Genomic DNA, 72,089 nt, shown 5'->3' on the forward strand with positions numbered 1-72,089 from the left:
TCACCACTGGCACATGGAATGTGTGTACACTTATAGACAACACAAAATGCAATAGACCTGAAAGACAGAAGCTTGCATTGTAAGAGAACTCTGCAGGTATCATTCAAACTCTGCTTCAGAGAGCACAACTCCAGTAGGCTGGCCACATTGTTTGAATGCAAAACCTACGCTTGCAAAAAAGACTATTTTATGGAGTGCTCACACAGGGCAAGCACTCACATGGTGGTAAGAAGATGCAAAACAAAGGCACTCTCAAGGTCTCTCTTAAGAACTTTGAAATTTACCAAAAAATTATTTTACAGAGCTGGATAAAATAATAATAAAATTCATCTGGAAGAACAAGAGGTCTAGAATATCTAGGGAATTAATGAAAAGAAATGCTAGAAAAGGTGGCCTAGCCATACCAGATATTAAACTGCATTGTAAAGCAGCAGTCATCAAAACTACCTGGTACTGGCTAAGAAACAAGAGTTGTGGATCAGTGGAATAGGATAGGTACACAAGATGGAGAAGTCAATGACCACAACAATCTGTTCTTTGATAAACCCAAAGAATCCAGCTTCTGGGCTAAGAATTCACTATTTCACAAAAACTTCTGGGAAAATTGGAAAATGGTAGGGCAGAAACTGGGCATAGACCAATATCTTACACCATATACCTAAATAAAGTCAAAATGCGTTCATGATTTAGGAATAAAGGCTGATACTATATGCAATTTGGGAGAGCAAGGAATAGTTTACCTATCAGATTTATGGAAAAGCAGAGAATTCATGACCCAACAAGAGATAGACAACATTACAAAATTCAAAATGGATAATTTTGATTATGTTAAATTGAAATGTTTTTGTGTAAAAAAAGCCAATGCAACAAAGATTAGGAGGGAAGCAGAAACTTGGGAGAAAATCTTTACAACCAGTATCTCTGATAAAGGCCTCATCTCTAAAATACACAGGGAACTGAGCCAAATTTATAGGAATATAAGTCATTCCCCAATTGAGAAATGGTCAAAGGATACGAACAGGCAGTTTTCAGAGGAAGAAATTAAAGATATCTATAGGCATATGAAAAAATGCTCGAAATCACTACTGATTAGAGAAATGCAAATCAAAACAACTCTCAGGTACCACATCTCTCCTGTCAGATTGGCTTAAATGACTAAAAAGGATAATGATAAGTGCTGGAAAGGAAAATTGGAACACTGTTACATTGCTGGTGGAGTTGTGAACTTATCCAGCCATTCTGGACAGCAATTTGGAACTTGGCCCAAAGGGCTATAAAAATGTTCATACCCTTTGACCCAGCAATACCACTTCTAGGGTTGTATCCCAAAAAGAAAACACAAGTGGGAAAAGGACCCATATGTACAAAAATATTTATAGCAGCTCTCTTTGTGGTAGCTAAGAATTGGAAATCAAAGGGATGCCCATCAATTGGGGAATGACTGAACAAGCTGTGGTATATGAAGGTAATGGAATACTGTTGTGCTATAAGAAATGGGGATGATACGGACTTCATAACAACCTGGAAAAACCTACACAATATAATGCTGAGTGAGAGGAGCAGAACCAGGAGAACATCATACACAACCACAGATGTATGGATTCTGTGATGACTAACCCTGATAGACTTTGCTCTTCTCAGCAACACAAGGTGCAAAGACAACTCCAAAGGACTCATGATGGAGAGAGCTATCTACATCCTGAGAAAGAACTACAGAGTCTAAATGCAGATTGAGGCACACTGTATGCTCGCCTTTTTTTTTCCCTTATTTTTCTCTTTTGTTTTTGTTTTGAGTTTTTTTGGGGGGGCTCTGTTCCTTCTTTCTCATGATTCATTCCATTGGTCATAATTCTTCTTCACAACTTGACTAGTGTGATATATCAGATTCCATGCCATCTTGGGGAGGGAGGAGGGAAGGGGGGGAAGAAAGCCTGGAACTCAAAATTATGTAGAACCGAATGTTGTAAACTAAAAATAAAAACTCTCAAAAAAAAAAGACCTTTGAAATTGATGTGTGACATGGGAGACGTTGGCACAGGACCACTCAGCATGGCGTTCACACATCAGAGAAGGTGCTGTGCTCTATAAGCAAAGCAGAATTGAAACAGCTCAAAAGAAATGTGAGATGTGCAAATTTAGAGAATCCATCCAAACGTTCACATGGACTATTTGTGCCCAAGCTGTGGTAGAGCATTCAGACACACTGAAATTTGATTCTAGCATAGTGATGCCATTTTGGTCCTCTTCAAGAATAAAGGAAAACAACCAACCAGACATACCTCACACTGTAACAAAATGATATACCTATACCTAGAGTACTTCTGTCACAGGACTGTGTTGAGGATCAATAGAAATAATTGATGGAAAGCACTTCCCAACCTTTAAAAGTAATATCTTATTATTCAAAGCTCAGAAAATGCTGATTGGTTGAACAGTATCATTCCTTATATAGCAGTGTCTGAATGTGAGGGAGAGGTATAGGAAACCAGGACATAAAAAGTCTGGCCCACAGAGGATGGGGGAGCATGGAGGAACGGGTAGCCACTACATTATGAACTCTGTGACTGGCAACTAAGCCTGGAGATGGTGGTTGCCTCAGGAAAGAAGTAGCCTTATCCTCTCCAGAAGCCATTCTGTCCTTTGTTCTTTATAGCTTGGTTTAAATCTGTTACCACAGCTTCCTAACTGTTCTCTCGGTTTCTAATCTCTCTCTCTTCTGTGTACAATGGCTGAACTGCCATTCCTACATCCCGGGGTGACTCTTGTCACTTGCCTACTCAAGAAGCTCCAGGAGCTACTTCCAGTACAAAGCCTCAGGTTGGCATTTGAAGCTCTTCACAAGCTGGTTCCAGCCGACATTGCTGGGTTTACCCATTCCATTATACTCCAGGACACCCATATCTCCAAAGCAGTGGACACTGCCCTCCCATCACAACTATCTGAACTCATTTTTCAGATTATTTTACTCCCAATCCTTATTGTCTCCTTATTGAAAAGATTTTCAACCCAAGACTGCCCCGACTGACCACTCCCTTAATGCCATCCCCTCTTCCACTGTGCTTTCTTGAATGCCTGCTCCACAGGAACAAACAAGCTTCCATTGTAGACCTTTTCCCTTTCTGCTCCTTCTATCTTCTTGCACTAAATGAGACCTTGACCACCATTTCCAGCCCTGATGCACTTTTACTCATATATCCACTCACCCTGCTCTGCTCTCCCACTGGAGGATGAGGGGTGAAAACGCTTCTTACCACTTTCAGATTCTACCTCTATTGCCACCACTCACAAATTTCTCCTCTGAAGTTCACCAAATCTCCATCACCCACTCAAGACTGGGACAGCTGTTGTCTACTGACCTCCGGCACTCTCCTTCTTCCTCAACAAGTTCAGTGCCTGGCTCAGACTTTGTCTTCTCCCAAACTCTTGTCCTCATGCTAGAGAACTCCAACTTCATACTGATACTCCTTCAAACACCCTAACTTCCAAATTCCTCAATTTACTTATTTCTCATAAATTACTCTTTTATGTCAACTTAGTCCCACACAGAGATGGTCATACCCTTAACCTTGGCATCACCCAGCAGCGTTCTGCTTCTATGTTGATAAACTCTGAGACTCCCATATTTTTGCTATTCTCACTCTCCCTCTACCTTGCAAACCCAAATCCCATTCCTCATCCTAACCATGACCTCCAATTCCTCCCCCCTCATTTCTGTTAGGCCATTACCCCTGCACTAGCTGCACTCACCTCCCTTCCCTACCTTGACCAGTTCCCTACCTTGATGAACCAGTTCAACTCTATACTGTCCTCTTCTTGAGACACTAGTCACCCTTAACTAGTCCCTTAACCTACTGAAGATCTTGATCTGTCAAGCCTCAACCTCAAATTACTCCCAGCATCTGCTGCCTTCACTCCTATATCATGAGTGCTGAATGAAGCTAAAGAAAATCACAAAACTGTGCTGACTGGGTCCATTACAAATTTGTCGCCTCACTAAGACAAGCCAATCCTTTCATACCTCCTTAATTGACTCACTATCCCACTCACCACAGTAGCTCTTCCAAACCTTTTCATCCCTCCTTAAACCTCCCATGGCTCCTCAATCCCTACACTCTCAGCTGAGATATTTCACTGGAAAAATTGAGGCCATTCTGCTGAGAGCTCCTACTTGTCCCCTCCTGTTACCTAAATGCCTTCTTCTTCATCATCACGTTCTTCACTCATCTCCTGTTTGCCAAGCAAACCTCTCTACATACACAAGGGATCCCATTTCCATCTTATCTTGTCCAGAAGGATTACATTTCTATCATCCCTGCTCTCTAACTTCTCCCTGTCTACCAGCTGCTTCCTTAGTGACTACAAACATCAAAAACATGAACAACAAAAAGTGTGTCCCCTACTCAAAAAACCTTAACTAGATCCATCCCATATTTCTCTAAACTCCTTGAGAAGGCTGTCTAGACTTGATGTTTCTCACTCTCTTCTCAACTCTCAGCAGCTGAAAATGAAGTTGGCTTCCAACTTCATTATTCAACTGAAACTGCTCTCTCCAAAGTTACCAATGATTTCTTAACTGACTAATCTGATGGATTCTTTCAAAATCCTCATTTTTCTTAATCTCTCTGCAGCCTCTGACCCTGTCCATCCCTTTCTTTTTCTTGATTATTTTCTTCTCTCTAGTTTTCCTGATGATGCTATCTCCTGGTTCTCCTACCTGGGACTACTTCTATTTTCTTCAGTTAAATTATTGACTGTTTTGATTTGTTCTTCGACTCCTTTATTCTTTAAGATTAAGTTACATAGTTTCCAATTAATTTTTAATCTTTGCTTCAGAGACCCTTTATTGAATGTAATTTTATGGCATCATGGTCACTAAAAGATGTATTTAATACTTCTGTTTTTCTACATTTGTGAGGTTTTAATGCCCTATTACATGGTAAATTTTTGTGCATACCATATACAGCTAAGAATAGCTTATTCTTATCTATTCTCATTTAATAGTGTCTAAAGGTCTATCATATCTAACTTTTCTAAAATTCTATTCATCTCCTTAACTTTTTTCTTTAATTTTCTGGTTATATTTATCTTGATCTGAGAGGGTAAAGTGAAGTCCCCTACTATTTAGTTTTATGGTCTATTTCTTCTTGTAACTCATTTAATTTTTTCTTTAAGAACTTAGATGCTATGCTATTTGGTGCATGTATGTTTAGTACTAATATTAAATTTATTGTCTATGGTCCCTCTTAGCAAAATGTAGCTTTTTTCCTGTTTATCTCTTTTAATTTCTCTGTTTATCTCTTTTAATTAGATCTATTTTTATTTTTTCTTTTGTCTGAGATTGTGATTGCTACTCCTGCCTTTTTTATTTCAGCTGAAGCATAGCAGATTCTGCTCTAACCCCTTATTTTAACTCTGTGTTGTTATTCTATTTCAAATGTGTTTCATATAAACAACATGTTGCTGGAGTCTAATTTTTAATAAATTCTGCTATCCTCTTCTATTTTATGTGTGAGTTCATCCCACTCACTTTCACAGTGATGACTGCTATCTATTGCCCTCCATCCTATTCTCTTATACTTTTCTTCTCTTTTTTTCCTTGACCCCTCTTTAAGAGTCTGTAATACTTCTGACTACTGCCTCCCTTAATCTATTCTCCCCCTTATTCCCTCCCCACACCTTTCCCTCCTATTTCCCAGTTAGGTGAGATACATTTCTATGTATGCATGTATATGTGTTCCTTTTTTAGCCAGTTCAGATAAGAGTAAGGTTCAAGCGACACCTACTCTTCCCCATACTGTCTTCTCCACCATTTGAACTCTTCCTTGTGTACCCCATTTATGTGCTTTCCCAATTGGAATTTAGATTGGTGAATTTTCTATGTCGTTGTGGAGAAGGAACAGTGGCAAGGTAAACTCAATTGCTTCTTCTCACTCTACCATCTTAATTTAGCCTCCCCCTTCTCAGTTTTCTCTGCTGAATCTTTATCCAGGTCATACCCACAAATGGTCTGTGTCCTCTGAGGCTTTGTTCTGGGACCTCTTCTCTATTCAGCTATTTTGCTTGCTAATCACATCAACTCCTATAGATTTTACAATAATCTCTAAAAAGATGATTCTCAGATCTATTTATTCAGTCCTAACCTCTCTTCCTGATCTCTGGTCTTATATTTCCAGCTGCCTACTGAACATCTCAAACTGGATGTCCTGTAGATATCTTAAGCCCAATATATGTAAAACTGAATTCATTGGGTACCACTATCTTATCTTCCCTGCCATCTTTGACTCCTCGAACTCTCTCAGCTACCACATCTACTATGTCAAGTTCTATTGATTCTACCTTTATAACATCTCTCCTATATGCCTTTTTCTCTCCTCTCACAATGACACTACTTTGGCACAGGCCCTCATCTCCTTATACCTGGACTATTTCAACAGAGTGCTGGTTGATCTCCCTGCCTCTAGTCTCTCCCCACCTCCAGCCCATCCTCCCCTCAGCTGTCAAACTGATCTTCGGAAAGTGCAGATCTAATCAAGTCACCTTCCTGCCTCCCAATTCAATAAATACTTTAGTGGCTCCCTATCTCCTGCAGGATCAAATATAAAATCCTCTACTTCGTAGTCAAAGCCCTTCCTAACCAGGCTTTCTGGCCTCTCCATTCTTCTAACACCTTACCTCCTCTTTCCCCACATGCCCCTGCTTCCTTGCAGTTCCCCACACCCTACACACCATCTCCTGACTCCAGGTACTTTTACTGACTGTCCTCCATGCCTTGATATCACTCCTCCTTGTTTAGGCCTCCCTGCCTCTCCGGCTTTCTTCAAGTACCAATTAAAATGTCATCTTCTATGAGAAGCCTTTCCTATTCCTCCTTAACCTTAGTGCCTTCCCAATTTATCCTTGCTGAAAGTGGATGTGGGAAAGAATATAACTGACTCCATTTTGTATGATATTTGCTAGTATTATATAAACGTACTGAATGTTTCCTTCAGTACCTACCTTTCCCCAATGATTTTACTGTTACAAAAAGAGACTGAATAGTTCCCAAGAACTCACCCACTTCTCTTTATCTCAGCTAATAAGGCCTTATTAGGAGCTTGACAAATGCTTGGACTGATAAAGAAGATAGTTTTCTTCAATCTGGTATAAATGGCTACCCTTGAAGACTGAGACTTTTGTTTTTTATGTTGTTGTATCCCTAGGTATAGCTAACAGTTGTCATCCAACTGTTATCAAATTCAATAAATGCTGATTGAATGAATGAGATTCAATAAAACAAATCCTTAGAACATTTCTTCAATTTGGATTAATATGTGGTTTGAAATATTCACAGTTAGTTAACCATTTCTTTTTGTGTAGGCTACGCCTATCAAGAAACATTAACTTGGACAGTAAATCTCAGCTTTTAATGAATTTGCTTCAAAAACATATGATTGTCTTATAGCAAAACATTAAATTTTAAGTGAAAAGCTATTACAAATTTCTAGCTTTTAATTTCTATCATTCATTTGTACTACTTTACCTTTTGAAATAAACTTCAAAAATATAAGCTGTAAGTCAAATGTCCACGCACATATACAAAATATAATCAAGTGAAAGGAAATACTTACCTTAACTTTCTGACCATAAGCAGCTGGGATATCTACTCAAGATGTATCAGTTCACAGCATACATTTCACTAAAAATGAAAAGATATATTTCTTTTAATGAAAGTATTTCTTTTAAGGTTAAACAGTTTGGGGTTTTTTGATTTTAATTTAGTTTTCAACATTCACTTCCACAAGATTTTGAGTTCCAAATTTTCTCCCCATCTCTCCCCACCCCCAACCCAAGATGTTGTGCATTCTGATTACCCCTTTCCCCAATCTGTCCTTCCTTCTATCACCTCCCCTTCCTTCTCTTGTCCCCTTCCCTTCTACTGCCTGTATATTTTAATGAAAGTATTTCTTTAACAAATGAAGGTAACTCAACCAATATATAATTGCACTTATAAAAAAGGAAGTTGTTAATAACAGTAGTACATTCCTTTCCAGATTTCCCCAACTTTTAGTGCCTGTCCTTTCTCTTCAACCACTTTCCATTTAACTACCTTCTATTTATCATCCTTACATTTATTCTGTATATATTTCCATAGGTACTTGTTTCCCTTAGAATGTAACACTCCTGAGGGTACGGATTGCTTAGAAGGCAGGACTTGCTTAACAAATGTTTGTTGATTTTGAGATCACGGTCCAACCTGGATCAATTAGGCAAAACACTATTTAGCAACATTTGAGAATACTGTGAAAATAAGAGTTTTTCATACGTATTCTGCTGAGTAACTTAAATATCTTAGAATTTATAGTAATTCCTAAGCCACCTAAGTTTATGCCATTAAAAATTGTTATAATATATAAGTTGATAATTTAATATTTGTTAGATTAACAATGACATGAATCATTGTACTTTTAAGTGCCTAATTTACAACAAAGGAAGAATTTACTATCTAGTTCTATATAAAAACCTTCCTCGTATGGAACATTTTATACCATTTTATATCATTTTTGTAGTTTCAATAAGACCCAGAGCCTGAATTAATGACCCACTTGAAGAACCAGGACCTGCGCTTCTTTGCTCTCTAAAGTTTGCTCAGAGAATATCTTTTCTCTGTCAACAAGGCCAGATTCGGCTGACCTAACAACATTTTTTCCCGTTAACCATTAAGGGATGAGATCCTAATCCTGAGAGACTACCTTGCTCAATATTCTATGGGTATATACTTCAACTGACTCTTGTCAACACTCTTATTTCATTGTATTTACAAAACTATTCCATTGAGGAAAATCTTCTTGTATCATGGCTAAACATACATGGGGATCATAAAAGTGAGGTAACACAGGCTTGTTGAGTCCGCTAAAAATAATGTATATAAGTTTCTCATTCCTTTGTTCAGCAGCCAGAGCTTATGCTCTGACTCCTTGTATGTAAGTTAGCTAGCTTAGCTATGCTTTAAGGGAAAATAATAAACAACATGGATTTTTCTATCACCTAGCTTGTTTGCCTCCTTCAACCAAACTTTCAGGTTTAACACTCGTGAGAAGCAAAAATATAAAGTTAATGCTATGTTGAGGTATCATTCAAGTTGCATAATACTTGTAAATATGGGAAGAGAGCAAATAAATCTGCGGGGAAAGCCTTTCAAGAGTCACTTGATTTTTTTAGTCAAATATGTTGCTAATCATACAGATGAAACTTTACAAACTATCATTTAACCAATACAATATTCCTTAATTAAGAATTTAATGGAATTGTATTTAGCTTTATTAAATGATAGCTGGAAAGGACCTCAGAGGTCATCTAGTATAAACCCTTACTTTTGTAGATGAAGAAACTTAAGTGTTGAAAAGTTAGAAGAGTTCGGCCAAGGTCACAAAGTAATTTCCTATTTTTAAAATGCATAGTATAGAAAGGAAAGTTGCAAATTAATTATGTTAACTTCGAATTTCCTGTAGTTAATTCATTGACATTAATGAAAAACTTGAGTGGAAAAACAAAAGTCTACTAAAACATCTTCCTATTTTAAGGCTCCTCCCCTGTTTTATCATGTTAAACATCAGATTAATCTCGAAGAAGTATGTTATCTACCTCACAAAAAAATCCCAATGGCTCCTCAGTTTTCAGGAGGTATCAAATTCCTCACCCTGGTAATCAATTGCATCTGAAATTTGCCTACAGTCAAATTTCTCCAACACTAACATTTAATTGCAGAAAATTTATCTCCTTGCTGTTTGCATTATGACTGACTTATCATTCCACCCTTTCTGAAGCCTAATCATATGGTAAATCAAGGGTACTGTGCTTTGATTATAAACTTATCCAACATTCCCTAACTAGACTGTAAGGTCAAAGAAGAAACTTAGATTCCTGTGTCTGAACTGAATCTCTCATCAACTACCTTGCCGACAATAGCCTGGAGTGCTCCCCTCCAACTCGGGTTCTAAATCTTTGCCTGCTAACTCCTATGAATTTCCCAGGATCATAACGTCATTAAAGGCCCAGAAATGACCATTACTTTATTAGTCCAGGTCTTGAATGCACTCAGGTCTTCCTGAATCCATATGTGGCATTCCATCCACTGACCCAACTAGCAGCCTGCCACCTGACTGATACTTTGGGGCTTACCCCTTAGTTTCTAGACTCAGCCTTCCTATATTACTGTGGATATTGGACAGTTTGTGAATGGCCCTCAACTTGAGGCCACCAGGTAGCCCACCTTAGAGTACCCAAGCTTAATATCTGTAACTATGGGAAGAGAACAAACAATTCTGCAGGGAAAGCCTTTCAAGAGTCATTTAAATTTATCTTTTTTCGGACAAGGGGTCAGGAACAAGAGATTCTGATTGTAGAATCCTCACTGGAGGTTAGCTGATTGCAGATGTGGTTGAGGGCCACCACCACCTCGATTACCATCTCCCTTCAGACACCAATGGATATAGCCCAGGTCCCTGTAACCAAGTCTTGTGCTCTCAGTCATCATCCTGGGAAGCAGCCTCTGTGGAGGTGCAGCCCGGCCACTGCTCCTATAGGAGCTACAGCTCCTTTAGACCCAGAAAAGAAAGTGCTTGTCCCTAAAGTCCTTGGCCCTGTTCAACGTCAGGAATCTTATCATTGTATCGGTGGAGATGACACTAAAGAAGAGGCATTAACATTTGCTTTGAAAACAACATCAAAGCATTTTGCCCAGGTTTACCTCAATAAAACTGATTACTTAAATGAAAAATTAAAAAGAATTGCTTTGCAAAAACCACCTGCACCCTAAAGACTCCGGAGCCTCTCCGTGTGACTTGTCACTGAACCTCCTCGGTGTGTCTTTCCCTCATTAACATAGCTGTCAGAAGAAAGTCTGTCTCATTTCTGTTTACATCCCTAGCACTTGGTCTGCGCTTCGCAGATGAAATGATGGGCAAAAAGCTTTTCTTTCGTTCGTCTCTTTCAGGTTCCAACCTACAAGGGGCAAAACGCCGTCAGAAGGGTCTGACCCACGGGATCACGGATTTGGGGCAGGAAGGCCCCTGGGAAGGTCATTATCAAGCTCCTTATTTCACAAACATGGAACCAGAGGCCCAGAGAGGTTAACTGCCTACTGTGTCCCAGGCCCTAGGGATGGAAAAAGGGGCAAAGGGTGGTCTCGGCTGTCTAGGGCCGCCCGGTCAGGTGGGTTAGGTGACTCGCTCAGGGTCACACAATGCGGCTGCTTTTGAAACCCGGTCTTCCGGTGTCCGAGGTCAAAGCCCCCGCAGCACGTGGCCTCTTCATAGGCCGCGGCCCTTCCTTCGGGGGTGGGGGGCGGGGTCTGCACTCTAGGCCTCCGGTTCCAGCCTCCCGCCTCAGGACTCCCCCAGCCCCGGGGCTCGTCCTTGCCTGGGCCTCTCAGGCCGCCCGGGGCCGGCTCACTGACCTCAGGAACCCCGGCGCTGCGGGGACCAGGAAGGTCCGGAGGGCGCCGTCCAGAAGAGAGGAGGGGAGAGGCGGAAGGAGGAGGCGGAGCCCGACCCAGACCCGGCGGCGCTGGGGGGGAGGGGCACGCTCCGGGCCTGGAGCACGTCCCCTGGGCGCGGCCTTGAAGACACGCCCCCACTTCCCCGCCTCCCTCGCGCGCGGGCACGAGCGGGGGCGCGGTCAGGAGGGCAGGAGGCCTGGAGCGCGAGCCGCGGGCCCGCGCGTTGGTCGTCACAGAGGCGGCGGCGGCGGCGGCCGCGGTGGCGTTGGGGGCCGGGGTTCCCCCCCAGAACCCCGCTCCCGCCCAGCAGCGGCGCTGGGCGCGCACGCGCCCCCGCCCTTCCTCCTCTTCCCCGCCCCCGCGCCCCCTGCGCTCCTGCCATTAAAAGGCGTAGGTCTGGCCGCTGTCCCGGAAAGCCTTCCTTCGCTCCCCGTTAGGCTGTGAGCGCCGAGAAGAGAGCCAGAAAGGCAGCCTCGGCTCGAGCGGACGCTCCCTCCCACCGGCCCCGCCACCCCCGTCTCCGAGCCGCCTCCCTCTCCCTCCGCCGCCGCCGTCATGTTCCGGTACCTCGGGGAAGCGCTGCAGCTGTCCCGGGCCGGGGCCTCGGCCGCCGCCACAGACCCCGCCGCCTCCGCCCTGCTCCTGCGGGCCCGGGGTCAGCCCGTCGCCACACCGCCAGCCCCTCGACGCCACTACAGCGAGGCGGCCGGGGCCGGGGACGACGATCCCAACTTCTTCAAGATGGTGGAGGGCTTTTTCGACCGCGGCGCCAGCATCGTGGAGGACAAGCTGGTGGAGGACCTGAAGACGCGGGAGACCGAGGAGCAGAAGCGCAACCGGGTGCGCGGCATCCTGCGCATCATCAAGCCCTGCAACCATGTGCTGAGCGTCACCTTCCCCATCAAGAGGGACAACGGCTCCTGGGAGGTGATCGAGGGCTACCGGGCGCAGCACAGCCAGCACCGCACCCCCTGCAAGGGAGGTGAGTGACCGGGGGCGGGCGCGCCTGACATCCCACCCCCCCGGCCGATGCCCGATGGGGCGGGGGGCGCCTACCCTGCGCCTTCTAACCTCAGCCTGTGTCCTGAGATGGCGTAGTGGGCGGACCGAGGCTCCCCTAGAAAGTTCTCTCTCTAGGATGCACCAATTGCTAGTGTTTCCAATTCCAAAAGAAAGTGTAGATTGGGATGTGTGCGCGGGGGAGCCGGAAGGCGCGCCCTCCTGTTCCTGACACGTCTACGACTCCTGCTCCTTCTTGCCCCGTCCATGGAGAGGGTATCTGGTGGTACCTTAAACCAGTTACTCCGACCCTTTTACTAAGGGAGAGGTAGCCAGTAAGTTTCATTGCAGACACACTTAAAGGTTTCCAGGGTCTCTCTCCAATCCCCTCTGAGGGCAGGTGCCCAGGACGTATTGAGTCGTTTGTTTTTTACCGGGTGCCCCGCCCCCCCTCCCCCAAAATCCGTGCCTCCCGATTCCGTGCCCGGGGGTCCTGGGGCGAGAGCGGACCATCGGGTGTGCCCGTCTCCGTTCACTGAGGGGCCCTTCCTGCCGGTTTGTGCGGTTGGCTTTAATTTGGGGAGCCCCGGGCACCCACAAATGTTTGACTGGTCTTCCAATAAACAAGCGCTTGGCCGGCCAGCCTAGAGGCGCCTTGTGGCCAGCCTGTCAGCCAGTAGAATGAAAGAGCTCTGGGGGTGTGGCAAGGGCGTGGCCAACTGCTGATTTGGGGCTCGGGAGGAGGGAGTCGAAACAATTTTTTTTTTTTTGCTCAATGAAACCATTTTCTCCGGTCCTGATGGGCATTTGTGTGCCTTTGAGTACTTCTTCGGTGTCCCACCTCGCTTGAATCCTTTCCTTTGCGTTTGGTTTCATTCCTTTGTGCAAAGGATCCTGAGCAAAGCCAGAGACTGATCCTAGTAAATATGAATTTCACAGACATACAGCAGAACCTCTTTGGCGTTGAAAAGATCGCTACTTCTGTGAGTTTTGTTATCAGGGAAATAAATATAGATGTGGAAGAGACTTTAAGAAAGAGCCGCTACCTGCTCCCTCTAAGTCCTAAAGAGAAGTTTCTGTGCCAGCAAGCGGGGAGGAGCGTCCGGACTCCGGTGTTATTTGTGCCACATTGGCCTCATTTATAGGCCACTCATTTCAGTCAGCCACATTTAAAATGTGGTTCCCAAACAGAGACTTTAGAAAAGGATCTTTCTCCTCCAAAGAAAACTCGGGCGATTTCCGGTGGTCCCAGCTCAGGAATAGCAGTTGCTTGGAACTGCATTTTAAACGAACAATCATTAGCTTAATGATTTACAGAATTTTACTTTATAAATCAAATCTGTATTGACACTACCCACAGATGTGACCTTGGTAAGTAACTGCCGCCTTGGGTCATAGTTTCGTGATTTTGTGAAGTGGCGGTGGCCATTTGGCTCAGACAGCTGGAATTGAAACTCCGTTTCTAATCCATTTCTCATCCAGCCCCCTCATTTTACAGATGTGAAAACTGAAGGCCAGGGAGGTTGTGATTTTTCCAAGGTCACACACAGTTGAAGACTCCTGTGCAAGCATGGGTCCTTAGGCCTCAGCTTTTTTTTTTTAATCAGCGACTTAAACAAAGAGATAGGTGGCATGCTTAAGACATCTATAAGTGATGAGCTAGAAGACTAGGCATCCCGGATCTTTAACATGATAGTGGTCTGTTTACTCCATTGCCAATTTTAATTTTAAAAGCTATGAGGTCTAATTTCTTTTTGGCTATCTTTTTAAACAAGGGGGAACCATGTACAATATGAAACAATTGGAGCTTAATGCAAAGTCATCATATCTTTTTGTTGCTGCAGCAAAATCCTTTAACTCCAGAGTATTGAATTTGGCAGAAAAAAATGGTTTACTTTTTATAGTACAAACACTTGTTAAGGAATCCAGAGTAGCTGAAATCACTGAACACTTAAAAGCTTAAAACAGTTCTGAGAGAAATCAGTCTCCAAACTCTAAATTAAATATTTTACGTTCAAACCATTAAGATTTGAGGAATGACCTCTTCTGTGTAGTATGTGAATCCCTACCACTTCCCCCAAAGAAATTAGATCTTTTTTATTTTTTGGAGGGGGAAGGCAGGGCAATTGGGGTTAAGTGACTTGCCCAAGGTCACACAGCATAAGTGTGTCAAGTGTCTGAGGTTGGATTTGAATTGAGGTCCTCCTGACTCCAGGGCCAGTGCTCTACTCACCTAGCTGCTCCAGAAATTAGACCTTTCAAATGAGTCTTAATTTTGTGAGTGGTTCATCATGGGAGACTACATATGTATATATATTCCAGTGATGCTGTCATTTAAAAAAAAAAACAACCAATTTTTAGACTTTTAGAATTCTTTCAAAACCAATTGAGATACTCCATCATGCAAATCATATAGTGTTAGAATATAAAACTTTACTTGCTTTTTAGAATATGCTTTGCTCCAAATAACTTGACTGTTTACACAAATCAAGTTCACACTGAAAGGATGAAAGCAGTAACTCACGTTCATGTGTCAAGTTGAAGGTTTGCAAAGTTCTTTTCTCACAAAGAGGTCAAATGATTTGCCAGAGGTCACACAACTAGCAAGTGTTAGGTCCAGAATTTAAACCCAAGTCTCTCCTGACTCCAAGTTCCATGCTCTGTCCACAACATCACACTTTCTATTGCAAGTATCTAGAACAGGCTTTCAGAACTTGTGGTTCCCCAAGGGATTTTGGGCACCCTCTACATTTTTTGCAGGCTGCCCGAAATCTTTTGGCGGCCCTATGGGCCGCAGGTTGTTCAGGCCTGATTTAGAAGATGTACTGTAGAGTAATACTTTGGTAAGATTTTGAGCCTCCAACATTTCTTCCCAAGGTAACTATTTTGACAGGGATAGAACTCCTTTGTACGTATCAGCTTTGAAATAATTGCTTAGAATTAAAGTATAACTTTTTGCTTTCTTATGTTATAGTATATATTTTTAAGTTGACAAAAATTTTGCCCACAGAACAAATTTCCCATCCATGTTTTGTTTGTTAAGCTTATTTTAAAAGACAGCTCAGTGTTATAAGATTTCTTGTCTTATCTTGATTCTTAGAATTTGGGCTGGGGGATGTTATGGGTAATGTGTTAAGTTTTCTTAAACACTTAAATGTATAATAACTATCTAAATGTTGAATCTTTAGGGTTTGGGGTTTTAGTATACAAGCTACAGTTATTTAAATATTGATACACTAATTACTTTCATGGAAAAAAATCCAGCCTTTTTAATAGAAAACTAATTTATGTACCAGGACATAATCAAAGACATTAGATATTTGCTAAGATGTCTAATTTAGGTATTTTCAGAAAACAATACAGATTGTTTATAATACCTGTAATAGGTACTTTGTAGACACACATTATTTTGATTCTTTTGTTATTGATAATTTTCTTGAGTTTTTCTAACTAATCATTAGGATCCTAGATTTAGAGCCAAAAAAGACCACCAAGGTCATCTAATTTAGTAGCGTCAAATGGATAGAAACAATGGCCACTTGAGTGTTACAGCTAAGTCAAAGGACACTTCTGAAAACAAATGGGATTGTTTTATTGCACCTAAAAAGCAGTTAAGAAGAATCCTGCTTAAGCCTTCCTAGCTGCCATGTCTTTTGTTAAAGCAGTTATCAAGAAAACAAAGAAGTAATTGTATTCATGCCACAAATTTTCTAATAAGAAAAAAGTATATTATGCCATTTGCCTCTTTGGCAATCTGGTGAAACCCATTGGCTTCTTGTAATAATGTTTTTAAAGCCAAAAAAACCCTCATAGAATTACAAAGGAAGACAATTGTGTTGAAATATAGTTATCAAAATATTTTAAAAATTAAGTTCACAGGCCTTGGATTCAGAATACCTGCTCCATCCCAATGAAAGCCCAGGTTCAGACCCCTCCTCCCCCCCTCGAAAATTACTGTAACAATATACAGTACATTTTTGGAGACGCATGAAAAGAGCTAAAACAAGTTTTTAATTAAAGAGTAAAACTCTAATTATCTAAGACATAATTTATTTCAGTAAACATTAAATACCTGCTAGGCTCAAGGCAATATTTTAGGCAGTGTTACCCAGCTAAGAGTTTTTTCAAAGGAGTAATTTTGAAGTAGCTTCCTTTCTCCCTGTCTACCCTTACCCACCTTAAAAAGCAAAAGAATGTGTTTTAGTTAGCTGTGAACTTGTTGTTCTTTCCCTGAGAATCACACTATTCTTTATGGAAGTCTTTAAGAGTTTCCAATTTTTCAGAATTACTTCCTTTGCTAGAAGTTGAGTAGATGTGACCCAAATGAAGATTTAGTAATAATGCCTGTCCAAGTTCATTAGGACCACAGCTTTTTTTTTTTTGTTTCATCATGAGCACAAGAAAGGAGAGAGGGAATACAGCTTGAAATGTGTTTTTGAGTCCTGGCCAAGTTTTAATGAAGGGGCCGAATCAAGTGAATAGTTGTGTATGACTTTGTAATAAATATTTTGCTTACAAATAATTATTAATAAATTAATAATTTGCTTTACTAAGTAAAACTGTAGAGTCTGTGTAAGTATTCATGCCAGGTGAAGGCATTTCCTATAGTTCTGATTTCTACATTCATATAGGTAGTAAAGGAACATTCTTTAATATTGTATAAATTAATAATTATTACTTTAACATACTCCAAGAATCTATAACTTAATTGATTGTAAGTGATCACACAGCTGAGGCCTGGAGAACTCTAGTCGTGGAAAAACATAGCGCCTTCCTGGGTAGTCCTTTTGGATAGTCTCTCATTGTGAGGAAGTTTTTTTCTTTCTTTCTTTTTTTTTTTTTTTTTGAGGGGGAAGGCAGAGCAATCGGGGTCCAAGGTCACATAGCTGGTAAGTGTGTCAAGTGTCTGAGTTTGGATTTGAACTCAGGTCTTCCTTACTCCAGGGCCTGTGCTCTATTTACTGCACCACCTAGCTGCCCCTGAAGTTTTTCTCTATGAAAATCTGCTTTTCTGTAGCTTCCACTTACTGTTCCTGGTTCTGGGGCCTGGATTTTCAAAGTACTGTTTTTAGGAGGATTCATCTAAGAGTACCTGGTTCTCTAAGATTGTGGAGGCAGGGAAACCAGCTCGTGACCTAGAGCTTGTTTCACTTCAGTGTAACATAGCACAATGTCTCCCTCTTGTAGGGCTGAACCCCAGAGTCCTGGATGAGGGTGAGAACGTCCGGGAAGATTACTAAAAGTCCCAAGTGTAGAAGTTGATAGTTTGAGATGCTAGAAGACTGGTGCTATCTAGAGACAGAAAGGATCCTGGGAAGAAGAGCTCATTTGGAGGAAATGGATGAGCTTTGAGCATGCAGTGTTGGGGGCCATCATAGAGCATGGAAATAGCATTGGAAATAGGGGCTTTGTATGTAGGTTGAGCATCCTTGGCTAGAGAGAGAGTAGATTTGGGAATCATCTGTATACAGTTAGTTCTTGAAACCGTAAGAACAGGATTAGCTCACCAGAACTCATGTAAGGACTGGGATTTTAAGGGTCAAAAGAAAAGTAAGTCAGAAGGAATGAGGGGTGAAAAGATAGTATTTGTTGATGGATTATCAGTAACTTCTTTTCCCATATCTTAACCAAACCTAATATTTTAAACTTGAAGTACAAAAGCAAAACATAAGAGACCTGGTGACTTATTTTCTAGTCTAGTAATATGCGTGGTTCCTTTTGTCAAAATAAGTTCAGCTAGAATTTTTTATGGGGTCATATCCTTTTCTCTTTGACATAATTCTGGTATTCTATATATGAACACTGTGTCACATACGGAGTTAGAGAAGGAGAAAAAGTCTATGAAATCCCTCAAATACTTGATATGAAGAAGGCCTTTTGACAGTGTCCTGGTACCTGTTATTTTGTTCAGGACCTTGTGCTGAGTCCTGGGACTCAGCCTTGACAAGAATGAGATCCCTGCACTCTTGAGAGGTAGAAGGGACTTTAGAGTTGTGTGTTAATGTGGGAAAACATGCCCACAATGCCATTTGATGATGTAGCTATCCAGACAAGGAATATGTCAGGTTTGTCCAGATTGTATTTTGATGTACCTACCTTTACCATGCCTATCCTGGTGAGGTTTCTATTAAATCCTCATCTCTTCCCCTGCATTCTTACCTGAGCCCCCTAAATCCAGCACCTGACTGCCTTACACCTCTGTAAGATCAGAAGATTAGATTTTGGAAGGAACCTTAGATCATCTGATCTAGTGAGACCCTTTCAGGGCGTCTTTGGGGTCAGCACTATTTTCAAAATAATACTGAGACATTTTAGTTTTTGATATGGTAAGCATCAGTAGATATAATCACATACACAAAAGCTAGTGGAGGAGATGTCCTCAATTTTTTAAGTGTATAAAGGGATCCTGAGGTCAGTGCAATCCCCTCATTTTGTAGATGGGGAAAGTGAGACCTAGAGAGTTTCCTGGACATGACCAAGACTGCACAGAAGGTAGAGCAAATGAAGCACTGCTGCTCTGCTATTAATATTAAGCTCCTGCCTACGTTTTATAGTCTTTTTTTCTTGACTGTCACTATGCCTTCCTATAGCTATTTTTTCAACCCTTTCTAATTTGCCCTGGCCCCAGGAATCTAGATCAACACACTTGTTGAAATTCTACATAAAGCTCTACCACTTGAGCAAATATTTTGTATCAGGGTCTGTCTTTATACCCCAGTACACCCAGCACACAAAGGACTTGAATATATGCTGTTTGCCACAGAGGTCAAGGATTGAAAGGCTTCATATACACACCAAGTATTTTGAGCAGTATTTTTTTTGTAATAGAAAAGAACAGAAAACAAAGTAGATGCAAATGCCCATGGATTAGGCTAGGGCTAAACAAGTTGTGGTACATTAATGTAATAGAACATTGCTGTCCTGTATATGAAGAATTCCACAAAGCATGGGAAGACTTCCTGTATGAACTGATGTGAAGAAAAATGAACAGTATAAATGGAAAGGACAACATAGCCTTAAGCTAAATGCTGTGAGATTTTGATGACCAAGTTTGTCAACGTTGCATGGTTTTCCTCTCTTTCAGCTGTGGGAGCCTTACATAGACTATTAGCCTTAGCGTACTGGTTGGTTTTGCTGAACCGCTTTTCCCCTCTCCTTCTCTAGAATATTACTGTAAGGTTTGGAGAGCTAGGGGAGATCTAGCTAGTGATAATTAAAAAACAAACCTATGGCTTTGTTTATTGCATTCACCCAGTTACTATGTGATTCATTATAGAAACAAATGCCACTTTATTTTGGGGGTATTTGACTCATAACCAGGAAAAGCAAGAAAAATTCAAACTGGCTGTGGTTTTTTAGTCACTTTTTTAATGGACAGTTGACATATTTTCCCCCATGTCACCATAGTAACAAATTGACTTTAATTTTCCCTGAAAGCTGTATATGCTGTCATTATCATTGTCATTTGGAGCTATCATTTGATCAGTTATGTCACCAGAGATGTATATTTTTTTTATTTTTAGGTGATCACAAAATGCATTAAGTAGTTTTGTTCCAAATTTCACTATTTTAAAATTTAAAATATTGAAGTTACGTTTACTATTTCCAAGGTATTTTTGCATAATGGTATATGTTGACTTTGACTCTCTTTGAATGCTAAATGTTACTAGAAATATTTTTATATTTTGGGAAAGTGAAACCAGAGTGAACTGTAGAAGCTGAATGACTTCTGCAAAGGGACACAGAGAGAACCAAGCGACTTCAAACTTTCACCCCAAGTCCTCTGAGTCACATAGGCCTATTAATGTGTCTTACACATTGCTTTTTAATATAAACTTATTTGGGAATAGTTTTTAAACCTGCAGGCTTTAATTATAACTTCCTAAGACACTAGGAGTGAGGGTGTGTGTGGGTTTTTAACCCTTTATTTTAAAATGCCATCATATAGACCTTTTTGACAGTAGATCTTGGATATGGGCTCCAGTGGTCTGGGTCCAGCTCTGTGGAGGGATACTGATGCCTAGAGAGAGGATTTGGACCTTCTCTTCTCCACCATCCTCTCTGGCTCATTATGTCTTACCGGAAAGACCCAAGGGGGAAAAAAAATCTCTTAAATCTTAGGTCTGGCCCCAAAGGTAATTGATAAGAGTTCCTTCTAGAAAAGACATTCAGTATACAAAGTAGTAGATAACAATATAGGATTGTTATTTTCTTTTACACAAAGTATTTAAAAGATTCATAATTGCATATTGACAAATACTTATAAAAACATAGCCCAGTAACCCATCACTTCCAGTATATTCTCCTGGGAGGTAGGAGAGACTCCAAGCTGAATAGATATTTTATATTTACCTCAGATCTGTACCTTCTGAGTAGCAACTCTCCTGGCCAGCCAAGCATGAATAGGTCATCCCTCTTGTGGTGGTCATCTCTTTTGATTAGGTTATAGTTGTAGAAAGCAGCTTTCACCTCCAGTCAGAACCTGAAAACTAACCTGTCCTCTCAAACTCTTAGGATGACCACTATTATGGTCAGCATCTGTTTCTTGGGATGGTGCCCATCATCCCAAAGTGCCAGTCCTTCCCTGCTGATGAGCTGATGATGGAGGAAGGGGCCAGGCACAGACACACTCCATGAGGTGTCCACAGGTCCCAGACCAGTAGATGAGGGCTTCCCCTATTCTATTATAAAGGTAAACATTGAATGTTATTCTTTTCCCTATAAGTTAGCTAGGATGTACAAATCATTTTGTTTTGCTAATCTAGTGATTAAAATGAAAGTATGAGGGACTTAAGCTCAGACAATGCACAAACAGCATACTTTTCCCAAAAGTTAGGATATTTCCCTTAAGTAAACTAAATATTTCCCTCATTTATTTCTTGACCGTATTATGATTTTCCTCAATTAAAAAAAAGTTACATTGGTTTCTGAGCAGAAATGAGTAATTTCAGTTTTCAGTTAGTTACAAAGGGTAAAAAAACTAAGATCTTGAGTTAGGGAGGAAAAGGGGGGAAATTCTCCATTCTTTTGTACTGATGTCCCAAAGCTCTTCCTTTACAGTTGATTATATCGTGAGCTTGAAGGCAGGGACTGTTTTGCTTTTTTGTATCTCAGGCACTTAGCTTAGTGCCTCAATGCCAGGCATATAGTAGGTGATTAATAAATGTTTAAAGAATGGACTAAAAACATTTAAAAACACTCCCTCTTTTAGGAGATACTCTTAGGAAAAATTCAATTTAAAAGTTAAAGCAGATTCTCCTCCCTACCCCACTGGAATGACTAATGTGAAGACAAAATTTCAAACATTTAGAAGGGGGAAAAAGAATGCTTTTTGAAGCAGTTCATTTTATAGACTTGTCTCTCCTGCTCTGTTTTGTAGTTGAGTTCTGACTGGGTGTGGTAGGTAACTTTTTTTTTTTTAACTTTGTAAATAAGAATATTCCTGGGTCTCATCCAGTGGAAACTTGAGTGTTTTCTGTGGTAATCCATAGAACAGTCATAGTTGGTTTCTGACTCATCTTATGATTTGCAGGCCTTTTTAATGGGCTTTTTGTTTTCCTTGTTTTATAGTCTTTATGTCTCTTTGTGTGGAGAATACATATTATCATTTGGAATAACTGCTTTTGGTAACTTGATTATGAACATTATCCTAAGTCAGTAAATATTAATTCCTATTCTGTGTATACTGTTTACTGTGCAGAGCTGGGAGAAATACAAAGTTTACATAAGATAATCCAAAAGTCTTCTGAGAAAGATTGGCCCTTGCCTATAGGCTACTTAGCTTGTGAATGTTCTTAAGTAGGTTGATTTTTGTCTGGATAAGAATTAAATTCTGAACAGTTAAACTTTTTAGGATTGAGGCCATCTTTGTAACTCTCACATCCTGATATAAAGCCAACAGATTATCTGCACTATATAGCTACTTGTTGGAGTCTGGGATTGGTGAAATGGCTCATCACCTGACAAAAACTCTGGACTTCTGAGGTCAGAGTAATCTAAGTATATTGGTTAATCACAGAAATACCTTCAGTAGGTTATAATTTGTGTCCTTGGCTCTAATAGGCTATCATTTGTACATCAAGTAGAAGATGATATGCACCATCTTACCCCATTTCCTTTTATATAAAATCTTATCTATACACAATCTCATCTATTTTGTTTCTAGGGGGAAAAAGTGACTTTGCAGATGAATTTGTATGCGTTCTTTTCCATAAAAATGAAATCTAATGTTTTCCTTATCTGCCAGCAGATTTCAGGGCATAATCAGTGTCTCAGTAATCAGATCATCTTGAGTACCTACCTAGTAGCCTAAGTCTAGGAAACATCCTTAAAAGATATATCTGCATAATTTTTTTTTGTTTTTCAGACATTCAAATCTATTGTCTGTATGTCTTCATTCAAACTATGCCATTTCCAAGTTGAAATATACATATACCTCCATATCTCTCTATATGTGTATGTGTACACACACACACAGAGAAATGTTGAGTCCTTTCCATGGAGAAGACTATCTCCTAGGTGGAACAAGCAGTGCATCCTCACTTGGGAAACTCAGGAACCCACATGCCATTAATACAACTCAAGAACTGCTTAATCAAAACTGTCCACTGACTGCCACAAGACCCAGTTATAAAACTGAGATGAAATCAAATTCATCTCAGGGAATTAACAACTCTAAAGATAAAATTACCAAATAAGAGGCCCAAAGCCAAGCTATAATGTTGAGATGCTATACTCAAAGAATGAGAATGGTTTTCAGAGTTGCAAACATAAGGGACAAAACAAAGTTTAAAGCACTTTTTTGAACATATAACTATAACCTTCAAGTATAAAATATATATCTTAATAGGGCTTTTTTAATAAAACATTATAGTTCTTCACCTTCAACATTATGTGAAGGCATAGAGCAAGATTAGTAGATTTCAGGCTAAATTTATCTGCATAATTTTAAATGCAGTTAGGTACACAAGTACTTCCCTGCTCACCTAGTGACTAAGAACAAAAGGAATGTTAGGGATTTTTATTTTTGTTTTTTTAAAGACAAGACTCTTCTAGCTAGTAAAATACAACTCTTAGATACCACATCTCTCCTGTCAGATTGGCTAAAATAACAAAACAGGAAAATGATAAATACTGGAAGGGATGTGGGAAAATTGGAACATTGTTACATTGCTGGTGGAGTTGTGAGCTGATCCAGCCATTTTGGAGAGCAATTTGGAACTATGCCCAAAGGGCTATAAAAATGTTCATACCCTTTGATCCAGCAATACCACTTCTAGGGTTGTATCCCAAAGAAATCACACAAGTGGGAAAAGGACCCATATGTACAAGGATATTTATAGTGGCTCTTTTTGTGGTAGCCAAGAATTGGAAATCAAAGGGATGCCCATCAATTGGGGAATGGCTGAACAAGCTGTGGTATATGAAGGTAATGGAATACTATTGTGGCATAAGAAATGGGGATGATACGGACTTCATAACAACCTGGAAAAACCGACACGACATAATGCTGAGTGAGCGGAGCAGAGCCAGGAGAACCCTGTACACAACCACAGATATATGGATTCTGTGAGTACCAACCCTGACAGACTTCGCTCCTCTCAGCAACACAGAGTGCAGGCACAACTCCAAAGGACTCACGATGGAGAATGCTATCTACATCCAGAGAAAGAACTATGAAGTTTGAATGCAGATTGAGGCATACTTCATGCTGGCCTTTTTCTCTTCTCTTTTGTTTTTGTTTTTGGGTTGGTTTTTTTTTTTTTTGGTTCTGTTTCTTCTTTCTCATTATTCATTCCATTGGTCGTAATTCTTCTCCGCAACTTGACTAGTGTATAAATTAATTCAATGCAAAGTCATTTGTGGTAGTTATATGAGATTCCATGTTGTCTTGGGGAGGGGAAAAAATCTGGAACTCAAAATTATGTGGAACTGTCTGTTGTAAAATAAAAATAAATTTTAAAAAAAATATTTCTTTTAGGACCCTTTAAGATTTCCAAAGCTAAACTCAATTTAGGATGTTATTTGGGGGAAAAAATAAAAACCCTCACATTTCATCACATGTTTCAGGCAAGATGCTGCTTCTGGAGATTTGAATGATTTCATATAGTTTGGCAAAAATAGTAGAATTGTACATTTAAGACCAGATTATATGCTGAGACTACAACTTGGGAAGACTTTAAGAACTCTGATTAATGCAGTAACCAGCTACAACTCTAGGAAATCTGTGTGTCGCCCACCTCCTTCCAGAGAGTTGATGGACATAAGATGCACAGTGAGACACGTTCTTGGATGTGGCCCATGTAGGAATTTGTTTTGCTTAACTATATTTGTTATTGGGATGGGAGGATTGAAGGGAGAGAAAATAAGTGCATATTAGTTGGAAAAAAAATTTTATTTACCTGTAGGTCTGTCTTAAATAATGCTTCTTTAAAACCTATTTTTATCCTTTCCATTCTTATAGGTATCCGTTACAGTACAGATGTTAGTGTGGATGAAGTAAAAGCCTTGGCATCTCTGATGACTTATAAATGTGCCGTGGTTGGTAAGAGAGCTTTCTCGTTTGCGGTAGGATGTTCTAAAAGTGCTCTAATGTCTTAGAGAGAAAAGCGATGTCTGAATGTTGTTATTTTTAACAAGATACTGTAGTAAGGAATTGAAACTAAATTGTTATTAGAAGCTTCATTAATTTTTGGAATTTTCAACAGGCTTTTGAGGCATGTGTGTTACAAGAAAATGAGTAAACTTTCATTTTTATATCGGTAAACTTTCATTTACTCTTGTAACTTATTTTCATGTATAATCATAAAATCAAAACTTCTTGAAAGAATGCATTGCCTTTTAGTAGTAGGACTGAATTAACTATTAACAAATTGGAATGTGATAGAAATTCTGATTAAACAGATGAGCTACAAAAAATTCTTACAGGCCTTATTAGAAAATTAGAAAGTGATTTAATTATTGCTTTGACAGGACATAGTTGTTAATTATTGAGATTTAGGAGAAAGATTGAATTCCGCATTCAAGATTTGAAAACATTTTTACTCTTAAGTATTCAGTTTGTCTTTTTTTTTTCTTCCCCACTTTGCTTCAGATGTGCCATTTGGAGGAGCCAAAGCTGGTGTTAAAATCAATCCCAAGCATTATTCTGTAAGTTCTGCCTTATGTGAGGATTAGAATAATGTTCCCTCTGCCCTTCTGTGTTGGCTGTTTTCCCAGCTGATTTCCCCTTTCCCCAGAGGTGAGAGTAATGAACCCTATTGCTTAAAAGACAGATGGAAAAACAAGTAAATAAGTTACTTATTTGGTAAATTGCTGTATAAAAAGTCACCTACTTGATGGAGCTAGTGACCTTTTCCTCAGTAAAGGGGTAGATCCCTGTACATTGGAATACACTGTTTACTTAAATAATTGTTGCTTGCATTGAATTAAAAAATTTTTTGAGGTTTTTGTTTTATTTGATCTGGTGGGGTTTTTTTTGTCTATCTCAGATACTATAATAGCTTTAAGTCCTTTTATATTGTTAGATTTTATCATTTTAAAAAATTGACAGTCTTTTAGTTCTGAGACAGCCATAGCTCGTTGTGTTTGGGCTCCCTAAGCTAGCCCCAAACCAACTCTGAATTTGTTAGATAGTTCAAATATAATAATAAACAGACATAACTCAAACAGTCCCGAATGTGACCCCCTTGTGCCGAGGTCTCTCAGCCTGTGATAGGCTGCCTAGAGATTGCGAAATGGCTACCCAGTAAAAAAGGCCCACAAAGCTGTGAGACAGGGCCCTTTTGAGGGTCTGGCTGCTTTCAGTTTAACTTTGCATATGTGAAGATCCTGCTGCTTTTAAGGGTTAAATATATAACTGGGCCAAAAATATCTGTTTCTTTATAGGATAATGAGTTGGAAAAAATCACAAGAAGGTTTACTATGGAACTAGCAAAAAAGGGCTTTATTGGTATGTATTATAATTACTTACTTTTTCACCTGGTGGCCTAGGCTTTACCCCAAACCACTTTCCTCACAGCAGTTCTTTGAGGGAGATAGGAGGGATATCATTATTCCCATTTTACAGATGAGGAAAGCGAGGTGAAGGGAGAGGTTAGGGACCTTGATGTGTGATCTCACATCTGGCTTCTAGCCCAGTTGTGCCAAGCCTTCTTCCAGCTCTGCCTGGAGTCCCCCATTTGTTCCTTCCAGGCCAGGCCTCTTTGAGTGATGCTGTGCTGCACCATTTCATTTCTTTCTAAAGCAGATTTCATTTTCTAGGTGTTCCATCTTTACATGCTTGACGCATTTAGTCTGGCATTCATCCAAGTTGATACTGAGAGTTGCGCTTTTTTCTGATAAATATGTTAGATCTGGGGTGTGAAGGAATAAAGTTGCCAGTAAGTCTGTTTCTACCACATCTCTAGTATTTGTCCCATTTTCACTTAAAAGTACCCCTCCTTCTCCCACTGTCTTCCAGTCAATTCTCATCTGGACTAGTAGCTTCCTACTAGTCACTTTGCCTCTGGTTTTTCCTCCTTTCAATCCAGTTTTCACTTAGCTGCTAAAGTGATCTTCTCGACACACTGATCAGACCATGTCACTTGGTGACCTCAGAACTCCCTGGCTTGTGATTGCTGAGGAATAAAATAGAAACTCCCTAACCTGGAATTGAAGGGCTTCCACAGTCTGGCTCAAACTTAACTTTTTCAGCTTTATTTCCTTCTAGACTGCTTTTCCACACGTTGCAATCGAGCCAGACATCCTGTACTCTTCCCCTGCCTGAGTGTTCTCCTAGACCCTGTGCCATGTCTAGAATGTGCTCCTTTACTGTCTCCACCTGTCAATCCTTTCTTCAAGACCTTTGTCAGATACCACATTTTCCATGAAATCTAACATGATTTCTACCCCCAGCTTAAAATGACATTTTCCTTTTAGAATATTCACAGACCACTTCATCCATGTTTCTCTTTTGCTCTTTTGACATAATTCTGCCTTGTATAATGCTTAGTTGTATATGTGCCGTAGACCCCTTGTAGAGTGTAAGCCCTTTAAGGTCCAGGGTCTCTTCTTCTTTCTCTCCCTACTGCATTGTGGGTAGTAGGTACCTAATGGGAGTTGAACTGAACTAAAACACTTGCCTTGTCTATGCAGGTAATAAACACAGACTTTTATCCTTAAAAAAAAAAACCAGATGTTCTACTAAGAGTAAAGAAAGAAACTTCATTTTTCATATCAGGTGTTAAATTTTAAGATTAGAAATATAATCTCTCCTCCCCCCTTTAAAATAACAATAGTAAAAAAAAAATAATAAAAAAAGGTGAAATTGTATAAATTTGGAAACATGCCTTTGTTTATGGGAGAAATAAGGGAATGGATCACACAAGGTCTTATTATCAGTCTTCCTCAACAGGTCTGAGGGTATATTAGCTAAACTATTTAATGGTGTCCACAGTGAAAAGAACACAAATGTCATATTTTATTAGACCAGTTGTGGATCCCTTCGTGACAGTGATAACCAGGGAACATTTTGTGGGAGTACATAATTGTCCTTGACGAAAAACTTCAAAGGTAAAGTACACCAGATGAAAGTAGATGGATGCCACATCTTTAGCTTCTTTAATAACCCTTACAAATTACTTTTTCTAGGTTCTTAGACCTACTTATACTTTTCAGACTGTACCACATATGGTAAATAATGACCCCTATATTCTTAAAATTTGCTATAAAAGGTGATAATAGCCATCCATCTTGGTCAGAGAATACAGAACTTTGAAAATGGTTTCTGGACAAACCATCTGTAGACTACCAGTTTTCAAAGAATAAGAGCACAATTAAAATGTGCCTAAAACTTAGATTTTGAATTTTTCAGTTACTTAAAAAAGTGCTTTCTTATGCAGTACTTTAGAGTCAGCCTCATGATTAATCACTTAATATGTTATAGTTGATTATGTATTTATAAGAAGGAAGTATATCATGAGAGTTGACAAAAAGGGAAAAAAGGAAAGGGTTTTTTTTTTTACCATATTTCTGCTTATAACTTGCCCCAAAACTAATACTTTGAAGTTTCTAGCATTCTGAGATGTGTACCTTGATATGTTTCATGATATGATACACTTTTAAATCATCCTCTTTCTTTTAATTTGTTCTTTGCTTACATAGAAATCTTCCCATCCACAGGTCATTGTCTTTTCTGGCCCTTCTCCAGCTTAGCTTTCCTGATGTACGATGTTAAGAATGAATGATAGGGGCAGCTAGGTGGCACAGTGAATAGAGCATTGGCCCTGCAGTCAGGAGGACCTGAGTTCAAATGTGACCTCAGACACTTGACACATTTACTAGCTGTGTGACCTTGGGCAAGTCACTTAACCTCAATGGCCCTGCCTTCCCCCCTCAAAAAAAAAAAGAATGAGTGATAAAAGCACTTATTGATTAAGCCCCTATTATGTGCCAAGCAGTGTGCTAAGCACTAGTGATAAAAGTAGAAAATCAAGACAGAAGTCTGGGCAGTGGGGCAGTCTGCAGCTTAGAGCCATTTTTCAAAAGTTTATTGTCTTTTAGCACTCAGATTGCATTTTCTTAAAGAAATAATGCTCTGAATGGTGGTTAGTTTTCAGCTGGTCTACATAATAGCCCAGATATGCAACATAATTTTCACAATGTAAAATTGAAGGAAATTAGGTTTTCTTTATACTTATTCTTACCTTACAGACATTTTTTGTCTCTATGGTGAGGGTTTATTTAAATAGCAAAAGTACTTAACACAGTCTCATTTTTATTCTCGCAGCAACCTCGTGAGGTAGGTAGTAGTGTGGATGGGTATTATAGCAGATATACAGATGGAGGGAGGGGGCTGCTGGGGTACCAGAGAGCTAAGTGCATTGCCTATGTTTGTATAGCTTTCTAGTAGGAGGGCTGGGGGGAGAATACCTTGACTTGTGCCATGTTCTTTCCACTATATCTACTTTAAAAATCAATCATGGGTTTGTTTTGTTTGCCTAATCGATCAACACACAGCATGATTTTTCCAAAAGAAATTGAAATACATTGCTGAATGCTTTTTAAAAGATTTGGCTTTCTGTTTACAGTGAAACAGTAAGTTAAGTCAAGTCATATTATGTGGACTGTTCAAACAAATTTTAGGCTAGATTGGCTTTTGTTATAAAGGGTTCTTGGTCCTCCTGTCACTAGCTTATGTTGATTTAGGTTAAAAATTGATTGCATTGGCCTTTGTCTTCTGCAAACAGGACCTGGTGTTGATGTTCCTGCTCCTGACATGAGCACAGGTGAAAGAGAGATGTCTTGGATTGCAGACACATATGCCAGTACCATAGGACATTATGTAAGTACCAGAGAAGGGCTCGGCTTAAAATGGTTTCATTTTACAGGACATTAAATTGTGTCTCTTAGGAAGCGGTATATTCTGGTGGATGTGCACAAATCAGGAAATGTTCCCTTTTTCCTGTTCTGCTTTTTTTTTTTTTGTTTTTAAGAGGTTCCTGACATATAGTGTGAGTTAATTTTTATACTCTCAATGTAAGGGAGAAGATATTTATTTTCTTGGTACTTCCTGTCTAGATTACAGTGCAGGCTCCTCCAGAGGCGCTCATGTAGGTCTCAGGTCATTCTCTAGGTGCCAGTGCACAACTGCCTTTCCTTCATCTCTTCTTCTCACCAATATGCCTTTCCTTATCTGACCATGGGCTTCATAAATCCCTTTGCTGCTTCATGAGGCTGAAATCATTATTGGTGATACGTTGCACATGCAGACCAATGATGGCTGTTTTGCATCTCTTGCTCTCTGGGTTATCCACAATTTCAGTTTTTCAAAACATGTGATGTTCTCTGATTTTTAATATGATTTGTGATTTCTTTGCTATAAGGGAGGTTGCTGTCCCTAGTGCAGTCCAGCATGCTATCTTTCTCCTGTTTAATTCCAGTTACTGTTCATCCTCACTCCCTGTCCAAGATACACATGCTGATGGGCTAATTCATTGCACTGCCTATCCATCTCAGTGTTATAGTTTGGACAACTCTATCCATTTGATTTTCCTTTGTAGATATTGACACTGAAGAACACCTGCCCCGGAGTCAGGAGAACCTGAGTTCAAATGTGACCTCAGACGCTTGACACACTTACTAGCTGTGTGACCTTGGGCAAATCACTTAACCCCAATTGCCTTGCCTTCCCCCCCTCCAAAAAGAAAAAGATTGACACTGATCTCTTGGGTGCCATGATTATCTTTGAGGAAGCCCTGAACAATTCTGGGGCTTAGTAAAATTTTTGGGAAAGGAGGTGGGAGAAATAAATTCAGTAGCATCTTATATTTTTCACATGTTCCACTTACTTCTAAGATGTTAAAGAAATGAGAAAGTAAGGATAATCAATAATTATTGCTGGTTCAAATCAATGCTTTTAAAAAATAATGCTAAATAATACTGTGAGTATTTTTTTGGCTTCAGTATCTTCTCTTCTTTGCAATCTTGGACATTAGTAGTCCCTTGGTGCCTTCCAAATTATTGCCTGCAGCACCTCTTTCTTGGTTCAAGCCATTCTTCCTGACTTGTCTTTTCTACTTTTTTTATAGTTCTACCTGGTGCTAATGTCTTAGTCTTAATGTGGCAGTTAGTTCCACCATCGTTGATAATAGGTGATTCTTGAAATGCTGCCAGATCTGTTCCATTTTGTGTCTCTTGGTTGACCTTCCAGTTTCAGTTACAGATGTGCTTGAAGTAATCTGTCTCAGTTGGGTTTCACAGCAAACTCAGTGCAGCCTGATTTGGCAGAGAGAATGGCAGCCATGTTTTTTACAAATCTGAATCATTTTTGTTTTGCCTAATGTGTCTTTGTGTTTAGTAAGGAGATCAGGTGTTTATGGAGTTTCTAGGTGCTTTTGTCCACCTTGTTGTAGTGACTGCTTTAAGAAATGGTGATAATCGTTGTCTTTACCCTTATTTTGAACATCAGTAGTTTTTCTAAAATAAGTCAAGCTGGAACTATTAAAATTCTTCAGTGTCATCTTCTCATGTTTATCTTTCCAGTGTTGATTTTGACTGCATCCTGAAATGACTCCCACGTCATTAACTTGTCATTTCCTGACTTAATAGTCAGTATCATTTTTTGGTGTTGTATTCTTGCCAAGTCCTTATGATTCTTTTAAGAAAGTGTTCATTTTGGTCAGGTTTGAATCTTCTCAGTGGCTTTTAAGCTTTTAGTCTCATTTCTTTATACTGGATCAATTTCACAAATTTTTTTCCTTTCCCCTTTCCTCCCCCACAATACCTGCATTTTGTTATATGGACTTGAGAATACACTGCAGTGGAGGCAGCAAAGCATGAGAGAGCCACAGCCTGCCTGGAGCACACGAGGCATCATGTTAGAAATAGTACAAGACAGGCTGGAAGTAGCAGGTTTGAGACACTGGAAACCTCAAATGCTAGTTGAAGGGATTTACATCTTATGATGCATTTGAAAGGGGGAGGGTTTGAAATCAGAGATACCATTTAGAAGCCTGTTGTATTAGCCAGATGTGAGGTGATAAGGGCCAAGACTAGGCTGGTGGCAGCAAGGGAGGGGTGGATGCAGAAAACAGGTGAAAGCAACTGCACTGTCTGTCCTCCACTCCCAGAAAGCTTCTTTTCCCTGCCCTTCATAAGGTCGCCTCTCTTTCCCAATGGGTCTAACAAGTGTTTTCATACTCCCTCTTCTCAAATAGCCTTCATAGAGTTTGTTGCTGCCAACTTAGACAAGATGTTGGTATGCTTAGCACACATTGACAACAAAGGAGAGCTTTGGTGCAGTCAGCCAAACATTTTGGTACTTGTAAACTGAGGTTCTTTTGTTGAAATAACATGAGAAAGAAATCAGGGCCTCAGGCAAGAATGCTATTATTTTAATTACTAATTGCGGTTCATGAAGCTAAATCTAGCAGGTGCTCTTGCAGCCCAGCACTGAGACAGATTGTGTGGGTTACAGGCCGTCATGGTGTACTTGGGTCTCTGGTAGTGGTTGGTGATACTGGCGTCTGAGCTCGCCTGGCTCCTGCCCTCAGCTACTGCAGTTGCAGGTTGGCATCACAAGTGGTGTGCTGCTCTGCACTCTTAAGAGAGGCTTTAATTATTCATGAAAGAAATCTGTGGGAAAACTAATTCCATAAATCTCTGCTTTTATAGTCATTTGCCTGCTTGGATTTGCTTTAGAAACAGCTTTCTAAATCACTTCCTGTGCTTTACCACCCACGCTTCATTTGGAACTTTGCCGTTAGTGAATGAAAGCATACTGTTTAGTTACCAAAAGGTACTGCATTCCTGTGGCCTAAAAGACTTTTCAAAAAACAAACAAAGAAAAAAAATAACTTAGCTCCTTCTCACTGGATTGAAGGCTTAATTTCTTATGCATGTCTACTTGAACACCAACTTCTCCCATCTCTTGATGTCAGATTTTGAGTTTTTGTGGTGATTGTTGATATGTGAGCAGAGGCCTAGCTCCTTGAGTAAAATAAGAATCGGGAACTCTGTCAAACCTGTGTCTAAGAGTCAAGACATGTCATTTCTAGGTCTTATCACTAATTCTATAACCTAGAATCTCTTGGGAAATCCTCCCTGTAGCCCCTCTCAGTACCTAGAGACTTCCAGTGAAGGGAGACTCAGTACCTCCTAAGGTATCCTCTTCTGCTTTGGGATGACTCTTAATGCTTTTTTCCCCTACATAGATGTGAAATAGGCCTCTCCCTCTTCTCCTTGTTGTTCTTAGTTCTGTCCTTTGGTAGCAGGCAGAACAAGGCTGGAAGGCTGCTCTGCCTTCCATCAGGGTAGCCAGCCCTCTTGGACATTTCAAACGGGCTGTTCTGCAGGCATCTCAGTAAGCCAAAACCAGAACAAGTGATCTTTCCTCCAAATCCTGGCCTGCTTGCATACTCCTTATTTCTGTGGAGACTACCACCATCCTTCAGGCTCAGAGACTGGCAGCCTTGGGGTCACCCTCGACCCTTCCATCTACTGCACCTCTAATTGTTTGCAAAAATCTTGTTTCTACCTCCACAAGACCTTGTGTATGTCCCTTTCTTTCTCCTCATTCAGCTACCTCTTCATCTCCTTTTCCCCTTTAGCCTTTATTTGGGCTCCCTGCCACCAGTCTCCTCCCTGCTCCATCCATCTTCAGTTAGTACAGTATAGGTCTGACCACTCCTGCTCAATGGTACCCCCTGGCTCTAGAATCAAATATAGACTTTTGTATTCAAAATGAGGGCCCTCTGTAACTTGGGCCTCAACCTACCTGTCCAGCACTATTATGCATTCCTTCCTTTCCTCTGCTTTATGGCCTTCTTCCTGTTCCTTTTTTTTTTTCATTTATTTCTTCATTTCTCATTGTGAAATGAAGGGCGTTTCCCCTTTTTATTCAAGGAGTCTCAGAAGTTTTTGAGCTGTTGGTGATTTTGAGTTATCTCATGTAGCCCTTCCTTTCACACGACCCCCTCCCCTCTCTGAATCCTCAAGTTCTGCCAAGCATCCTGAGAGTATCTCCTTCGTGCTAAAGGCAGTCGTGATTATGAAAGCACTCTGAAAACTCAGAAGTGCCGTACAAGCGCATGTTGCTTTGATTTGTTACAGCTTGCTGTAATGGAAAGTCTTAATCTTTAAAAAATCCCCCCCAAAGTTTCATTTCTGGAAATCCTGTGGTGAGATCCTGCAAACCCTTAGCAAACAGTAAAGCAGTCTGCCAGTTACTGTGGAGGAAAAAGTCAGGTCCTTGTGGCGGGGGAGGGGAGGAAATCAAGCTTTCCTTTCAGATTGGCTGTGGATGGCTGCCAAGTTTAGTAACAGCCATGGAGATTAATAATGCTGAGGATCTCAAGCTTGAATGATCTGCTACAGGAAAATAAAGGTTTTTCCTTTATCTGATGTTTAGTGTGAAATGTTAGAAGCCTTGATCCGATGTAAGTCAGTACTCTAGTATAATGAATTAGATATTTCAGATATATAACAACTTTATTTTTTTTTTTTGAGTTTTTTGAAGTATCCAGTTAGAGCAGTTATTGAGCTGCTGTAATCTGAGCACTCTTCTAGTAGGGATTCTAAAAAACAGTACTGCCAGGGCCTGTCCTGGAAGCACTTTTTGTGCAAGTCTATATTATGGCTCCACGTGTAGAATGATAAAAAGTATATATTGTGACTGTACAAAGTATTATGGGAATGAAAAATTAGGGTAAGATCAGAGTGGAAAAGTGTTAGGCAGGGAATGTATAAGGATGGGGGCAAAAGAAGAATGGCATTGGAATTAATAATGCCAATCAAATGGAAGCCCAGGGGTTTTTGTGGTTTAGGCTCCTCCCCCAGCTTAGTGAGGTGGCAGATTAGTAAATCTTGAATACATGAATGAAAGGTGCTGGGTCCACAGTTTGGTTGGTTAGTTAAGCATAACTAGTTTTGGATTTTTGGTTAAAAGAGTTGTTACCGGGGCAGCTACGTGGCACAGTGAGTAGAGCACCCAGCCCTGGAGTCAGGAGGATCTGAGTTCAAATCCAGCCTTAGACACTTGACACACTTCCTAGCTGTGTGACCTTGGGCAAGTCACTTAACCTCAATTGCCCTGCCTTCCCCCTCCAAAAAAAATAAAAAGAGTTGTAAACTCCGAATCAGGTATTGCTGGGCTTCTTCCTTTAAAGAACAAAAGCAACCAGAACTGTGATGAGGTGAGCTAATGAAATAAACTTGTCACACTTGGTAATTATTGAGCTATGTCTTTAGATAGTGTGGTCCCTTCCTCTGCTTTGTTTTTATTTTATTTTTTGGATGTATATTTTTTTTTTATTTTTTATTTAATTTATTTAATATATTTATTTAGTTTTCAGCATTGATTTTCACAAGAGTTTGAGTTACAAATTTTCTCCCCATTTCTACCCTCCCATCCACTCCAAGGCGGTGTATGTTCTGGTTGTTCCGTTCCCCAGTCAGCCCTCCCTTCTGTCACCCCACTCCCCTCCCATCCCCCTTTTCCTTCTTCTCTTGTAGGGCAAGATAAATTTCTACGCCCCATTGCCTGTGTATCTTATTTTCTAGTTGCATGCAAAAATTTTTTTTTGTTTGTTTTTGAACGTCTGTTTTTAAAAGTTTGAGTTCCATATTCTCCCCTGAGAAGGCAAGCAATTCAACATAGGCCACATATGTATCATTATGTAAAACCCTTCCACAATACTCATGTTGTGAAAGATTAACTATGTTTCACTCCTTCCTAACCTATCCCCCTTTATTGAATTTTCTCCCTTGACCCTGTCCCTTTTTGAAAGTGTTTTTAATTACCTCCTCCCCCTAGCTGCCCTCCCTTCTGTCATCCCCCCTTTTTTTATCATCTTCCTCCTCCTTTCCTGTGGGTTAAGATACCCAACTGAGTGTGTATGGTATTCCCTCCTCAGGTCAAATCCAATGAGAGCAAGATTTACTCATTCTTCCTCACCTGCCCCCTCTTCCCTTCCTCCAGAACCACTTTTTCTTGCTGCTTTTCCTCTGCTTTGTTTTTAGCAGCTGAGTCTGGTCAAACGGGCCTTTTCTGCTCCTCCAGGAGCAGCCAAAGAACTTGCCTTAATTCTTTGCCTTTTATCTCTTTCCATAGTTATAGTTTTTCATGTATCCATATTATCAATTGTAGGATCTGTTTTAGATCTGCCTTAAGTAGAACTGTTGTTCCATTTGGGTACCATATGTGTGCCTGAGAGTGCTTTGACCCTAATATCATACCATGTATGATAGAGTGACGCCTGACTCACTATCTCTCCTTTCTTAAGGATGTGTCTACTCAGCTCCTATCACCTCTGCCCTTAGACTAGAGGTGTCAGTTGGTGTTTCCTCAAGTACTCAGACTTTCTAGTTGCTCAGTCTCCTCAGCCCCAATCCTGGCTTGTTCCCACCATCTACTTCCTCCACCTTTGCTCACAGGCAACAGAGCTAGAGGATGTCACCAAACCATACTGAATCAAATACACATCTATATTACTTGATCTCAACTATGTATACTCACTGTAACAAATATGCTTTTTTACTTCTTCCTGCTGCACTGCCCACAGTGATTACCCGCTTTTCTCTTGAAGCCTCTCCCACCACCCTTTCTTCTACTCTCTTAGCAGAAGATGTTGATTTCCACTTTACTGAGAAAATAGCTCCATTATGAGCTCCACTTTCTCCCCGGTTCTTTACCTCAAACCCCCTTGATTTTGTCTCCTTTTCCTTTTTCCTTTCTCCTTCCAAGGTCAACTCTTCTACTTATACCCTTGATACCATCTCCTATAGCAGATTTCCCCTACAATCAGCCCCTCTGTTAGTCTTCAGTCTGTCCTTGTCTCCTGCTGCCTCCCATGCTGCCTATAAGCATGCCCTCCTTGAAAAACCTTCCCTTGACCATAACATCCCTTCAAGCTATCTTCTTTCCCAATACTTCCCAAAAACCCACAACAATAATTCTACCTCCTCATTACCTTCATTTCCTCTCCTTGCTCACTTCCCAGCTCCTTTAGCTCTGACTTCCAACACCTACTACTGAACTGAAATTGATTTTCCCGTTCTTACCAGTCCCAATCTCCCTTATGAATCATCCATGTCACACTCTTCACTGTGGGTGTATCCCCAAAGCTCTGTCCTTGGGGCCCCTTTTTTATTTCCACTGTTTCAGGGGCCTCATAACTTCCACGAGTTCACTTACTTCTAGGCAGTTGACTCCCAGATCTCCCTTGAGGGTAAGAACTGTTTCAGTTGTCTTTGTATTCCCAGCACTTGGTGCATTAAGAAATGCTTGTTCAATTAAGTCTTAGTTTTCTCATAGGACATTAATGCGCATGCCTGTGTCACTGGTAAGCCCATCAGTCAAGGCGGTATCCACGGGCGCATCTCCGCCACTGGTCGTGGCGTCTTCCACGGAATTGAAAATTTCATCAACGAGGCTTCTTACATGGGCCTCTTGGGGATGACTCCAGGATTCGGAGATAAAACATTTGTTGTTCAGGTAATCATTTTTCTTTCTCTTAAAGTTAGTTAAATGAACATTGGAAATATTTGTTTCAGACTGGTTTCAGAAATTTTACTTTTCATGCAAAGTAGACCGTACTGCAAAATTTTGCCATATGAAACAATTCAACTGGGATGAGAGAGAAGGTTTTTTGGATGTACTATAATAGTTTTTATAAAGCCAATGATCCTAGTGCTAGGTGTGCACCTTTTCAATATGAACTGAGGGACCCAGTTCCTTCAGCGGTAAGGACTGGTTTAGATGTCTTTGCTATTTGTGGAACGTTCCACGAGTTCCACGAATCTTCTCTAACCTATGCCTCAGCCCAAACTTTGTACCCAGAAATAATAAGCACCTTTTAAGCAAGAGTCTAAAAGGTTTACTAAATGATGAGATTGAGCAAATGAGAAATAATTCATTATAAAATAGTGGTAAATATCTTAAGTTTATTGGAGCATCAGGGACATAATCATAACTGTTGTTACCCTTTATTCAGCCAGGGAATAATTGTTATATCTGGAATAATGAGGATAATACAGCCTAATAATTACACGTTGTCTTCTTGGTTATGTAATAAGCAAAAAAATGTGCACCACCTCCCATTCTCAGTTAGAGGAAGCACACATTATTAACTTGATTATTTGGAATGAATACATGGTGTCATTATGGTGAAGTGAGCTTTTACAGGGGCTGCTCTGGAGCCCCCTCAAAGGGGCTTCTGGCCTCTTCTCAGAGGTGCTCAGACTAGCAGGGGCCACATATTCCTTAGAATGGTGCATTTTAATCACCTCTTTTAAACTTTGGAACTAGAAAGATTTTACCCTTCCTTCTCTTTTCTCCCTCCTCCAACTTCATGTATGTGTGTGTAGATTTTACTTGATTTTGGCCTACAGCTTAGTTTATGCAAGTCATGAGGAAGACTTTTTATCTTTTCTATCTGTGATAGTTGTGAGGATCAGAGGAGCTAAAAATCCTTGTTATTTGGGGGGAAGAGCAGTGGATTTGAAGTGAGAACACCTGGGCTGGATTTCTGACTCAGTCATGCACTTTGTGTATGACCTTGGGACAATCCTTTCACCAGTATTCTCATCTGAATAACGAGCAGGTGAGACTGTTCTCAGAAGGCATGGGTTTCTTTGCTGGCCAAGAGGGAATGCCTAAATCTTCCCTAATATTCCAAAGACCCCAACTGGTCTTTTAGGCAGGAGCCAAATCCTATGTTGTTGTAGTTATTGGCAATGTCATTGAGACATGCTTTCGAAAAGAGGGTGTATTTTGGCAAAATAAGCTCTCCAGTTAGGAGTGAGTTTGCGTTACGGTATTATGTGAACATACAACGGGGCTATGAGTTGAAAGAGTCGTCATCAGATCTCAGCTATGATGCAAACTGACTCTGTGACTCTGGGCAGGTGATTAAATGGTTTTCTCTCTTATCTAAAAGTTCATTCTAAGGCAAGTGCTGCATAAATGTCTGTGCATGTTTGTATGGGTGTGTCATGATCTGTTCTTTCTTCACAGGGATTTGGTAATGTGGGCCTTCATTCAATGAGATATTTACATCGTTTTGGTGCTAAATGTGTTGGTGTTGCTGAACATGAGGGCAGCATATGGAATCCAGATGGCATCGACCCCAAGGAACTAGAGGATTATAAATTGGTATGTCAACCCTTGGGAATGGTCTATAAAGTCTCTGAAAGATTTTCCTGTCTCTATGTACATTTGCTGTGGTTACTTTTACAGGAATTAGTTTTACTTATAATATCCTTTACAGGTGCTGACTACTTATAAAGAAAGGCGCAGACATTTATCATTGCATATAGAATCATTCTTTTGTTATTGGGGGTTAGTGGTGGTCCTTTAAGTTAATTATGGCATGGTAGAATTCTAATGCAGCTGTTAATCCTGTTTTTCATCCACAGCAACATGGAAAAATTATTGGCTTCCCCAAGGCAAAGCCCTTTGAAGGAAGCATTTTGGAAGCAGAATGTGACATCCTCATCCCTGCTGCCAGTGAGAAACAGTTGACTAAGGCCAATGCACCCAAAGTCAAAGCAAAGGTGAGATTCTCCATAGAAAGGTGCAGTTGTATCCCACCCTGACCCCCAACCCAGCCCATTTTTTCAGCAGTAGGGAATTGTAGGTGGAATATTGCCTTCTACCGTCAGGGTCACTTGATGTCTGGTTCATTCGGTTAAGCTGCTTTTTCCCCTGCTTTAAAGGATAGCTCTCGATTGGCACAGGAAGGGGTGTATTTGTAAGTTCATAACTTCAAAAGGTGACCCAAAAACAAAAGATGAATTATAATTTCTTTAAAGGAAAGAATCCCATATTAACCTCCTACTCCTTTCCTTTGAGTAAAGCTCCCCCGTTGGTAGAATGTGTTTGTTTGACGGTTGCCCCATGACTCTCTTTTAGATCATTGCTGAAGGTGCCAATGGACCCACAACCCCAGAGGCCGACAAGATTTTCCTGGAGAGGAATATTCTGGTTGTGCCTGTAAGTTGTCACCATCATCTCCTTGTAGATTCTAGCACTTTCACAAGTTCGCAAGTAGTGGGGATTGTCACATCTACAAAGAGCAGGAGGATCTGTGTGAGAAGTTGGTAGGGTTATGGTTAGCACAAACTTTTAACTTTTAAAACTCTAGCTTAAGGTTATTAGAAATCATCACGGATTGTCAAACTAGGTTACATGTTCCTCAGTTTCTTCAGCTAAAATGAAGGAGCTCTGACATAATCCCATTGCTTCCATTCTTAGATCCAGGCTCTGAGAAGGCTCTTGAATGTGGTTTTCTGGTGAGTAAGGCAGAAGCTGTATTCTCTGCCATATTGTTTCAGTGAACCAGTGATAAGAAGAGTCCCTGCCATAAGGCTGGAAAGCATCTACACCTGATTAGAGCAGAAAGGCTTGGCAGAGTTTTTGTCAGATTTTATGGATGTAAGGTGGAATACTGGGACTTTTAGAGAAATTCCGCTAACAAAAATTTAAAGCCTATTTACAAAGGGTGATGGATCTATCCCCTTCAGCTTTGGAATTCTTGTCATCTATCCATGTTCATTATGACTATGTTCTGCAAGCACAAATGAATTGATGTTTCGTTTGTGATATATTTTTGTTCCTAGGATCTCTTCTTGAATGCTGGAGGTGTGACAGTGTCTTACTTTGAATGGCTGAAAAATCTCAACCATGTCAGTTATGGCCGTTTGACATTCAAATATGAAAGGGATTCTAACTACCACCTGCTCAGTAAGTGCTGAGAAGTCTTAGGGTCAGTTAGAGGGTCATTTGAACACCAATTGAGATAGTCTGTAGGCTTTTCACACTTAACTCTTCATAAAGCTGGAGAAATTTTAGTTTTAGTTAAATTGTGACTCTGACCTGGACCAGTGAGGAAGAAGACTGGATAGATGATATTAAACACGTGCTATTTTCAGCTGTAGAAGACTGCTGCCTGAGGGATAACTGTGTTTAAAGGGCATGGCCTAAGGGTTTTGAGAATAAATTGGCACCAGCTGTTCTTGGACTAGAACTGGGCCTCTGGCTTGGGCCTCTCCTCATTTTTAGACATCACCTTCTGCCAAGTTCCCTGACAGGCTAAATTTTAGAGTTGATTGTGAAGAGTTCTCATTAGGCTGAAGTTAAGACTAGATCTCCATTTGAACTTCTGAGTGTATCTACAATGGAGAACAACATTGGTCCTGAAGGTGGTTCTAAGAATAGGGATTTCCTGTTACTTTGTCACATCTGAAGTTTGGGTAAAAATTTTTATTTTCACCAGTTTCCATTGACCCTTCCCACTTGGCATTTTCTTTTTAACAAACTACACTTGCTAAGATAGCCTTGGTGTAATGGATATTATGGAAACAAAACAATTATCTTACTTCACATTTGAATAGAAACTTTGACAATGTTAAAAGTCTCCTTTCTTAACACTGCAATAAGTGCAATAGACGATCAGAAAATAATCCTCATGTGTTTAGGAACTCTGAATTTCTATGTTGGTTTTTAGTTATGTCATTGTCCATTTTTCTCCCATTTCTCTCTATTCCTATTTATTCTTGACTTCCTTTCCCCCCCCCCCCCCCCAGTGTCTGTTCAAGAAAGTTTAGAAAGAAAATTTGGCAAGCATGGTGGTGCTATTCCAGTTGTACCCACAGCAGAATTCCAGGACAGGATATCAGTGAGTAACTTTAGCAAGATCATCTTTTATGCATTGATTGTTCTTGGTACTCAGTCCAGTGAACTGGAATTGATTTGAAGTTTTATGTTCTAAATTAATTAAGATGATAATAGCTCTGTTATACCTGCTACTAGATTATGTTCTAAAGGTGGAGTGAGCCCTCTAGATACATATGTCTGAAACTTATCTAATACCTACTTTTGTTCTGCTAACTCAATACTTGTATGTGGTATTTGCACATATGTTAAGTTAGAGACTGGACCTGTGATGACATTGATCTAGAAAACTTTTGGGTGAAGGAACTCCTTCCACCTGTGCAGGTTGGCATCTTCTTGGCCCCTTCTATTATGAGAGTTGCCTAGAGCACTGAGGTTAAGTGACTTGCCCCGGGTAACACAGCCACTGAGCTCTTCCAGCCAGGTCTTCCTGGCTTCTGAGGCCAACTCCATTGACTTTTCAACACTGCTTCCTGTTGTACGTGTTAATTACTGAAGTAAAAAATTATATTTGCAGTTTATCACCTCAATCTAGTTGAAAGTCTCTATAGCAAATAGCACTGGTGTGTACTATTAAAACTGAGGAATTAAAAGTGCCATTTGGTAGTGGTCTCCTTTTTCTCAAATGAAAAAGAGGAAGGTTTTTATCTTCCACATAGTATGATTAAACTGTCAAAGATTGTTTTTTTCTGTATAAAATGGTGACCAAAATTTAACCATTGAGATCCATGACCAGAATATACCATTTTCCCTTGTGACACTGCACCAGAATAGCTCAGGTTTTTCCAGAAAACAAACGGGTAGATCTGATCTTATCTGAGTGCAGTTCTGCCTTCTAGTGCTTCATCTTGATCATATGGTTCTTGAGATGTATCTATGCAGTGCCTTTACTATCAGGGATGTTTTCTAATTTAAAAAAAAAATTTGAGAAAATTATTAAACTGGAAACTCTAGAAAGAAAATTATCACTAATTATTTATATGATCATAGCAAATCACTTTATACCCCCACCCCCACCACCCTAGCCTAAGTATTTCAGCCTAGGTCCTAAAGTGGTTGGACTGTCTGACTTTAAGATGGTATAGAATGGACCTTTAGCCTAATAATAGCCTCTCTTGTAGTCAGAGGCTGAGTGGCAGAGATGAGTCACTGAACTAGCTGTCATGATGCCTTGGGACAAGTCCTCCTCCTACTTGCACCAAACCACGTATCCAGAAAGTCTACTTTTGAACCTCAGTTCTCTCATCTATGAATTGAGGCTAATAGTTACATTTCCTCCATAATTTAGTTATAGAGGGTCACTGAAGATCTGAGGGTGAATGCAAAAATACCTTGTAAACCAATAAGATTTATCATTGGGGGAACTCCTTCCACTCCTCTTTCTGTCCCTTGGTAGACAGGCTGGAGACTGAAAGCACAAAGTGACTTGTCCACAGCCACGGTCAGGATCACTCCAAGACTGGTGACCGGCTCACTCTGCCTCATAATTTGTAAAGCATCACCATGTGTGTTGTTATAGAATTTCCATGCCAGGGAGTGAGAAATGCATTCATTCTACATGTGCTTCTCTTGAATGATGGCCCTATTTAAAGAGACATTTGTCTTTCAATATGACAGAACATATGTGTCACAGCTCTTTTATAATGGGGTTTTCCCCATGGGGGAATAATGGGGTTGATAATTTGGAGAGTTGTGGAGTTGACCTTCAAGCATGAGGAACCTTCTTCTAAAAACCTGTATTACAAAAATGTTTAAAGAAAAATCTCACTGAATTTGCTGAAATACTTGTGAATGACCAAATTTCAGTCATGACTATTGCCTCCCTGTTTTCCCCCTATAAATATTCATTTGATTATAAAAACATGCTTTTATGGCAGTTTTTAAATTATGTATACTCATAACCAAGGGTTGAGCCGTACAATTGTTCTAGTGTACTTACAGGTGAACATGGCAATTTTTAGCTGGCAGCGGGGAAACAAAGGGCAGCAAAAGAATTCGTTTTATTAAATACGTTTTCTGTCTTTGTAGGGAGCATCTGAGAAGGACATTGTACACTCCGGGTTAGCATATACGATGGAGCGTTCTGCCCGGGTATGTATGCAGAAAGCAATACTCTTTTGTTGTTTTTCGCCAGCCATATCAAAGAGAGCTCAAAAGTGGCATTTCTCTGGAAGAACTTTAATATCTGTTAGCCTGTACTCAGTACAAGTCCTACAGATTTTACAGCATTATACTGAAGAGTCTCTCTAAACTTGCCTTTATGCCCCACCCCCAACACTCTCATGCTTGAAATTATGCCTTAGTCCCTATACTACTTAGCCTGAAATGTCAGTGCCATTCAAAAGGGAAAGAATTATCTTGGGCATTGAAATGATTTTGTTCTGGAACCAGGGCACATGTACCAGATAATGAAGAAACTGGCCATATCCTCCATGGTGAGAATTCAAGGTTCTGTTTCAAGACCTGATGGTTATAGAAGAATATTGAAACCTGAGGAAACAGATTAGTCTTAAATGTGTGAATGTCACATTCAGTTCTGGGGGCTGGGAGTAGGGAGTGACATGGGAGCATTTGTCTACCCTGAGTCATAGGCTTTTGCTTATGGGGTTTTTTGTTGTTTTTTTTTTTAGTTTTCTTTTTGGCCTAAATGAGAATATCTAAAAAGCCTACCATGAACCCTTTAACATGGTAAAAATGTTTACAGGATCATTTGGTTATTTGCATTATGGGGCAGCTCCATGGTATAGGGGCTAGAATGCTGGGCCTGGAGTCAGGAAGACTCATCCTCTCCTGAGTTCAAATCTGGTGTCAGACACTAGCTGTGTGACCCTGGGCAAGTCACTTAATCCTGTCTGCCTCAGTTTCCTCATCTGTAACATAAGCTAGAGAAGGAAATGGCAAAACCACTCTAGTATATTTGCCAAGAAAACCCTAAATGGATCATGAAGAGTTAGATGCACCTGAACAACAATATCCATAGATAAATCACAACTTTTTTTTATTTCAATAAATATAGACTGTGATTCTGTGAAGCTGTTGTGTCATTAGACTAATCAGGGTTGAATAGCAACAGGCTGGTATATGTCTTATTTGCTAATTATGTGGGCTTTTTAAGAGTAAATGGCCAAGTTGCCTCTTTTTTTGGACATATTTTTCTCTCTACATTTCAGCAAATTATGCGTACTGCCATGAAGTATAACCTGGGCCTGGACTTGAGAACCGCTGCTTATGTTAACGCAATCGAGAAAATCTTCAAAGTGTATAATGAAGCTGGTTTGACCATCACATAAGCAAGTCAGCAGTGCCGGCTCCCATGGCATTCTCTCTTCACCACCTCCTCTTCATCCTCTTCCAGCCTATCACAAGTTTACATGTAACCACAGAAATACCTTTTCCCTCATGATTTACTGTAGTGGACACTTCCCAACCAGTTTCAGTCCAAATTAGTCTTTAATTTTTTTTTCTTTAACCTCAGACTCACGGGTCTAACGATAACTAGTTCGCTCAATTGAGGGCCTTTTGGTGTATTTTGCTGCTCAGTAAATGCCTTCTTCATATGGGCATGCCGCTTTGCTCTTGAGCCTGCCTCCCCACCTCAGCAGTCATCTACTGCAGCAGGTGAGCATCCAGTGGCTCACGGTAGTGGTCACTGTGATCACTGCAGTTTGGGTGAATGCTCAAAGAGCCTTATATGACTAGCGTTATGTCACCGTCAGAAGATAGAATGGCCGTCCTGCAGGGAGTTAGATTGTTACTTTACATCAGCAAAATACCTCCATTTGACTTGTTGCGGAATTACAGACTGTTGCTCTTTGGTCAACGTTTTCCTCCCTTTTTAAGAAAAAAAAACCATGCTGCTGTAATAGAATTGCCTTTAATCATTTATCAAACCTAACCTTGACTCAAGCAGTGAGATGCCTATAAATGTGGATGAAAGAAGCTAGTATTTTTATAACCTGAAAAGAACAGTATCGTTTATAGTTTATCAGCTGTGTACAGTTATCCGGCAAGAACTAAAATCTAGTTCATAATAGTCAAGTCCTCCTCTTTATTACTTGACTGACAAATGGGGCTTGTTTTTCCTTTAACATTTTAAAATATTCTGAACTTTGCTAAATATAATCCTGACATACTCCAGCGAATTTAGTAACCTCTTAATCATAATAAAAATTAGGCGGGGTTTTTGGGTTTGTTTTGCTTTGAGATCTGATCAGATCTCAGATTACTAGGTATTTTGGTGCCTCATTGAAAAATGACTCAAAATATGAAGTCTACCAGAAACAATTTTGGCCTTGTCATTTGGACCCTAGCTGGCGGCTATAAATATCAGCCAATGACTTGGTCTCTGGAAGTCTTTGTATTTTCTCTTTATTTAGAGACCTCACATTCTGAATATAATCAAGCCTAACAAAGTAGGCCTTGACACAAAATTGGATCAGATCCGGTGGTTTGGTTTGGTTTTGGACAAGTTCACTTCTTTGGGGTTATTTGGGGAAGGCCTTTTGTGTAGAGTCCCAATGAAGTGCCAGATATTATTTATATAGTGAAAGAATTCTCCATCTTCCCCATTTTTAACAGAAAAAAAATCACAGAAATTTCATGGTTTTTTTTCTAACTACTTTGTAACTGTATGACTTAACAGGTTGATAAAAGCGGTTATTAAAAGTTCATCTTTTTCAAACCTACTGTTTCTTTTCTGCTTTTTTAAAAAAATTTCGTATCTAATTGTATATTTCAGTATATTCCGGTGATGTATTTTCACCCTGAAGCCAACTCAATATTTGGTGAGGCCCTACCTGGAACCCTGTAATTGTGAGAAGGCCCTAGCCTCATTGTTCCCTTTTCAATACTGGCTCATCCTCCTGGGCTTCCCTGCTTCCTCCAGAGCTGCTTCCTTTCCCTTCCCCCCTAGCTCCCATAATCTCTCCAACCTCATTCCTCAATGATTAGCATAATTCACTCCATCAGGGTTTCAGAATTGCTGGGATGGGAGAGTATGATGGAGTGAATTGTACACTGTTCGCAGTCCCCACAACATCCTGTTTTGTGATCTAGCCAGCCTTTCCACCCTACTCTCTGGAATTCTTACCTTGCTGCTGTGCTTCAGCTGCTGCCTTCTTCACCCTTTCGTCTATTCTCCCATCAATGAATTCCTCCTGGAACCTCCAGCCATCCTTCATTCTCCAGACTAGGCCACCATGCCTTGGCTTGAATACCTTCACACACATAAAACCCTACCTCCTCCCCTTCCATGTCAGCTCCCTTTAAATGTTGTTTTGGGATTGTCTTCCTTTTTGCTGCGCCTGGCACACCTACCTAGCAGGAGGTGAATAAATGCTTGTTTATTTGACATGTGCTCACTGAGCCTGGGGACTCCCCATGATGACAGTGTTTACACTTTCCCTCATACCCTTCCATTCAGTAAGAGTGGTGAGGGCATCATACTCCTTACCTTGCTTTTGCTACCTCTAGTACTCCCTCTAGTACCATTCCTCCTCTTAGATTCATTCAACCCATATATATCGCCCAGTGCCTTGCTCATAGTTTCTTGACTTTTCTCATTTCCCATGACTTCTTCCTCCACCCCACCTCAGCTACACACTAAGATGGTCATACCTTAGCTCTTGCCATCACTCTTAAATGTTCCACTTCTATATTCATAAACTGAAATTCCTACAGATTTTTTTAAAACGATAAGCCTTCATTCCATCTTTCCTTCTGTACTTTGTCCCCATTGTGACCTCCAGTCCCTCAACCCCTCATTTTTTTCTCAGGCCACCACTCCCTACATGTTCTTGGCCCTTCCCCATCTTGACCCATTGGCGAAGCAAGTTGAACTGTACACTGTCCCACTGTTTTCTTTCAAGTCATTTGCTTCCTTTTCCTATTAAAGACCTTGCTCTGGCAAACTCCAGCCTCGGATTACTCCCACCATCTGTTACCTTTCCTTCTAGAAAGCAGGAGAAACTCACAAAACCCATGATGACTGGGTGTACAACAAATTTATATTAACATAATTCCAATTAAGACCTTGCTACAGCAAGGTCCTTGGCTCCCCCTGCCTCCATTCTGTTTACCATCTTCATTTCCCATTTCTCAGGTGCCTTCATTGTCTCCACTTCTGTCTCACATAATGAGGTGGCCTTTCTCCTTGGTGAGGCAAACCCTTCAACTCATACAAATGATCCCATTCCATCCTATCTTCTCAAATTGATTGCTCCTTCTCTCATCCAGTTCCCCACTAATCTTCCTTTTCTCCCTGACTGAGGCTCCCAGGCCGCTTCTCTGCTATGGACAACTGCCCACAGTCCTCTCCCATCATTTGATCCAATCATCCCTGCTTGCTGTCATCCTGTATGCTTCCTTTCAGACTAAACTCGAGAAAACTCAACAATCATGTCCCAGCCCATCATTTGACTCATTCAGCCCAAATTCCTCCCTTCAAAGTTAAGACCTAAATGCCAAATACAATTGCCATTTCTAAATCTCATCCTTTTTGACTTCTTTGTAGCCTCTAACACTGTTAGTCACCTCTTTTATTCTCTAATCTTTCCAGATTTTCAGGGTATTGCTCTTTCCTGGTTCTCCTACCTCTCTGACTACTCCTCAGTCTCAGTTACTGGATAGTCACCCAAGTCCTCATCAGCTCCTGTAGATTCAACTATCATTTCTACACACATGATTCTTATGTTTATTTGTCCAGCCCTAACTTCTGCCTCCCTCCAGTCTAGCATCTCCAACTGTCCTTTGGACATTTTAAAGTGGATGTCCTGTCTTCATCCCAAACAACATGTCCAAAGCAGCTCATCTTCCTACCTTCCATATTATCGTGGTGTGATATGCCTCTATCCTTCTGTGGCTAGCAGTTGGCTGTGGCGGTGTAAAACCAACAACCAGCACACAGAAGGGCTCCTAACACAGGTTCTTTGATCTGCTTTTTTAAGGAAAGCAACTTTAAGGGGTTAACAATTGAAGTTTGAATGACTTATACATATGTCATTCACTTAGTTCAGAATGAAAAGATCAGCCCCCTGAACTTCAGGGCAAATACAAACAGAAATTACAAACATCAACAGACAGATCTTGTCTGATTCAAATCACAATTCATAGTTACCAGGGACCAACATCTATCTGTCTGGGTTAGTAAGCCATGGGGGGGGGGGGGGGCAGTTAAAACAGCTTTCCCAGAGTCTTAACACTCCTTCCATAAGTGAGCCCCAAAAGTCAAATGTTAAGCTCCCCTCAATTATATCCTGTTCAGAGCCCTGAGGGCTCTGACCTCATCCAGACTGGGTGTGTGAAAGTTCCCCATACCCTTCATCACATCATATACAAGTCAACTACTCCCGATTGCCTCAGTGCTGAGAAATACCTGAGAAACACTCCAAAACAAAGACAGCAAAAGGTTTCCCACCAATTCAAAGGGGATATTTGATAGTCTTAGCAATCCAAAAGGGAAGTCCAATTGTCCTGACACCTTCCAGTCACCCAGGCTCGCAACCTAGATGTCTTCCTTGACTCCATATTTTCATCCCCCACATCCGAGCAATTGCCAATGCTTATAGATAAGTTGTTTTTCCTTCATTTTCTAAGAGGACCAATGACATCACGGGGGGATGTCTTCACTTGCACATGAATTGGATTTAAGTGAAGCAGAGTTGCACAAAGTTATCGGCCTCACTCTCCTCCAGAGTCATCACAGTCTAGTGGCAGGACAAAAGTCAAGACAAGTGGTGATGGCCCAGGGTGCAGCAGATGGCCTTGGCCTCTTCTATGTCTGACCAACCTCTAAGCACTCCATGGCACCTGCTTCAGCTGCTTTCGCAGCCATTGGAACACATTGTTCTCATCCACATTTTCCCTACAAATCCTCTTCCCTCCCGATGATGCCACCTGCCCCTCATCACCTCATGCCTAGACTACTACAATGGCCTTCTACCTCTGCTTCAAGTTTCCCCATCCCAATCCATCCTCAACTCATCAACCAAAGTGATCTCCCTAAAGCACAGGTCTGACCCTATCCCACCCCCACTCTCCCACATTCAGTAAATTCCAGTGGTTCCCATCACTTCCAGGATCAAATATAAAGGCCTCTGGCATTCAAGGCCCTCCATGGCCTGGCCCCCTTCTACTTCACAGTCTTTTATGCCACTCTTCCCACCATATACTCTATAATGCACTAATGCCTTCTTGTTCTTGCACAAGACACTCCATCCATCTGCTGATTGGGCATTTTTGTTTTCTTTCATGCCTGGAACCCTCTCCATACTTGTTTCTGCCCCCTGGCTTCCTTCAAGTTCCAACTAAAATCCCACTTTCTATAAGAAAGTCTGTCCCTTAGGCTAGTGAGTGCCTTCACTCTGTGATTACCTATAATTTAGCCTGTATATATCTTCCTTGTTGCATGGTGTTTCTCCCATTAGATTGTAAGCTTCCTGAGGCCAGAGACTATTTCTTTATATCCCCAGCCTTTAATAAATGCTACTCAATTTGTAGTTAGGCCTAGGAACCTTCACTTAGTCCCCACATGAATTGCTTCACTCTGCCTTGTTCTTTATTTACTGAAAGTGTCACCCCTTTTAAAGGATTGTCAGAAGTTCTTGGTCCTATCATATTCTCTCTCCCTTTTCTTTTTGTCAGGTATCTCGGTGCTGTCCCATTTAATTTTATTATCCAGCACTAATGTCTCTTTTTGGAGAAAGATAAGGTCATGGAGTTCTGGTCACTTTTCAAAATAGAATTGACATCTTTATCCCTTGGCCATATTGTTAAGCAACCACGTAAGAGCAAATAAAGAGCAAATATAATCACAACTGTACAAACACTTTAAAAACTGCTCTAGCTTCTCTTGAAATGTTTGGGGCTCTGAAGCAGCATGATGGCTTTTGAGGCAATGGTATATGCTGTACAGTAGTGTGTGTTTGTGATGCCTACCAACCAGTGGTGGGATTCAGATAAATTAACTGGTTCTCTGCCCTAATGACCGTTTGTTTTTTTTATTTTTTGAATCAGTCACTGAGTAAGCATTTATTAAGTACTGGACAACCTCAGTCCAAATCATGCACTTACCATGTGAGTAGGGAGCAGATCTCAGGTTTTTATTTTTGCTCATCCTATATTTGACATCATCTGGGCTCTGACATTTACTTCACACAGAATTTCAGAATTAGTAGGTACCTCAGTGGCTAGCTAATCTGGATGCCTAGGGAATATAACAAAAAACGTAGAAGTCCCACCAGAAGCAGATACTTGAGCCATTCTCCATCACAGAGAGCAGTAAAGCTCTCTCCTCACTAGTCTCCCAGGCCAGTTTTTTCTCCCACCTCTTTCCCTCCAATTCATCCTGCAAACCGTTAAATGAGCTAACCTTCCTAAACTGTCATTACCATCATGGGATCAGAGATTTAGAGCTGAAAGGAACCTCTTAGATCATCAGCTCCAACTCCCATATTATTCAGATAAGAAACTGAAGTCTAGAGAAGTTAAATGATTCATTCAAAGTCATGCCCCAGCCCTGTTTTAAAAATGTGACATTGTTCCCTACCTAAGTGGATTATAGACTTTTATTCATCTCGTTGTTGTGAACCATTGTCTTGTGTCTGCTAACTAGAATCTTAACTCCTTGAAGTAAGGGATTATTTTCTATTTTTGTATCCCCAACAGTCCTGGACACATAACAAATATCTTAGTATCTACTTGTTGATCCAGTTAACTCCTGTAAATAGCCCTGCCCAAGATTCTTAAGGAAGAAACTGAGAGTGTCAAGGCTGTTCTTAAGAACATCTAGGACACTTTCATTTCCGGAACACCTACCATCAATTAACCTAGGAGTCCTTGAAACCCTCATTTCCCTCCCTCCCTTTGCCTGTTTTGCACCCTGCATCTTTTGGAAGACGATAGACTCTGACACTATCAAGCAAGAAGTAAAGGAGAGAAAGTAGGCCATTTGTGTTGAAAAGAGCCTACTTAGATGGGACAGTGGGGTGCTATGCTGGCATCTTTTCCCTTACTAAATATAAACCAAACCAAAAGTTAAGCCTGACAACTTTTTACCATTAGCCTTAAAAATTCCACAACTCGTTTCACTGATTCACCAATTTTTAAGCAATCTATTGAGCTCAGAGTTGTTTGGCACCTATCGGAAAGCCTACTTGGAGGGGGTGGGGTGGGAAAGAGGAGGGTGAGGAGGAGGAGGAGGAGGAGGACAAGAAGAAGAAAGCAAGGCAAGGAGGCCTTTCAGCCCTTCCACCCAGTGGTTTGGGGGAGGGACCAGAAGTAAGAGTGGGGTGGGTGGAAAACAATGATGCTTGTGCCTCCTCTGAACTTTGACCCACAGTTGCCAAGACAAAAAAAACTCCCTCATCAGTCGGCCAGAGGAAACAATCCCTTCCCCACTCCAAGCATCCAAGGAGTATGTGACATCACAGTCTGAAATACTCAAAGCACCGCTGCCCCAGGAAGCACAATTGGCAAACAGCCCCTCCCAAAGTGCCACCCCACAGAGACCTGGGTTCAGTCAATGAGAGCCTGTGCGCTTGGGATAATGAGATGCCGCAATGGCAACTGGACCAATTGGAAGCCAGGAGTTACCCAAAGGAGAAGATGGGAGGGGAAGGCAGGGAGAAGAAGGGACGATGGAAAGTGGAAAAGATCAAGTTTCTCACCTTGGAAAGCAAGGGACGCTTCTCTATGAACATTACTAAGGGCACTTAGAAATCGCTGTTGTGCTTTAGCAAAGTTGCAGAATATAAAATTAACCCACATAAATCCTCGGCATTCCTATACATTACTAGCAAAGCCCAATAGCAAGAGATAGAAAGAGAAATTCCATTCAAAGTTACTGTAGACACTATAAAATATTTGGGAATCTATCTGCCAAGACAAACCCAGGGCCTATATGAACATAATTATAAAACACTCTTCAAGCGAATAAATTCACATTTAAATAAATGGAAAAATATTAGTTGCTCATGGTTAGGCCGAGCTAATACAATAAAAATGACAATTTTACCTAAATTAGTTTATTCATTCAATGCCATACCAATCAACTACCAAAAAATTATTTTACAGAGCTGGATAAAATAACAAAATTCATCTGGAAGAACATGAGGTCTAGAATATCTAGGGAATTAATGAAAAGAAATGCTAGGGAAGGTGGCCTAGCCATACCAGATATTAAACTGTACTATAAAGCAACAGTCATCAAAACTACCTGGTACTGGCTAAGAAACAGTGGTGGATCAGTGGAACAGGTTAGGTACACAAGATGCAGTAGTCAACGACCATAGCAATCTACTCTTTGATAAACCCAAAGAATCCAGCTTCTGGGCTAAGAATTCATTATTTCACAAAAACTGCTGGGAAAATTAGAAAATAGTAGGGCAGAAACTGGGTATAGACCGATATCTTACACCATATACCTAAATAAAGTCAAAATGGGTTCATGAATTAGGAATAAAGCCTGATACTATGAGCAATTTGGGAAAGCAAGGAATAGTTTACCTATCAGATTTATGGAAAAGCAAAGAATTCATGACCCAACAAGAGATAGAGAGCATTACAAAATGCAAAATGGATAATTTTTATTATGTTAAATTGAAATGTTTTCGTATAAAATAAGCCAATGCAACAAAGATTAGGAGGGAAGCAGAAAATTGGGAGAAAATCTTTACAATTAGTGTCTCTGATAAAGGCCTCATCTCTAAAATATACAGGGAACTGAGCCAAATTTATAGGAATACAAGCCATTCCCCAATTGAGAAATGGTCAAAGGATATGAACAGGCAGTTTTCAGAGGAAGAAATTAAAGATACCTACAGGCATATGAAAAATGCTCTAAATCACTACTGATTAGAGAAATGCCAATCAAAACAACTCTTAGGTACCACATCTCTCCTGTCAGATTGGCTAACATGACAAAACAGGAAAATGATAAATGCTGGAGAGGATGTGGAAAATGGGAACATTAATACATTGTTGGTGGAGTTGTGAACTTATCCAACCATTCTGGAGGACAATTTGGAACTATGCCCAAAGGGCTATAAAAATGTTCATACCCTTTGACCCAGCAATACCACTTCTAGGGTTGTATCCCAAAAAGATCACCCAAGTGGGAAAACGACCCATATGTACAAAAATATATATAGCAGCTTTTTTTGTAGTAGCAAAGAATTGGAAATCAAGGGGATGCCCATCAATTGGGGAATGACTGAACGAGTTGTAGTATATGAACGTAATGGAATACTATTGTGCTATAAGAAATGGGGATGATATGGACTTCATAATAACCTGGAAAAACTTACACGACATAATGCTGAGTGAGTAGAGCAGAACCAGGAGAACGTTATTCACAACCACAGATACATGGATTCTGTGATGTCTAACCCTGATAGGCTTCACTCTTCTCAGCAGTACAAGGTTCAAAGACAACTCCAAAGGACTCACGATGGAGAGAGCTATCTACATCCAGAGAAAGAACTATGGAGTCTAAATGCAGATTGAGGCACACTGTATGCTCTCCATTTTTTTTCCCTTGGTTTTTCTTTTTTTTCCTCTCTCTTTTGTTTTTGTGTTTTTGTTTTTGGTTTTTTTTTTTTTTTTGGTTTTGTTTCTTCTTTCTCATGATTCATTCCATTTGTCATAATTCTTCTTTACAACTTGACTATTGTGTAAACAAGTTCAATGCGAAGTTATATGTAGAAGATGTATCAGATTCCATGCCATCTTGGGGAGGGAGGGGGCGAGGGGGGGAAGAAAATCTGGAACTCAAAATTATGTAGAACTGAGTGTTGTAAACTAAAAATTAAAAAAAATTACAGAAAAAGGAAATTGCTGTTGTGCAGTTGAACGTTAAAAAAGAGTAAAAAATGTAAATTTGTGCCCACCTTAGAGAGAACCCTGATTACAAGTGCCGTTTTAAAAACCAGTTCGCTGAACTCAACAGAAAATTAGGTCTTGGTTCTGCTGAACTGGTGCAAACTGGCTGAATCCCAACTCTGATACCAATGACACAAGTGGAGAGAAAGCTTTCATGTTGGATGAAACAAATTACTGGTGGTCAGGGGGATAAATGGCATGGGATAGGAAGTGAGGGATGGGATGGGGGAATAGTAGAATTGGGTAGGTCCTAGCAATTAGATGAAAGACAGTGAGTACTGGTGGCAGCTTGGGGTTCCAGTGATAGGATGCATTAAGAAATTCTGGCTCATTTGATCTTTGACATATTAAAATTTTGATATAACACATTGTCACATCTCCAAGCATGTGGGTGTGGGTGTGGATGCATGTGCATATTTTAGCAAGGTGATAGTCTCGTAACTTTTTTCTTTGATCATATCTAGCTTACTTCTGGTTTCTGCCTCTTAAGAGGAATGTTGAGGAGATATAGTGTATGCTGAGGAAGGTGATTAGGATGGTAAGAGGACTTGAAACTGCCCTAGAATATTCTGTTTAGAAGACATAGGGGAGAGGCATAACTATTTGTTTCAGCCGTTTAAAGAATTATGTATACATGTAATTGGGAAAAAACACATAAAATTTTTCCCTCAAAATATTATATGGATGTTATCTTAGACCTGTTTGACTTGACTCCTCTTTCCCCTCACCCCCAAAAGAACTAAGGCTAAATATAATAATGAAAGCTACCTGAAAATGGAATGGACCAATTTGAGGGTGGTATTTTCAGTTCTCTGTCCCTGGAGGATTTCTTTGAAGAGGAGGCTAAATAATAGTCAAGAAATTCATGCTTCAAGTAGTAAGTGGACCAAATTAGCTCTGAAGTCTATTGAGTTTCTATGATATCAACTGTTGATTTTTTTTATCATTGGCTTGGATATAGCTTTGAATTAATTATTTAGCTACATTGATATGTTTGATTCACAATAATTACACTGCCGAGTTTGCAAAAAAAAGAGTTCTAACAGTTGGCTTTGTAGTTTTAGGTTCAAGTTTCAAAAGAAAATCTAGCAGGTAAAGTTATTTTTTAAACCAAACTTTTTCATCCCCCCCAAAAAAAGTCAACTCTGACTACAATCTTTACTATCTACATTGGCTTTAAACCAGCCTGAGCAGAGTTCAATAATCTTAACCTTTATCCTTAGAAGCTGCAGCTGATTTTTAAAAAAAATACGAACTATCCAAACTTACTAGATTTAGAAATAGGAGTAGGGTAGGGAATAAATATTTAATTTGATTAGCACAGTAAGCATGACTACAAAAAGCACGCATGAATCACAGGATCGACCGCCAAAACATCTGAAAGGATTCCATGGCTTTTGTGTTCTGAAAGGTGCCTAAGAAAAATTGCCCTACGGGGGCACGTTGGGGCCACATTAGGTTCCATTAGAGTTCTAATGAGAAAGTTCAAGGTTAGAAATGTTTATTTGGTTGCATGCTGCCTCAGGGTATGGAGCAAACTAGGAGATGATCCTAAACTGTATCAAAGCAAGAAAGGGCTACAGCTGATTAGCCATGAGGTAAGTAGAGAGGCTGCCTATTATAACCAAAAAAAAGTGACCACATGAGCAAAAGGGAATAAAAATAATAACAGCTAGCATTTATATAGTGCTTTACAATTTGCAAAGTGCTTTAAAATATGTTCTCTCATTTAATCCTCACACAACCCTAGGAGGTAGGTGCTGGTATTCCCTATTTAACAGATGAGGAAACTGAGACACACAGTGCCTTACATGACGCCTAAAATTACACAGCTAGTGAGTGTCCAAAGCAGGATTTCAACTCAGATCTTCACGACTCTATCCACTGCACCACCCAGCTAGAGAAATACGAAAATACAAAGGGTGAGTGGAGAGACAGAGTGATGTGACAGTGGCTTTGGAGTCACCGGACCCTGATTCAAATTTTGGCTTTGCCAGGCCGGGTCTGTATGACTTTGCTGGGCTACAATTTCCTCACCTTTATTATCCCAGGTGAAGCTAAATTAAATCCTCTTTCAAAGTGACCTCTAGGAGGATACCCACGTGTTCCAGTCATGGCGCTGCTGCAAATATCTTTTTGCCTTCAGAGGAATGAGAGGGGATTTGGTTTTTGGAATCTACCAAAGTCCTATATAAGATAGGAGGTGAGCAATCAAGCTGGGTGCTAATGGGTTTTTGTTTGCTTTTTTGGTGAGGATGGGGGAGGAGAACTCCAGTTCCTTGGTTCCTTAAAAAAAATACTCTTGTCTATACATTAGTATACAGGTAAAACCTCCTGAGATATCTGTTTTGGAAGACAACACTCATTTGGATGGCAAACAAATTGCATTTTATCAGTCTGCCTTGTACTTTGAACAGAAGCTAACTAATCAGATAAGGGATTTTATAAAAATCTGTAAACACAGGCATTTAGACACTACCAAGGCAAAAAGTGTGACATATTCCTTAAAATGCTCCAAAGTTCTTTTTGTTGAGCCCTTAAGCAAACAGTTCCTTCTCAGGCTAATTTAAAACTTGCAGAGATCCTGAAAGGTTGGCAAGTCAAGGAATTGAGCCATTGTTTAGGACTTTGGAATTTAGGGAGGTTTACATAAAAATTAAGTTATCGAGGAGTACACACAATGAAGAAATGGGAGATCCTTGAAATATTTGCTTATACTTAGTCATTTGTCATTCACAGCCACCCTTCGAGGTGAAGAATACAAATACCCCAGATGGTCAGAGAGATACACAAACCTGTCCAGGGTCACGTAGCTACTAAGCGGGAATGCCAGGTCTCAAACCTAGTTTGGCTGATTACGAATCCAATATTCTTCCTATCCGCATTGCCTCTCTGCAGATGGCCTGGATCCATTTCCTTGGTAGCATCTTAATATTTCCATACCTGCAAATAGCTTGGGCTGCCTTGTTCTCCAGTCGTGTCCAACTCTTCATGACCCCATTTGGGGTTTTCTTGGCAAAGATACTGGAGTGGTTTGCCATTTCCTTCTTCTGCTCATTTTAAAGATGAGGAAACTCAGGCAAACAGGGTTAAGTGACTTGCCCAGGATCACACAGCTAGTAAGAGTCCGAGGCCAGATTTGAACTCAGGAAAATGAGTCTTCCTGACTCTAGGGCTGGCATGCTATGCACTATGGTGCACCCCTGGTTGCCCTTAGTCTGCATGGCCCTTAGCAATGAAAAGCTGCTAACAAAAGTCATCAACTAAATAAGTGTTTATAGGCTACGGTTTCCCTCTAGAAGTGTAGGAGGGTAGGGAAATGTTCCATATTATTTATCTTCCAATTCTTCTGGTGTATTTAATGGGTTATAGCAAAATTCAGATTCTCTAATAATAATCTAGAGTTTATACGGCACTTTAAGGTTTGCAGAGTGCTTTTCAAATATGACCACATGTGATCCTCATAACAACCCTGGGAAGTGGAATCTATTATTATTATCCCCATTTTACAGGTGGAGAAACTGAGAAAGAAAGGTTAAGTGACTTGATTGGTATCATGTGAATTAGCTAAGTGTCTGAGGTTAGAATCTTCCTGACTCCAAGTCCAGCACTCTATCCACTACAGCACCTGGGTTATAATCTGCCACCTAGCAGATTATATTGAAATAATGCCAGAATCTGCCAACAGGAATAGTTTTAAAGAAGACCTTGGATAATAGGAACTGAAAAATAATCAATACCTCAAATCCCCTTCAAATATTGGGGTATTGGTGGCTACTTGCCTAGTTTGTATGTCGGAGTTGAAAATTTGTTAAGAAATGTTTAACATCTACGCTAGAAATCCTTAAGGAGTTGTATGGGGAAAACCTCTCTAGGAGAGAAACATAATTACTTGTTTGTACACTGTGAAACTGCTGCCATACTTTCAATACATGGAATGCCAACTGCATAGGAATTCATAGGATCATAAATTTATAGCTAAAAGGGACCCTAGGGGCCATCCTGCCCAATCCTCCCAAGGTCACAAATTTAGTGGCAGCATAAATATTTGAACCAGGTGCTTCTTGGTTCTCTTCCCACTGTACCGTACATACTATAACATATATATATATATATATATATATATATATATATATATATATATATATATATATGTTACTCGGCGATTTGGGGGATTTGAATCATTAGGGGAGGAAGACTTTCTCTTAGTTTCTTTCCCAATGGTAAGCAATGAAACCAGTACACAAAATGGAAGTCACATGGCTTTTTTATTGTGCCCAGGCTGTGATGGCAGTGTTGATCATTGTCCCAGGTTGTTCAGACCCTCGGCGGCATTCATGATTGTGTTGGTCACTTTGTTGGTCACCTCCTTCATAGCTTTTTCTTCAGTTTCCTTTGCAGCTTTGATGACATTTCCAATGGCTTTTGAGGATAAATAGAGGAAGAAGGTATGAGTAAAAGAATATTGTTCAGTCTCTTATTTGTAGTATAGCATAAGACCTAGCAAGTCCCTATGAATTATACCACACAAATTGTCTGTTACTCTGAAATGATGCTGTTAATGATTTTTTCTTTACCAAATGAAACCCAACTAACACCAATGAGAAACTGACACTGTTTCCTTGTCCTATCAAAATCTGTCCACTCAAGTATCCCATAAGTAACTAAGCTTGTAAAGGTTGCCTATATCTCTGGTGCATTTTTTTCTGATTGATTGTTCAAAGTAACATGTTCTCTGGCTATTAAGAAAAACAGCTTAAGACAACCTCATGGATATGAGTAACAAGAAAAAGAAAAATTTTGCCGAAATAAAAGCTGGTGCCATTGAGAAGAAAAGAGAATTTAACTTTATGAGCCCACTTCAGCCATACCACCTTATATCTGGCTTTGCTTATCCTTAAATTATTGAGTTTAGACTTTCTCATACCTTTCTCACCAGCTTCCTTGGCGTGTTCCACTACTTCCTTAACCACCTCCTTGACCACTTCTTCAGCTTTGTGGACTAGAAAGAAGAGAGCACAAAACAGAAATAAGTGGTCCTAAATTCCTACAACTTTGCATAACCCTAATAAATTATAATATGCTAGAATGTATAATAAATATAAATAACCTCTCAGGGAAAGATTTTTATTGACCTTTTGTTTTCAACTAATTCAATATGATTAAATCACAAAGGAGTCCATTTATTGCAAAAATAAGTGAGTCAGCAAGCCCTTGTTCAAGTACCTACTAGGTGCCAGGCACTATGCTAGGTTATGGGGATACAAAGAAAGATAAAAGATAGTCCCTACTCTCAAGGAGTTCATAATCTAATGGAAGAGATGATATGTAAATAGCTATATGCAAACAAGGTCTATATAGTATATATATATGTGTGTGTGTGTGTGAGCATATACATATGTTTATATACATATGTGCATTTACACAGGACATATTGATAAAACATATACAGGATAAATTGAAGGTAATCAATGGAAGGAAGGTATAAGCATTGAGGAAGATATGAATAAGCTTCTTGCAGAAGGTAGGGTTTTAGTTGAGATTTGAAGGAAGCCAGGAAGACTAGGCAATAGAGATAATAAAGGAAAAATTCCAGGCATGGGGACAGACATTGAAAATGCTCCCAGAGTCAGAAGACAGAGCAAAGAGGCCGGTGTCACTGTATTGCCATGGGGGTGTGGTTTGAGAGGGGAGTAATGTAAAAGAAGACTGGAAAAGTAGGAAGGTTGAGGTTATGAAGATTTCATCTTTGATCCTGGAGGTAATAGGGAAGCATGGGAATTTATTGAATGGGGTTTGGGGGATGAGGCAGTAGCATAGTCAGACCTTCACTTTAGGAAGATCCCTTTGATAGATGAATAGAAGATGAGATGTGGCAAGGAGATCAACTAGCCAGCCATTGCAATAGTACAGGTGTGGGAGATGAGGGTCTGCACAGGGTGGTGGCAGTGAAAGAGAGAAGGGGGATTACAGGAGAGATATTATGAAGGCTTTGGCAGCATGTTGCATATGTGGGTGAGAGAAAGTGAGGCATCAAGTAAGCCTGTGTGACTGGAAGGATGGTGTTGCCCTTGACAATACTAGTACATACTTAATAACAGTGAAGTTAGCAAGTGGGGAGGGTAGAGGAAAGGCAAGGAATTCCATTTCGGACATGTTGAGTTTAAGATGTGTATGGGATATCTTTTTCAACATGTCCAATAGGCAATTGGAGATGGAAGTCTGGAGAATAGGAGGTTATAGGTTAGAGACAGATAAAGAGATCTAAGAAAACAATAAATTAAAAATTCCAATGTCAAAGAGACTTCAAAATATTAGAGATCTAATTCTCTTTAGCTCTATGAACAGAACAGTTTTAACAAAACAACCTATGATATAAAATAGCGCCTCCCTACAAATGTTCTTGAGTTTAAATTTTAGAAAGTTGATTCACATCTCAGTTTGCCTGTCTTAGACATTTCCTCTGGATCTTCAGCAATATTCAGAACTTCATCCTCCCTCTTAGTAACAAGTAAGGCATGTCTATCCATAGGTTGTTTGGTAAAAAATCCCTTCCAGGCTCTTTGTCAAACTGGACAGACTATCAATCTCAAATATACTTAAGATACAGAGTTTACATTTCTTTTGACTATTTTGTTTTAGCATGGCCCAATAACTATGAAAATGGTTCACTGCCAGAGATGCTGACTTTTTTTTTTAAAGGCTTATGACAATTAAGTATTGTCAAGCAAAATAAATTCTTATATTGGCCATGATCAAGTCTCAGCTACAGTCCCACCATCTACAAGACTTTCTTAGTCCTCCTTAATCTTAAAGCCTTCCTTCTGAAACTGCCCCCAGTTTATCCCATCTATATCTTGTTTGTACATAATTGTTGGCATGTTGTCTTCCCCTTTAGACTATGAGCTCCTTGAGAGCATGGACTGTTTGTTTGTCTTTCTTTGTATCCCTATCACTTAGCACAGTGCCTGACACATAGTCATAGCCACCTAATAAATTCAAGTTGACTGCCTGACTGATGTCCATCACCCCTCTGTCAGGAGGTCCTATGGAATCATGATGGTCAAGTCATGTTCCTCAGAATTCTCAAGTCTTTCAAGTGGCTTCTTTTTACAAAATTGATATTATAATATAAATTGTTTTCCTGTTTCATACTGCCAGAACTTTAATAACCCCAAAGTTGTTACCTGTTTGGGCAAGGCATTCAACATCATAGTCTCAGTTTTCCTTTCTCTGAAATGAGAATATTACTGGAAATACCCACCTCTGTGCCTTGTTGTGAGGAAAGTAAACATTTTAAAATTTGCTAAATTGTTAAATTTGCTGGAAGGAAAGCTTTGTAAACACTAAAGAAAGCACTACATCCTCTAAGTAAGTATTATTCTGATATTAGAAGGAGGGGAGCTTCTATAGTTTCTTTTTAGAAGTCTAGGGGGCAGGACTGTGAAGAGCATGGGCAGTTTGAGAATGGTGCACATCCCAATTTCAAGTTCCCAGACACCTCTATTTCTTCACTTATTGTGAGGCATTATCCCAGAACTAATAATTAAGTTGGTTTTTTAAAAAAAAAATAACACCTTGAATCGTTGGACCTAGAGCATGTAGAGACTTACTCTGCTTGCTGCCCCTCCCCTCCCCCATCCTCCTATAGAACAGGGAGTAAGGAGAAGTTGCCCAGAGGCAAATTTAGGCTTGTCCTAAGGAAAACCTTTTTAACTATAGAAGGGAGCTATCCAAAAGCATGCTGGGCGGCCTTGGGAGGTAGTGGCTTCTCCTCTCTGGAGGTCTTCAAGCAAAGGCTGGATGAGCACTTATCAAGGGTGCTATAGAAAAAGATTGTGGTTATCTCTCTTTTATCCTGTGTATCTTTTGTCGTTAAGTATTTGTTTGTACGTTCTTTACATGTTGTCTCTCCCATTAGACTCTGAGTTCCTTGAGGACAGGAACTGTTTTCCACCCTGTTTCTTTGCATGTTTAGTCCTTAGCACAGGCTTATTGACTACCTGACTATTAGGAGAAGGAAATCTGTATCTTTGAAAGCCAAATCCCAGGTCCACCCCTCCTCTCCCGCCCCACAAGTAAAACGTTATAAAAAGCAATGAAAAAAGGATTGAAGAGAAATAGAGTGGTCTGCTCATTTCAAAGCTCTTCCATCTGAGACCCATTTGTCTGTTTAAAGAATAATAGAACTCTCGACCTAATTCTTTGGGTGTGCCACACACGCCCGAACCCTGAAGCAGTGATGTACACAGAACAAGGGGTTAAGAGAGCTAGATAAGATGTGGTCAGCCTCCATCAAACCATAGAGCCCAAACCCCTGCACCCTGGGACCCTTTCCAAGAAGCTCTGCCTAGAGCTATGGGAAAATAAAAAAGTAAAAGTTTTTACTGACTCAAAATATGCTTTCCATGCCCATGGAGCAATTCGGAAAGAAAGGAGATATCTGACAGCAAAAAACTCCTCTATCAAACATGCCCTTTTCCATTTACGTTTTGACCTTGCCATAGTGACCTTTAATTCCCTCCAGGGAAATTGTCGTTTCTCTGTGCTCCTATTTGTACCCTTTTCTCTGTATGCCTGTTTGGTCCTTGTTTGCTCAACAACCTTGCTGGGTTTGTCTCCTCCAGGGTTGGAGGCATCAATTTTCAGATGACCGCTCAGGCTATGTACCAACTTCTGATGGAATCCAAGGTCTCTGGCCCACCGGACCTGGCATCAGCCAGGTGCCAAAGTCTGACCCCTTGAATGGGACCCAGAGAGGAAGGGACAGCTCTACACTCCTTGCCAGCAGGAAGCAGTTTCAGAAACCGAGACCTTGCCACTTACCCCAAAAGAATTTGGGTCCTATCTGTTTGAGGGGGGAATGACGGGGTTCGAGCCCAAGCCGAGATCTTTGTCCCTTACCCCAAAAGAATTTGGGTGCCATTTGTCTATGGGCCCTGGAAAACCCCACCTTGAACTCTCCTTGAATCTTCCCACTTGATTTGGCCTTCCCCAGAGACTATAAACTTTTCATTATAGCTCTGCCGGATTCTCTGTTACCCTTAACCTAGCCAGCCCTCCATTGTCTGTTATCTCTAGATCTGCCTTCGGCTACTTCCTACCCTTAATCCCATTCTCTTGGTTCCAGGCATCTGACCTCCTGTCACCCCAGACTACTGGTCACTCCCGTTAAGCTCCTCCTTAGACCCCTCCAACCCCCAGTTACCCCGGACTGTTTGGCCAACCCTAGATCCCTTCCACAGTCTTTCTATATATAAGATCCATCTCGGCCTCCATTAAGGTGCTCAGATTCAGTCTGGCCCACTAATATCATCATTACAAATGTTCAGATTCCTTAAGTGTCTACTCAATATGGCGGATCTTTAATAAACTTTGTTTTTCTTTGGCTGAAAAAAAAAAGAATAGAAAGTATCCCTGATCTTTGTAGATTAAAGACACTACTTCAATTCAAAGCCTGCCTGTCAGTAAGAGGCTTTCTGTTTCATCATAAGGTCCTTTCTTTACCCTACAGCCTCTTCCAGCTCTACCACACAGGGTGGCTTTTTACTTGTCAATCAACTTTTTAATTTGTTCAAATATCCATAGTTAATTAGTTACAGAGGCCAAGTGAAGGGAGGGGGAGAATGTCAGTCATTTCTTCAAGTACAAATCCTTAAAACATCTTCCAAGGTAAAAACAAAATGCCTTTGGATACTTGTTTACAAAACTATCCAAAAAGATTGTTTTTGAACAGAATGTCCATCAAGGTTTTTTTTGGGAAGCCCATGTTACAAATTGGCTGTCATCTTTTAAAGTCATCAAAGGATCTAAGCATCAGCTTGTCCAAAGATGAATACGAGGAAAGAACTTTATAAATTGGGTATATAAAATATAAGCTACTGTTACAGTTATCTCAGATTCTTAGCTATTCACAGGCTGTAAGCAATCACCTCCATCAACCCCTTGATTTTACAAATGAAGAAACGAGCCCAGTCATTTGCCCAAGGTCATGCTCAAGGTGGCTCTAAAAACCAGGTCTCAGCTCCCAACACTTCTTCCCGTGGACCACCATTCCAGGAATGGAAGGCACAAGAATTACAGAGATGCTCTTCTTGGTCTTTCCCTGGCCCACTGCTGGCTACCTTGAGTGCAGCGTCTAGGCACTCTTTAGGCCAGTCATACTCAGGTGGAGCTGTGTGGTCCCTTCTGGTAGGCACCAAGTTCCCAATTAACCAGGGCATCCTCAGCAGGCATTGCTGTTGAACAGGTTTGTGTGGTGACTGGAGGCCAGTCTGAGCAAGTTCTACAATTAGTCTCACAAAAGCATCTTCCTTTTGGAGTCTTGCAATGATTATCTTCAATCTCTCAATGTCTACCAGAGGAGAGGAGCTTTGGAGGAATGGAGGGAATTGGTTGGGGGATTCCTTTGGTTGAGGCCATCATAATTGGCCTGGTCTTTTCCTAAAACCAATTATCATCTCCCCAGGGAGAGCAAGGCCTCTGCAGAGTAACCAGAAAGGCCATTTTAACCTTACCCGATTTAACTCTTCCCCTTCCCTTCCCAACATAGCCCTACCATGGGAAGCAGATGAGAGAGGATGGTCTATGATTTTTTTTTTTTGGTTCTCTTATCGTAATTGAGTAAAGTGAGAGAGATAAAGGTAGTGAATTGATTTGCTAGTTCTTTTTCTTCCAAAGCCATGGAAAAAGGAAAGATAAGAAAATGTCAAATTCAAATCTACAGAATCCTCATCCCAGACAATCAGAGCCATGTTTGTAGCCTCTTCTAGATCACCTTGAAAACACCTTTGTCTCTCTGAAAGCAACCCCAGAGCCTCTTAGACTCCCTAACCCACCCACTTACCTCTCCTCTCCCTGCCCCTTTTAATTGGAGGCACTTTTGGGGGGTAATGTTACTTACCTACTTCTTCAGTAGCGTTCTCAGCCCGGTGGGCCAGACCCTCAGCGGCAAGCTTCCCTATACCTCCAAACATGGTTCTACCTGGTCTATTCCTGAGGAGTGAGATGAATACTGTACACCTGCTTCCTAGCCCTGGCTTTTTATAGGCAGATGTGGGCTCCTCCAAATGTCTATGGGGCAATGGGTGTAACCTTACAGGAGTCAGGAGGATTTGGTGGTGATTAATCCATGAAGCATCAAAGGGGGTGGAGGAAAATATGGAGGCTGATTCCTCAGGGTCTTGAGCAAAGCCCTATCCCAAGGGAAGTGCCCCTCTACTCATGGTAAGTGTATGTTCACAATTTATGCATTAGGCACTGTACTAGGTGCCAGGACCTTCACACTCAGCACAGGCATGAATATGTCCTCTAAATATCTCTGTGGGAATGGATTTCAGAACTGAATCCAGGGGCATCAAGGTGATGTAGTGGATAGAGCTAGTACTAGCCCTGGAGTTAGGAGGATTGGAGTTCAAATCTGGCCTCAAGACATTGACTAGCTGTGTGACCCTGGGCAAGTCACTTAACCCCGATTGCTTAAAAAAAACCCCAAACAAACAACAACAACAACAAAAAAAAACGAACCCAACTTCTCCCTTCTTCTTATCTCTGCTCTACATGGCTGCTAAATTGATATTGCTAATTCACAGGGATGACCATGTCTCAGACAAATTATGGATATTGGCATTTGAAGCCCTTCATTCTGACTCCCCTTTACTCTATATTTCTCCCAAGCCTGACCTACAGGTCACGTATTCCTCCATAACAACATCCTGTCTCTCACCTTTGCTCAGGCTGTCTCCCTTGCCTGGAGTGTTCTTCCTCACCTTGGAATCCTGAACCCCTTCAGTCAAAATTCCATCTTCTCCAAGGCCTTTCTGAGTCTCCCCAATCATACCACCACCACCAGTTGCTTTGTATTAATTTGTATCTTTTTTATCTCCACTGAATATAAACCCCTTGAGGGCAGGAACTGTTCATTTTTTTTTTTTTTACCTTTTTATCCCTAGAATCCAACATAGTGTTTGGCACATACGAAGTATTTAGTAACTACTTACTGCTGAATTTCTTAACCTCTGGGTTGTTGCAAATGGTACTCAAATGCATATATATCTACTCCAAGGCCATATGCTAATCATTTATTTCATCATGTATTTTCTTAAATAACAGGTACCGAAAGTATAATTGCTATCAATTGGATAATGTGTGAATTTTTTTTTAATAAGAAAAATGTTGGAAATCACTGCCCTAAAGGTGTTTCAGGAATTCACCAGCAAAAGGAAGGTGAATAAAGGAAGAGTTTGGAGACAGGGACTTCATGCCTTTGAGATCCTCCTACTTAATTTATGCTCTCTGCCTAGATGCAAAGCTGATCTTGGCATAACTCATTACCTATTGATAATCTGGAGGTGCTGGGGTGAAGCCAACTGATGTATAATTTACCAGTCTCTGTCTTTGCCCTCTTTTTTCGGGATTGGTGGCACATGGGTTTTGTTCCCACATACAGGGACCTCTACAAGTTGTACAATGTTAAGGAGCTCTAAGGACCCCTGTCTTTGGCTGTGTGGGACCTCTGAAAAGACTGCCGGCTGCTTCTCTCCTGACCATTACCCTTGCTTGCTACCCCCCCTACCCATAGACCCCTCAGCCGGTCCCAGTCTCTACTCTCCTTGTCTGGTGAGCTTCTCTCTTCGATGATAATGGCTCTGCCATCCTCTATAAGTTCTCCAGAGCTACCAAAGTACACGTACACTAAAGAGCTCTGCCATCCTCTATAAGTTCTCCAGAGCTACCAAAGTACACATACACTAAAGGGAAAGGGATGCTTTCTGTCCAAATGAAATATTATTGATACCTCCTTCCTAAGTCCTTAGTAATCATCTGGGAAAACTCCCTTATTTCTTGTGTGAAGAAGCTGAGATCTAGAAATACAGTGACTTTCACAAGGTCGCCTAGGGAATAACGAGCAAAGCCAAAATCATAGGATCATTCAGTTCCTGGGACTCCAAATCTGTTTCTTTCTCCATCATGCCATGTTGTATATATCAAGCTCCTCATTTTACCGATAAGGAAACCACCCCAAAGAGGTTACCTAGAATCTTTGAGTAGAAAGGGACCCCAGAGGCCTGGTACCTGAACAAGAATACCCTTTGTTACCCAGGTTTTGTTTGAAGACTCCAGATCTAGAGTCAGGAAGACCTGAGTTCAAATCCCACATCACACACTTACCAGCTACATGATTCTGGTCCAATCACTTAACCTCCCTGAACCCCAGTCTTCTCAACTGAAAAATGAGGGTAAGAGCACAGACTCACAGAGGAGTCGGGATGGGCAAATGAAATGAAGTTTGTAAAGTATTTTTTAGACCTTAAAACACTGATACGTGTGGGGATAGAGACAAGGCTTGAACCTGTGATTTCATTGATATGGGGGCCTCCTGGATGAGGAAATTCCCTGTATTAATGTAGAAGAACACCTTTTCTGCAACTGAATGCTACCTAAAACTCTGAGAGGTCTAGTGACTTGCCCAGGGTCACTCAGACAACATGTGGCAGAGTTAGCACTAGATACCAGGTCTCCTGATTCTGTGTGTGTATGTGTGTGTGTGTGTGTGTGTGTGTGTGTGTGTGTGATTCCAATATTGGGTGAATAGGAGCTTACGATAAGCCAGTCTCTTAGTCATCCCAAGTTTAAAAATGTGTCCTATAACCAGGACATCCTCATCAAAGTCACGTTAGATCATAGGCTTAGAGCTAGACAGGACCTCAGAGAACATCTAATTCAACCCTTTAATTTACAGATGTGGTAACACCCAGGCTCAGAGAGGTGAGGTCACTTGCCCACAGTCTCAGAATAAGTAGCATTGTCAGGATCTGAATCCAGGTCCCCTCACTACAAATCCAGTCCTCATTTCACTGAACTGCTCTATCTCCAAGGGGGCAAAGCAGCTGAGACATCTTAATACACACATGGAAAAAAAAATAGTTCACATTTCCATAGCATTTTAGTTTTCAAAGGGTTTTGGTCACCGTAGACCTTTGAGGTAGGTAGTAGGAGTTGTTGTCACTCCTTTTTTGCATTTGAGGAAACCTATAATCTCAGAGAGATTATAGGACTTGTCACAACATACGGTCATATGGATAGTTCACACCGGAGTTGGGATGCCAAGTTCAGGCCACCTTGACTATGACAACATTAGACCATAGAAACCACCCTCATTATCCATGGGGTCATAGATTTACAGCCGGAAGGGGCCTTAGAGGTCACTGAGACCAACCCTTTGCTTTACAGCTGAGGAAAATGAAGCCCAGAGAGCTTATGACTTGCCCAGCTAGTAAGTGTCTGAGGCAGGATTCTAATTCAGGCCTTCCTGATTCCAAGTGTAGCATTCTACTTCCTACAGAAGGCTGCCTTTCCATTCAACCCGAACTTCTAACCCTATGTCACCATCAAGGAACAGGATATAAGACAGTAGTGTTACACTCAAACAGAAATAAAAGCCACTAAATTGTACATAAGGATCCTGGCTGGCCATATGTTACTTAGAAAAATACATATTACCATTTTCTATGTTCTATTGTATTTTTGTGTATTTTGTTAAGTATTTTCCAATTACGTTTTAATCTGGTTCTGTCCTCACTTAAGGATATTGCCACTGGATATTTGGCACCTCTAATGTAAGACACCGTGGTTGTCTTCCTTGATGTCAGTCTCAGAGGGTGGAAACATTTCCCAAGCATCCTATTCCCCTGATAACCCCACACAGTGACTTAGAAAGTCACAATGTAAGGAGCCAGGCTAAATCAGAGATGAGTCACAGGTATCATACTTTATGATATGAGACTGCTGCTGGAGATGCATGGGGCTCCTAGACAGTGAGATGTCCCAAAAGGCATTGAATTCTTGGCCAAAGAGCAACTTCTGCCTAAGGCAAGAGATATCACTCCACTAAGGAAGGATTCTCTGGGACCAGAAAAAACTGAAACAAGGATGTAGAGCCAAGTATGCCTCAAAAAATATAAGCAACACAGCACCATAGCCTCTAGAAGAATATGGGCTATGGCTAAACCATGGGATGAGACACTATTCTAGAAAATTATGGTTCCTAAAGTCAAGCTGCTATCATTTTGAGGTTTCTGGGTTTGGACAAGAGAAAACATGAGAGAGACAGCTGATGATGGCTGCTGACAGCCAGCATCACAATGCCCGGGGCTTCTAATCACCAACTTGGAAAAGAATAAACTTTAATTAGACTCTCTCCAGCTTAGGGAAGAAGGATAAAATTCTCCTCCTATTTGCCCAACCCCTCTCCACTGGAACATCTCCTTAGGGCCCTGAGTTAGTGTATGTGTATATACGGTGAGGGGTGGGAATGGAGAGTTGGGGAGGCAGGGAAGAGAATTAACTATTCCCTCACCCAGTTAGCCCCTTTTCACTCTTATGATCATCATCTGATAAAACTAGGAGATGGCAGCTGACAGACACAACCAAGTCCCATGCTGGCTCTGCCAGTAAAAGATGGGGCAGCCTCTGGCATGTGACCCATTCCCCATGATGCCATCCTGCCTCAGCAGGGTGTGGAGCAGGGTAATTAGTATTTATATTAGACCTGGTTACCCAAGGAAGAAAGGTGCTATTAAGATGCATTGTATCATTAATGCCAATGCTATGAAGAAAAAAAAATCCACACATGTTTACAGGCCAAAGAGCTGGGGTTGGAGCATAGAGAGGGGTTAAAAGTGGCAAGAATGATGGAGGTAGCCTGTGGGGAGGTCACCCCAGGGGTAACACATCCCGGGAGGTGTCAGATGTGTCCTGGCCTTCTGCAGAAAAAGCTTATATCCAGGGAAGCTAATAGATAGGGCTGGGGGAATGCTCAGAGGTAGCCACACTGACTGAGTGAATTTTTGTTTTCGTGGACCGGAATGTTTAAAAACATTCTGTTGACCCAGCTATAAAATTCTGGGCAATGGTCCTTAAGAGGGATCAGTCAACTGGGTTGGGAAGGGATGCTGACGCATGCCTTAATCAGTCAAAAACCACTGACTGAGCAGTACAGCAGGTAAAGCCCATTTTCCTGTGATACAGTTCAAGGAGCCAGTCAATATTTTGGGCAAATAGAATCATGAAATGGAATCTTCCCCTTAGCTAAAATGAGTCCCAGTGGTGATGTAAATCACCAAAGATACAAAATGAAACTTGAGTGTTCGGGACTCAAACTCATGAATGCTGGGATTTGTTTGTTTGTTTGCTTGTTTTGAGGGGAACAGAGTATTTTGGCTAAAAACTCCAAACTCTTCATCTGGCTCTCATAGGACCTCCTCTTTTGACCAGTATTCCTCATTGTTCACTCTCACTCCAGCCAGACTAGTGAGACCCCCCTCCTCGCTGTCCCTGCCTCCCGCCCCCAACCTGTAATTCTCATTTCTGTCTTGAACTCTCTTCCTCATGCAGTCAAATCTCTAGGTCCCTGCTTTCTTTCAGGGACAGCTAGGTGGCCTGGAGTGAACAGAGTGCCAGGCCTGGAATCAGGAAGACCTAAAGTCAAATCCAATTTCAGATACTTACTAGCTGTGTGACCCTGGGCGAAACCACTTAATCTCTGTTAGCCTCAGTTTCCTGGTCTGTAAAGTAGGACTAATAACATAGCACCTACTCCTCAGGATTGTTGTAAGGACATTATGACTGTAAAACACCTGGTACAAAGTAAGCCATATGTATCGTCATCACTATTATCTCTTCAATATATTTTCTTCCAGTCTGTGGAAACCCTAATTCTGGAATGCCACCTTGTGACAAGCTAAGCAATCTCCACCCAAATCCTACCCTTAGCCTTTAACACCTAGCTCCATTCTTCCGTCTACGAAACCGGGCTCCCCTGACCTCCCCTGAACTCCGCAGGCAATCGTGCCTTCCCGCTTTTGAATGCTTATAGTACTCCATCTGAAAAATTAACCTGACACTAGTCTCTAGAGCCTTTTTATTGTCTAACTCTTTGTGTATTTTTATACTATTTCCCTAAATAAATTGTAAGTTCCTTAAGACCGAAGACCAAAAATTATACTCATAATTGTGGACCTTTGCCACCCAGTACCTAGCACAGGGTTGAATCCTTAGAAGGCATTGATTCCATAGACACATATTGATTAATGGATTAATTAAATCCATTAGAGAAAATGTTAGATATTAATTTCTATTTTTAGACGTATGCAGAAGCCTATGTATTTCTAGTAGGGCTTAATCTTTAGATACCCAGGGTACTACTGCTACCAGAGCTCTAGATTTTAAAGTCATCATTGGCATGTGCTCTAAATGTGAATATCTCCCAAACACCTTCTACAAAATTCATCATTTTGTTTATTCTGCTCAGCTCTAGGCAGAGACAACCAGACACTGGAAGCCACCAAGTAAAGCCTGGTTGAGCCCTTTCTGTGGTGGAAATAGAGGAAATTCCTTTTCTGGTGGGGATTGGGTTAGATTATGTTAGACATTCCTTCTAACTCCAAGATTCAGCCGTCTTTCTAAATCTGCCGGTTGATCTGGTAGCTTTTGAACAACCTGAAGCAGTTTTTATTTGAATGACGTGGCAGCCCACCTCAAGATCTGTGTAGGGGACCACCCTGTAAGGAAACAAAATAATGTAGA

At 40.7% G+C, this 72,089-nt stretch overlaps 2 protein-coding genes across 2 annotated transcripts; one reads left to right on the forward strand and one right to left on the reverse strand.

The window, feature by feature from the left end:
• Positions 1–11,641: 11,641 nt before the first annotated feature.
• On the forward strand, positions 11,642–46,308 carry GLUD1 (glutamate dehydrogenase 1). The gene is made up of 13 exons (XM_036734819.1): positions 11,642–12,458; positions 24,939–25,019; positions 25,569–25,624; positions 26,363–26,426; positions 29,704–29,798; positions 37,269–37,448; positions 38,970–39,107; positions 39,371–39,508; positions 39,867–39,947; positions 40,574–40,697; positions 41,540–41,631; positions 43,656–43,718; positions 44,798–46,308. Exons 1-13 carry the CDS (start codon positions 12,032–12,034, stop codon positions 44,915–44,917), a joined length of 1,659 nt encoding a protein of 552 aa, XP_036590714.1. The 5' UTR covers positions 11,642–12,031; the 3' UTR covers positions 44,918–46,308.
• Positions 46,309–58,803: 12,495 nt separating this feature from the next.
• LOC118828094 (protein FAM25A-like) lies at positions 58,804–65,479 on the reverse strand. The gene is made up of 3 exons (XM_036734501.1): positions 65,407–65,479; positions 59,431–59,505; positions 58,804–58,925 (listed from the first exon to the last, which is right to left on the reverse strand). The coding sequence occupies exons 1-3, from the start codon at positions 65,477–65,479 to the stop codon at positions 58,804–58,806; spliced, it is 270 nt and encodes an 89-aa protein (XP_036590396.1).
• Between the last annotated feature and the right edge of the window lie 6,610 nt (positions 65,480–72,089).

This window comes from Trichosurus vulpecula, chromosome 8 (genome assembly GCF_011100635.1).
Source record: "Trichosurus vulpecula isolate mTriVul1 chromosome 8, mTriVul1.pri, whole genome shotgun sequence".
Taxonomy (NCBI): Eukaryota; Metazoa; Chordata; class Mammalia; order Diprotodontia; family Phalangeridae; genus Trichosurus; species Trichosurus vulpecula.

Coding starts and splice junctions, on each gene's coding strand:
- LOC118828094 (XM_036734501.1), bottom strand. CDS start 65,479: ATGTTTGGAGGTATAGGGAAGCTTGCCGCTGAGGGTCTGGCCCACCGG. Junction 59,506..65,406: donor GAACGCTACTGAAGAAGTAG/GTAAGTAACATT, acceptor TCTTCTTTCTAG/TCCACAAAGCTGAAGAAGTG. Junction 58,926..59,430: donor CAAGGAAGCTGGTGAGAAAG/GTATGAGAAAGT, acceptor TATCCTCAAAAG/CCATTGGAAATGTCATCAAA.
- GLUD1 (XM_036734819.1), top strand. CDS start 12,032: ATGTTCCGGTACCTCGGGGAAGCGCTGCAGCTGTCCCGGGCCGGGGCC. Junction 37,449..38,969: donor ATAAAACATTTGTTGTTCAG/GTAATCATTTTT, acceptor CTTTCTTCACAG/GGATTTGGTAATGTGGGCCT. Junction 39,509..39,866: donor CACCCAAAGTCAAAGCAAAG/GTGAGATTCTCC, acceptor ACTCTCTTTTAG/ATCATTGCTGAAGGTGCCAA.